General features: G+C 39.3%; 1 protein-coding gene and 1 long non-coding RNA gene across 3 annotated transcripts; both read right to left on the minus strand.

Annotated features, from left to right (window-relative positions):
• Window positions 1–2,879: 2,879 nt before the first annotated feature.
• MGST1 (microsomal glutathione S-transferase 1) lies at window positions 2,880–19,890 on the minus strand. 2 transcript variants are annotated; one of them, XM_033222753.1, is made up of 5 exons: window positions 19,751–19,879; window positions 14,488–14,643; window positions 12,912–13,069; window positions 9,566–9,660; window positions 2,880–3,496 (listed from the first exon to the last, which is right to left on the minus strand). In XM_033222753.1, the coding sequence occupies exons 3-5, from the start codon at window positions 13,035–13,037 to the stop codon at window positions 3,250–3,252; spliced, it is 468 nt and encodes a 155-aa protein (XP_033078644.1). In that variant the 5' UTR covers window positions 13,038–13,069; window positions 14,488–14,643; window positions 19,751–19,879; the 3' UTR covers window positions 2,880–3,249. The 2 variants fall into 2 exon arrangements, with proteins under 2 accessions (XP_033078644.1, XP_033078643.1); XM_033222752.1 differs by lacking the exon at window positions 14,488–14,643 and having other exon boundaries at window positions 12,912–13,070; window positions 19,751–19,890.
• Window positions 19,891–26,090: 6,200 nt separating this feature from the next.
• LOC117090443 lies at window positions 26,091–40,056 on the minus strand. The gene is made up of 3 exons (XR_004440010.1): window positions 39,799–40,056; window positions 33,466–33,718; window positions 26,091–26,211 (listed from the first exon to the last, which is right to left on the minus strand). It is a non-coding gene; the product is annotated as an uncharacterized LOC117090443 (long non-coding RNA).
• Between the last annotated feature and the right edge of the window lie 32,033 nt (window positions 40,057–72,089).

A 72,089-nucleotide genomic window follows, 5' to 3' on the forward strand; every position in this document is an offset into this window, starting at 1 on the left:
TGTATATTTAGAAAACCCCATCGTCTCAGCCCAAAATCTCCTAAGCTGATAAGCAACTTCAGCAAAGTCTCAGGATACAAAATTAATGTGCAAAAATCACAAGCATTCTTATACACCAGTAACAGACAAGCAGAGAGCCAAATCAGGAATCAACTTCCATTCACAATTGCTTCAAAGAGAATAAAATACCTAGGAATCCAACTTACAAGGGATGTCAAGGACCTCTTCAAGGAGAACTACAAACCACTGCTCAGTGAAATCAAAGAGGACACAAACAAATGAAAGAACATACCATGCTCATGGATAGGAAGAATCAATATCGTGAAAATGGCCATACTGCCCAAGGTGATTTATAGATTCAATGCCATCCCCATCAAGCTACCAATGAGTTTCTTCACAGAATTGAAAAAACTGCTTTAAAGTTCATATGGAACCAAAAAAGAGCCCGCATTGCCAAGACAATCCTAAGTCAAAAGGACAAAGCTGGAGGCGTCACGCTACCTGACTTCAAACTATATTACAAGGCTACAGTAACCAAAACAGCATGGTACTGGTACCAAAACAGAGATATAGACCAATGGAACAGAACAGAGTCCTCAGAAATAATACATCTACAGCCATCTGATCTTTGACAAACCTGAGAGAAACAAGAAATGGGGAATGGATTCCCTACACAATAAATGGTGCTGGGAAAATTGGCTAGCCGTAAGTAGAAAGCTGAAACTGGATCCTTTCCTTACCCCTTATACGAAGATTAATTCAAGATGGATTAGAGACTTAAATGTTAGACCTAATACCATAAAAACCCTAGAAGAAAACCTACGCAATTCCATTCAGGACATAGGCATGGGCAAGGACTTCATGTCTAAAACACCAAAAGCAACGGCAGCAAAAGCCAAAATTGACAAATGGGATCTAATTAAACTAAAGAGCTTCTGCACAGCAAAAGAAACTACCATCAGAGTGAACAGGCAACCTACAGAATGGGAGAAAATTTTTGCAATCTATTCATCTGACAAAGGGCTAATATCCAGAATCTACAAAGAACTCAAACAAATATACAAGAAAAAAACAACCCCATCCAAAAGTGGGCAAAGGATATGAACAGACATTTCTCAAAAGAAGACATTCATACAGCCAACAGACACATGAAAAAATGCTCATCATCACTCGCCATCAGAGAAATGCAAATCAAAACCACGATGAGATACCATCTCACACCAGTTAGATTGGCAATCATTAAGAAGTCAGGAAACAACAGGTGTTGGAGAGGATGTGGAGAAATAGGAACACTTTTACACTGTTGGTGGGATTGTAAACTAGTTCAACCATTATGGAAAACAGTATGGCGATTCCTCAAGGATCTAGAACTAGATGTACCATATGACCCAGCCATCCCACTACTGGGTATATACCCAAGGATTATAAATTATTCTACTACAAAGACACATGCACACGTATGTTTATTGCGGCACTATTCACAATAGCAAAGACTTGGAATCAACCCAAATGTCCATCTGTGACAGACTGGATTAAGAAAATGTGGCACATATACACCATGGAATACTATGCAGCCATAAAATAGGATGAGTTTGCGTCCTTTGTAGGGACATGGATGCAGCTGGAAACCATCATTCTTAGCAAACTATCACAAGAACAGAAAACCAAACACCGCATGTTCTCACTCATAGGTGGGAACTGAACAATGAGATCACTTGGACTCGGGAAGGGGAACATCACACACTGGGGCATATCATGGGGAGGGGGGAGAAGGGAGGGATTGCATTGGGGAGTTATACATGATATAAATAATGAATTGATGGGTGCTGACGAGTTGATGGGTGCAGCACACCAATATGGTATAAGTATACATATGTAACAAACCTGCACATTATACACATGTACCCTAGAACTTAAAGTATAATAAAAAAAAAAAGCTCACCCTTTATTATAGAGACTTAAGTACACATTCCATGCAAGACCAAAAAAAATCTAAATTTGTGTGATTTATGTGCTACATATTTATATGTAGAAACCAAACAATGTATCTGGGTGCTAAATCTATTAAGTGAAAATTTGCAGGGGGACAGGATATGCATACAGTCTCAAGTTATGACCCCACATATGATTATAAAAATAAAAGGATCCCTTTTAAATGGACAGATTTGGTTGACACTACCTTACTAAATTGATCAAATTTAATATCACCAATAACAGGGCAAACTGATATCCTATGCCTGTTGATGTTTTATAATGTGAAGGACACACCACCAAAAATGGTTAATCTGAATCTAAGAACGAGAAAATCCTAGATAAAGCAAATCCAGATTAAGGGTCATTCTGTAAAACAACTTGTCTATACTCTTCAAAAAATGTCAAGGTTAGACAAAAGCAAAAGTAAGTGAAAGAACTCTCTGATTTAAGTGAAAGCCAAACAGAAATGAAAACAGAAGGCAATGTTTGGTCTTGGATTCCTGGATCAAAAATAAAGCAGTTATACAGAATATTACTGAGGAAAGCAGAATATTACTGAGGAAATTGGAAAAATTGGAATAAAGACTATGTATATGAAATACTCTTATATTAATACTAAATGTCTTGGGTGTAATAATGGTACTGTGGTTATTTGGAGAATGCCTTGTTCATAAGAAAAACATGCTGAAGTATTAAAGAGTGACGTGTCATGATATCTGCCACTTACTCTCAGATGTTTCAGAGAAAAAGAAAATAGAGAGAGAAGGAAAGCAAATATGCAAAATGTTAACAACGGGTGTGTCTAAGCAAAGGGTATAGAGAGGTTCTTTGTACTATTTTTCAACTTTACCCTCGGTTTGAAACTTTTGAAAACAAAATACTGGGAAAAATAAAACCAAACAAAATCATTCTTTAAATTCTTTATTTCATGTCCGTTTCAGCAGTATTGAAATATAGGTCTCTCATACACACAATTATTTTATAGATTCAGAAGTGAAGTGCTGCATGAATGTTACAAATCATAACATGATCCAAATTGATAAGAAAGTACTTTAAAAATCAGACAAAAGACTTAAGAATTATTATGCTAAATTTCTAATCCAAATGTAAAAACAAGAATAGAGGATATTGGCAATGCTAGTACTCAAAACGGGTTTACCCCAGTTCGTAATTCCTCTGTTCCTCTCCTACCTAAAACCTAAGAAAGTATTCATTATAAATTGGAAGTAGAGAATTCTTAAAAAACCAACTGGATAATGAGTTGGATGATTCTCTTTACAGGTACAATTTATTTTTCAGCAACCTGTAAGCCATGGAAAGAGTAACTCCATATCCAATAAAAAAACTCAAACCTCTATTTGGCTGGGGAAGGGGTGTCAAATATGAAATGGTGTGGTAGATCCGTGCTCCGACAAAGAGTCTGAAGTGCAGGATGGCTGTAGAGAGGTCGGGACCACTCAAGGAATACAGGAGGCCAATTCCAAGAAATGGAACAATATTTTCAAGGTCATTCAGGTGGGCTCTGTGGAAAAAGATAACTGTTAAAGACACTAATTACAAAATAGTAGATATGTATCCTTTCTTCTCTCTCTTCTAAAAACTAAATCTGAGTACTAATGGATCCTTAAATTTCAAAGTAAGATTTATTTTTCTCTCTCAAATTATCTTGTTTCCTTACCCACTTGACTTTTATTCAGAATCTCTCATTATTTTTGTTTCTTTTTACTTTTAGTGTATCTTTAAATATCACAGAAGGCATTTTGTAGTTCCTAGAATATCAAAACAACATCATTCTAATAGAACTCATTTCATTTTTGTAAATACAAGATACTTTTTTCCTATGAGGTTTATAATAATTAGCAATTCAAGATTCTTTTTATAAAAATTCTTTTTCCCAAAGGAAGAAAACCTTTTTGGTGTTGATTTTTCTTAAGGTTTCTCCTTAGATTCTGCTACTCTACCAATGATTATTGAGAGAATCCTTGCCAATCCAAACCACTAGGTTGCTAATAATTAATTTACCAATTTAATATCAAGAATCTCACGCTCTTATGTCTAAATAACAGAACACATAACTAGCCTTTCAAATATAGTAAAATTTTGGCTAACTTATCTTCCAAATGCCAAATAAATTTGTTAAGAATGATGGTGCAAAACTACAACGGACACACAAAAAGTGGGACAGGTGAAAGAGAGAAAGAGAGAGAGAATTTCCTAAATGTTTTCTTTAAAACAGAACTGGAAGAAAACAAAAAGCATGTTTTAGCCACAGTTTTGCTCCAAGCCATGGCATCTTGGGTTTCTCTGGCTAAGACCGAATACAAAACACTTCTACTATTGACTTGACATTTTTATTATTATTGGTGTTGTTGCTGTTGTTTTTAGAAATGAGGTCTTGCTCTGTTGCTCAAGCTGAAGTGTGGTGGTACAGTCACAGCTCACTGCAGCCTCAAACTCCTGAGTCTCAGCCTCATGCGTAGCTGGGACTGCAGGCCTCACCACCATGCCTGGCTTAATTTTTAAATTTTCTTTTTAGAGATGGGATCTTGCTATGTTGCCCAGTCTGGTCTTGAACACCTGGCCTCAAGCAGTCCTCTAGCCTCAGTCTCCCAAAACACTGGGTTTCCAGGTGCAAGCCACCATGCCCTGCAACATTTTTGAAAATACTTAATTTTAAAATGTCATGTCCCTTAAGTCTACAGAATTAGAAATTGCTTTAGAATCTAGGATAGAAATGGAGAGTTTGATAGAGTTTGTCAGCTACTGATACGTATTTCAGAATGAAAACTATTTCTGCTTTATGTTACTCTCTTCTATAGCATAAACATATAATTATTACATATTGCCTGCTCAATGATCATCACTCTCCTCCTCTCCTTTCCTTTCTCCTGTTTTCCCTAGATTATCTCTAAGCTTGCCTCACAAAGACGATGACTACATAGAGACATGAAGAAGACAGCAGCAGCCCAGATAAGTAATGATTTGAAAAGGCTTCAATACAGAATAAAAGCAAAGAGAGGAAGGTGTGAGTGTTCCTGCACCCTGTCTTTCATGGAGCAATGCAAGTACTACTGAGAATGAGATGGGCAAGAAAAGACAGGAATACCATTTTCTATTAAAGAAGGGCCCACTTTGTCAATGACACCAAGAGTATTTGTTTTTGTCCTCTGATTTCTCCTGCAGCATCACAGAGACATCTTCACCTCCAATCTTAGGCACGTTAGTGTTCTCCTTCACAACATGCCAAAAGGACAGAAATTTTAAGGTTGAGGAAGAAACTATAAAAAGGAGACTCTCTGGAAAACAATGTCTACTTCTACGCCTGTGTTAAGCAATTGACAAATGGAATGGAATGTTAAGGCAGAGAAGAAAGTCAAGGACAGTAAGAGGACCATGAGGGTAGAGGGAAGGAAGGTCAGGGGCAAGGGTTCCTTTACCTTTCTAGCTCCTGTGTGTTTTTCTAACATCTTTATCTTTATCTTATTCTCCCCTTTGAGCTCTCTTTCTCTTTCGTCAAAATGTTCTCAAAGATAACACTCCTCATTATGCTAGTAAGACCTGTTTTCCACAGTCCCTCATACTTATGCCAATTTATGCTGTATTTTGTACTTCTTTTGAGACTCTGTTCCAGGCATACGGTTCCTAGCTTTCCCTGTGAGCACGTGCTGCAGTGCACTATCACCCTTCGGTCCCAACCCTCCCCTCTGCTCCAATGACAGACTTCTTCCTGGAGCGGCAGCTTCCTTCATGTTAGCTTCATGCCCATTTATGGACAGCTGCCAAAATCTATCACCAGGTGAACATCGGTCTTCCTATGAGACCACTTTCTACCTGGGTCTATTACCCTTCTCCCCCATGATTACATTTTCCCATTTTTCTTTTTCCTTTGGACAGACATTCCCTGGCACACATTTGCTCTGTGACGGACCTTCCCACCATCTCCATGCTCTTGGGCCACAGCCACGCCTCCTAGTCTCAGATCAGAATTACTTGGATCCCAGCATCTGCCTGACCTGGACAGACGTTGTTACATGCATCTGGGGATTGTCAGGCTGTGAACAACTACAAAGAGTTGCACAGCAGGCTTTTCCTGACACCCTCATCTCAGCCAAAGCTCTTCACCCTCAGCACACAGCCATGTGTTCACATTCTCACAAAGGAATTTTCCCAAATTGACGAGACTTCTTCTCTCCTCTTCCTCCTTTCAAATCCTAATACTCTTCAAGATCTTCCTTTATGAAATATTCCTTGGAACTAATGGAACATGGCTTCATATGATTCTCCCATTTCTACATGCATGTGGGTCTTACTGGGGGCGGGGGAAGGGGAGGACATTATAAACCCCTGAGGGTCAGGAACTCAGTCTTAAAGCTGTTTGATAGCATCCCAGTAGAAGAAATGACAGTGAAACATACACAATCATCTCTCCTTATATGTGTGTTCATACACTGGGGCCACAAGGGACATCATCCAGTTCAACCCCTAGCCTACGTTCCAGTCTCCTGACAGAGTCCCCAGCAAGTGCCACTTAGACTCCATGGAACACTCTCAGTGAAGGGGTATTCTCTACCTTTAAAGGGAATATATTCTAAATGTCTCTCCTGTCCCTAAATACCAACCTCAAGCATTTATTTTGTCTTTCAGATGACTCCCTGTATTTCACCAGCTGGTCTGTCTGCCTTTCAACTTTCTTTTTATCTTTTTGTGTTGAATGTATATGGTCTTGAATGCTTCCTAGACAACGTAAGAGAGTATTAAATAAATAAATATGTCAAGTGTTTTCTAACCATCACGGTTTCTGCCTGTCCAGAACTTTAAGTCACATATCTTGGTATTTCAACACATATTACTTTAAGTTTTTAATTAATTGTTCCATATGTGTATGTATTAAATTTCTCTATTGTTGCACACGGTAAAGCATACTTTTCACTGCATTTATAGCCCCATTCTGTCCCTGCCCAATATGCTAATCGTAACAGCTTTACAATTACTGAAGTAATAAAGAGGTGGAAAAAAAAAAAAGGTCTAGCTTAAAAATCGAAAAGGAAGATTCTGGAAACACTCTCTCTGAAAAATATCTCCAAAAGTGTGTTATTAGGCACTTTTTCGATGAAACAGGTAGTATCTCAAAAAGCATTTTGCAACTGGAAACTCCACTCTGTTGGAGACACTCTTCTCTTACTATGCTGAAAAGCCAGTGTCTCATCATGAGGGGGCGCTGTGCACACAGTCGCTGCACCTCCTCCAGGACGCGGAACCTTTTCAGAACTAGGGTCAATTGTTCTTCCTAACATTTATTTGCAACCTGACTAGCAGATCAATTTAGATAACGTCGTTCTCCTCTAAAAGTACAATCCCATGGGCAGGGAGTAAGGGTGGAAGGTCGGAAAGAATAGTAGGGAGGAGTCTAAAATCCCCAAATAAAATAACTTTTGTTATGCTTTCACACAGGAGACTTACCTGGATTTTCATTTCAATCTTACTAGTGCTACTGAGAGTCTAATTGCTTCTGATCACTTTCTAGTTCTGGGCAATTTTATAAATACAGGGCCATGACTAGCATCATGCAGGTGGCTGCCTGCTCTAAAAGGGGAAGTGCATAAAGGACCAGACAATACTAAACGGTTTCATGTCTCCTCACTGGTTTTGAAAACTTCAAGCTTCACTCACTTTTTTTAATTTTATTTTTTTCATCTAACACATAATTTTTCCTTTGATATTGTTCTGCTATTGTTTGAAATGGCCACAGTGATTCCTTGTCCTGAAACTATTTTATATCCGTATTCTTGACACAACCCATTTTCAAGACTCACTGATTTACTCAGCAGGGCTGCCGAATTAACAAGTATATAACTGAGACAGAAGGTGAAATTTCGTGCTAAGTATCTGCACAGACTTTTTCTTAGAAGAGAAACATTCTTGCTTGATGAATAGCTTGGGGGTAGAATTGTTTTGCATGAGCAAGAAGGTACTTTTAATTTTAGTGCTGAAAGGCTGAAGAGTCTGTGGGGCTAGAGGAGAGCCTCAAACATGGTGTAACACTGGGCGTTGCTTGAGTGAAGGAGGTACAGCTACGGGGCATATTCCCGAAGAGAGGATGCTGAAGGTCATTGTCAGACAGAGAAATAACATACAACTTGAAATGTTTGTGTTGCCACAGCGTAAATGCCTCTGCACTTCCACTTACTCAAGTCTATTTTTAGCCACATCTTTTTTTCAGTTAATTGGTGTACGGAACTGACTACAGGGCTGGATTAACATCCAGCATAACCAACTGCAGAATATGGAAACATGCACAGAAGTGGGAATCCAGATCCAGAGGTAACCTGGACATGATATGCCATAGGGGAATCTGCAGAAAACTTGGGAGGGGCTTCCGATTTTCACAGAGAATCACAAAAGGGATAATGCAACCTAGGTGTCCATCAGTATGAATTGGACAAAGACAATGTGGTAGCATACACCATGGAATACTACAAAGCTGTAAAAAAAAAAAAAAAAAATGAATGAAATTGGGTCAGGCACGATGGCTCACACCTGTAATCCCAGCACTTTGGGAGGCCAAGGTGGGTGGATCACCTGAGGTCAGGAGTTCAAGATCAGCCTGGCCAGCATGGTGAAACCCAGCCTCTACTAAAACTACAAAAAATTAGCTGCGCATGGTGGCACAAGCCTGTAGTCCCAGCTACTCAGGGAGGCTGAGGCAGGAGAATGGTTTAAACCCAGGAGAAGAAGGTTGCAGTGAACCGAGATCATGCCATTGTACTCCAGCCTAGGTGACAGAATGAGACTCCATCTCAAAAAAAAAAAAGATAATGAAATCATGTCCTTTGCAGCAACATGGATGCAGCTGTAGGCAATTACCCTAAATAAATTAACACAGGAAAAGAAAAACAAATACCACAAGTTCTCACTTATAAGTGGGAGCTAAACATCAGGTACATAAACACAAAGATAGCAACAATAGATATTGGGGACTATTAGAGGGGGCAGAGAAGGGGAGACAAAGGTTGAAAAACTAACAGGTACTATGTTCACTACCTGGGTGATAGGAACAATCATACCCCAATAGTATCTTGGCTTATTGCTTTTCATTGTTCATTGAATTCCCAGTACATTAAAACATAATATCTAAAAAGAGATGGCAGTGGGGAGAGGGACACAGAGAAAGAGGTTCCTACTCCTCCAGAGTGTCAACATTCTTATTTTGAATCTTACACAAAAATACCTAATTCTTCAACCTTTTACATGAGTTGACAGTCTCACCTATGGAGAAGATGATAAAACTGTAAGAATCTACTGTTCCCATTTTACCTCCTCCCTGCCATTACTTTTGATACATCCCTATATAAAGCAATGTCATCAACCCCAGGAAAGTGCAGATAAAAGTACAGTATTACAAAATTGGCAATACATACAATTGCAATGATACTTGGAGACTTTCAGATGTCCAGTTTTCTGTAATTGTCATGTGGAGTAGGTAAGAGGCCTCACTTTTTTTGTTCAGTCTCCAAGACCCTGAGGCATCTTCACTGAGCTCCTTGCCAAAATTGTTTCATAAAGTAAGTAATTTCAAGAGACACTGGTTTACCTGCGTACACGTTCTACTCTGTCATCTGTTCGAAGATACTTCTTGGCATTTTCTCCTTTGCCAAATGTTACACAGTCTTCTGGATTGGCAAAAACCTATTCCAAATACCAAGGAAAAAAAAAAAAAACTTATTTCAAATATTGGCCGGGAGTAATAGCTCACACCTGTAATTCCAGCACTTTGTGAGGCTGAGGCAGGATTGCTTGAGCCCAAGAATTCAAGACCAGCCTGGGCAACATAGGGAGCCCCTGTGTCTACAAAAATTTGTTTTAAATAGCTGGCCATGGTGGTGGGCCACATGCCTGCGGTCCTAGCTACTCACAAGGTTGTGGTGGGAGGATCACTTGAACCTGAGAGGTTGAGGCCGCAGTGAGCTGTGATTGCACCACTACAAGCTAGTCTGGGTGACAGAGCAAGACTCTGTCTCAAAAAAAAGAAAACAAACAAACCAGCAAATAACATGGGGATATTCTACCTAGTAAGTTATTTGCATTTTAGTGGAAGAAATACAGACATCCAGGTTGGCCCATTTGGAGCAATAAATCAAACACAAGAGGAGAAGAAGGCATCTATAGTTAAAACTGAATTTTTATTAACAATGCAAAGTTGTAAAAAGAGAAGCATAAAAAAGAACTCGAACAAAAACCAGTGAATAAAACAGTGAAAAGGAAGCAAATATGGGGAAAGGCATAATTCTAAGTCATCATTGACCATTACTATGGTTCACTGGTATCTTTTTCACAGTGATGTTGACATACCTTCCCTCAAGTGTACTAACATTTCCAAGTGATTGGCTCATCTGAAAGTAATATGTTTACCTGCCAAAGGTTTTAGAGAACCGGCAAGAAGCATGAAAGAGTAAGGGATGGGAAAGGTGTCTTGTACTTTGTCAGAACATGTGTACCTCTTTTCTTTTTCTAAAGCAGATAAAACTTTGGGTTGAAGAATACGGTATAATAAAATTTGAGAAGCTGAATTGAATTCCTGGGAATAAGAAGTACACATTCATGTATTTCTTCCTGCAATTATTATGCTCTTTGAAATAGCTTCCCCATCCCTTGAAACTTGAAATCTGCATTTAAAAAATATTTACGCATGAGCCACTATTTAATAATTTATGGCAGATAAAAACACAAACTGCAAAATTAATCTCATATGCTTTCTATTTTTTCTTAATAGGATGTGAACATTATATTAGAGATAAAGATGTTGAGAACTGATGTATAGGGCTGGGATACTGCTCATCAGTTTTCCTCAACATCTTTATCTGGAATAAGTATTCCAGATAAGTTTCTTCAGGTCAGGCCTGTCTGTCTTGTTCATCATGGTGCTCCCCTAAATAACTGCCTGGAACACACTAGATGTACAACAAATATATGTTGAATAAAGAAATAAATGTATTACAATGGAAAGAGCATGAGATTGGATTTAATGCAATTTCAGTTTGAATCTCAGTTTCACTCTTTATTTGTATGTAACCTTGGGTAAGCTACTGCTCAGGATTGAATGTTTGTGGCCCCCTAGATTTGTATGTTAAAGCCTAATGTTCAACGCGATAGCATCTGGGATACGAGGCCTTTGGGAGGTAATTGGGTCAAGACAGTGGAGTCCGCATGAATGGAATTAAAGTCTTTACAAGAAGAGGAAGGAGAGAGTTTGCTTCCTTCTCTCTCTCTCTCTCTCTCTGTCTCTCTGTCTCTCTCTCTCTCTCTCTGTCTCTGCTTTGCTGGTGTGAGGATACAATGAGAAGATGGCCATCTGCAAGTCAGGAACTGGGCCCTCACTGAACACCAGATCTGCTGGCATCTTGATTTTGGACTCACCAGACTCCAGAACTGTGAGACAAATGTTTGTTGCTAAAGCCACCCAGTCTATGACATTTCATAAGAGCAGCCCAAACGGACTCAGACAGCTACTTAACCTCTAAGTTCCCCTTCTATATAATGGAAAGACGAATCCTCGTTTCACCTGACAATGCTAACAATTGTATAAAATGACTCCATGACCAAGTACACATAAAAAGCATTGCGGCTCCTAGCACTCTACAAATGTGAATTTCCTTCGTCTTTTCTTATGAGACAGGGTACATTTCCTTGATGACATTCTGTTCCTAGGAGTCAGTGGGGACCTGGAAGCAGACAGCCTCTTTGTTGCCTGATGCTGCAACACATCAGCGAGTGACAGACTTAACCATGTGGGTATGTGCCCTCCAATAAAATGCAAACATCCTTCCATTATACCGCAAAGTAGCAGGCCAGGCCCATGCCTGTAATCCTAGCACTTTGGGAGGCCGAGGTGGGCGGATCACCTGAGATCAGGAGTTTCAGACCCACCTGGTCAACATGGCGAAACCTCATCTCTACTAAAAATACAAAAATTAACTGGCCTGGTGGTGCGTGCCTATAATCTCAGCTACTCGGGAGGCTGAGGCATGAGAATTACTTGAACCTGAGAGGCAGAGGTTGCAGTAAGCAGAGATCCTGCCACTGCACTCCAGCCTGGGCAACAGAGTGAGATTCTGTCTCAAAAAAAAAAAGATAGTAACAAGGAAACACCTTAGGGAAGACTGTGACCTCTGAATAAAATCAAGGCTCTAGAGGACAAAACTCAGGACAGGTCCTAAGAGAGAAACAGATGGTCTCCAGGAAGAAGTTGCTGAATGGGCACAGGGACTACACCAGTGAAAATATTTTAACTTTGCAAAGGGAGCCTTGCTCTACGCGCTTCAAGCAGGCATAAACCCTGCTTGAATACAGAATATACGCTTCAGAATCTGTCTACCACCTTCCCCACATCTGCACTTAAAAAAAAAAAAAGTCATTCTTATAATGCTGGGTAGAAATAGTATCCACTTAAAAAGTCAGAAGTACACAAAATTCAAAAGGTTCATATCATATGAGGCTCACTTTGAAAGTAAGAACTTTAATTCTCAGTCTTTTTCTTCCTTCTTTTTCATTTTTCTTTTTTTAACCAAAATCATACCCTTGACCTGTGCTAGCGCTGAACATACCAGTTAACTGTCTGGAAAATGATTGCTTTCTAAACCCGCATTGGCAAAATTAATTCCAAAACGTGAAAACTTTGATATTCCAGAATATCTCATCTGCTTAGCATAATGACAAAAGGTAAAAGTCATTATGAAAAAACCATTTACTAGTTTCTAGGAGAAAGCAACTGTTCCATAAATACATCAGATCCATCTGTGCCAAACGATTGCATACTTCACTTACAGCATAAAACAGTGTGACATTGGGCTTTACCAAAAATAAAAAAAGGAAATTAAGAAAACTGCTCTCCAGAATTCCAACTCCTAAAAGTAAGAAAATATTACCTCCAAATTTCTTACCTTTCTTGTCATTCTATAGAATGCAGTTGCAGCACTCATAAGCATCATTTTTGAAAGAATAATTGTTGCATAGGAGGCAAAAGCCATGAATACTTCATCGTCCATTATCTGGGTGAGGTCAACCATTTTTTCAATTTTGGTCTGGACTCTTAAAAAGACTTAAATAAAATGGGAAAAAGCAGACATAAATACCCAAAGTAACTGGAAGATCATTTGATGTTCTTATATTGCAGCATTAACTATACTGTTCTTAAAAATATCTTGGACTATTTGCAGAAGAAATGATCGTTTAGTTTCTAAAATATCAAAGTAAATAGGGGCTGAATGCAGTGGCTTATACCTGTAATCCCAGCACTTTGGGAGGCCGAGGCAGGTGGATCACTTGAGGTCGGGAGTTTGAGACCAGCCTGGCCAACATGGTGAAACTCTATCTCTACTAAAAATACAAAAATTAGCCAGACGCAGTGGCGTGTGCCTGTAATCCCAGCTACTTGGGAGACTGAGGCAGGAGAATTGCTTAAATTCAGGAGGCGGAGGTTGCACTGAACCAAAATAGGGCCACTGCACTCCAGCCTGGGTGACAGAGAGAGACTCTGTCTCAAAAAAAAAAAAAAAAAGTAAACAATGTTATATTTTATCCAGTTCTATATTATTAAGTTCGAAGACATCAAACAAGTACTACTTGAAAAAAAGGGTGCAGTATAAGCAAAAATAAATAGCAAAAATGCCCTAAACATAGACTAACATCACATACTTGCATTGAGATTAACTGTAAGTAGGTTGAAAGCAAAAGACCAGAGGTCATAGACTGATCTCTTTGGAAATGTCAAACTATGTATCTAGTAGCAGCACTGAACTTAGGAAAGCCTCAGTTCTTATTTATCCTGCTTTGGAGATCCAACTTACAACTTGTTGTCATTTTAGTAGTATTCAAAACTGTAGACTTCAGGACTTGAATTCCAGTCCCACCATTTAGCTATTAACCTTGCTTGAGGGATTCAGTCTCTGAGACGAAATTTCTTCATTCTCAAAAATCAAAATAGTAGGCCTGGGGCTGTGGCTCATGCCTGTAATCCCAACACTTTGGGAGGCTGAGGTGGGTGGATCATGAGGTCAGGAGATCAAGACCATCCTAACATGGTGAAACCCCATCTCCACTAATAATACAAAAAATTAGCCAGGCGTGGTGGCGGGTGCCTGTAGACCCAGCTACTCGGGAGGCTGAGGCAGGAGAATGGCATGAACCCAGGAGGTGGAGCTTGCAGTGAGCCGAGATCACGCCACTGCACTCCAGCCTGGGAGACAGAGCAAGACTCCGTCTCAAAAATAAATAAATAAATAAATAAATAATCAATCGAAATGGTAATAGTTTCTAACTTAATGGGTTGTTGTTTAATGTAATTGAGATAAAATATGGACTGGCCCAAGAAAAACCCTCAATAAAGTTTATGATATCCTCATCATGATCATCATCATGATCACCGTCATCATCAATTCCAAGACAAGTGAAGAAGGAGACGAAGGATAATGGAAACATCAAAAAAAACAGGCTTGCAAATGCAAGGTAAGGAATTACCATTTATGGTACTTTCATCAGTGTAAAAGGGAAGGAGAATTAGCTTTTCGTGATCCTCGAGTCATTTTGCATTCCAAAGTTACATTCAATTAAAAGCTGTTGAGTAGAGGAATGTAGCTATCTGTGTCTGGAGTTGGAAATATAATTGGGAATGTGCTGAAGAGGAAAGCCAAGACACATTGGTGATACTGAAGTCCAAACAGGTAGCAATTTAGGGTAAACTTTAAAATCTAAATTTCCAGTCCTCTGACCTTATTCTTTGTAACCTCCCCTTGTTTGTTCTTTCATCAGCCCTGCTATCTACTTCTCTCTTTTCCATAGAAACACACATCTTTTCTCAGACCCAAGCTTAGATGCTATTTATCCTGCTTAGCATATAGTACTATCTCTTCTAGATGATGTCCATTCCTGCCTTTAAAGTTCAACCCTTGCATGTGTCCTTATTAGCCTGACATCTATCAGATGCAATTTTTCTATCCATCTTAGCAGTAACCTATATACATTTATACGTATCATTATTGGTCATATAGCCATCTTTGTATTGCTGGTGAATGTGATTAAAAACCATATACATATATTTAGCTTTATTAGAGTTTGCTATGTGTTCAACTATACTATGCACGTTATGTACACTTTCATCACCCTTGTTAATCTATTACAATTGTCATAACTGTACCCATTTCAAAAGAAGAAAAAGGAAATTCGAGTTGTTAAGCTGCCAAGCTGGGACACAAACACCCCATACACTTACTACACTATACTCTCTCTTTCAAGAGACTTGATTAATTCTGCTCTCGACTCTTTAATTCTGCTTAATTCTAATTCAATTGACATTAAGTGAATGCCTACTCTGTGCCTGGCACAAGTAGGCACCCCTTATATCTGTCATCTTCTTTCTTTTTCCAGTTATGTGGTCAGGTAGGTATTATCATTCCCATTTTGCAAATAAAGAAATCAAAGCTACCTAAGTAACCCCATTTTTGTTTTCTTTTCTTTTCTTGAGATGGAGTCTCACTCTGTCGCCCAGGCTGGAGTGCAGTGGTGCAATCTTGGCTGACTGCAACCTCTGCCTTCTGGGTTCAAGCCATTCTCCTGCCTCAGCCTCCCAAGTAGCTGGGATTACAGGAGCCCACCACCACACCTGGCTAACTTTTGTATTTTCAGTAGAGACGGGTTTCACTATATTTGTCAGGCTGGTCTTGAACTCCTGACCTCAGGTGATCTGCCCGCCTCAGCCTCCCAAAGTGCTGGGATTACAGGCATGAGCCACCATGCCCGGCCCCCCTATTTTTGTTTTCTTAGACTAAAAATGTACAGCTTGGATTTAGGCAAACAGAAACTACATGTGCAAGGTTTTTGAAAAATCCCCTAGATAGCAAATTAATCAACCTCCACAAGTCTCTAGTCTTGAAAGCACAGTATGTTAGACGAGCTCTCAGTGCAAGATAATATTTTCAGTAACATTTAATGTGTCTGCTTTTGTTCTAGTACTGAAGGGGTGAAAGTCATGAATAAACTGCACTGTCTTTCAGAGTGTAGGTAAAGTCATTAGCTTAATAAAGGATCCCTAAGTCCCAGGCCTCTGTACAGAGATCTGAAGAAATACACCAAGCATGTGAAGTTTTTTAAAATTAAGGTAAGTTTATCAAATAGAAACTTGCTACTTAACAACAATTTTAAAACTAAAACATTCTCTGTAGGCCTCTACAAATGTTCCCAGAATGAAATTTATTTATTGATGCAACAAAAGTCCAGAGAACTTTTTTTCCCCCCTCAGTGAAATTGGTATTGAAAGAGTAGAGAAAAAAATGGCAGCCTCCCAGGACTGTTGGTAGGAAAGTACATAAAGAAGTCAGTGGCTGGGAAAAACTGCAATGGGAGGCCTTTTCTTTAAAAATGGACAACACACAGCGCACTTTACACAGAGTTTCTCAATCATGAAGAATGTGGCTTAACTCCTAAAGTCTGTGGTTTTGGGAGACAGGCCAGCACCAAGCTTCTGACACACCCCTGTTGAGTCAATGAACCATCTCTCCAGGGTAACATCTTCTACTTCACAGGTACCCGAGAGCCAGGTAATGAGCAGTAAAGGTAAGAATGTTAAGCAATAGTAGTTGTTTATGGCATGAATTAAGGTAATGCTGGTGTAGACTTTTTTTTCCCCCAAAGCTGATTTATCAATAAATTGCCATGAGTTTGCTGCACAAAACTGGAGCCGTTATCATGGTTGGTTCTGCGGTCAAAACAAAATTACTGAAAGCCTTTTACCAGGACAGGTTGTCAGAAGAGAGAAGAGTGGTGCAGTATAATAATAACAGGATGAAATGTCAAGTGGTTTGAGGATTCAAGGAATGAAGGAGAAATAATCTAAGAAAAGTAAGCAGGGAAAAACACTAATTTGGTTATGAATTATAGAAAATATTTACAATGATGAATCATGTTTGCACAGTGGTTTGTTTGCTCATTGTATTCTCCATTCATTGGCCAGCATGGTAATAAATATCTCGACCTCTCTTACCAGAGATCAGAGCTCTGTCCCCTAATGTGGAGGTGACTTCCTCATAAGAGGACATGGGGTAGAGTGTCAAGTATTCAAAACTCTGGAACTAGATTGGCATTCGGGTGGATCTCGACCCTGCCACTTAATAACTGTGACTTAACTTCTCTGGGACCTCTTCACCTTACCTGTAAAAGGAGGTGAATAAGAACTCCTATTTCACCGGATTCTTGTGAGTCTTAACTGAGTAAAGTTAAAAAAGTGGGGGCTGGGCATGGTGGCTCATGCCTGTAATCCCAGCACTTTGGGAGGCCAAGGCGGGCAGATCACGAGGTCAGGAGATCGAGATCATCCTGGCTAACACGGTGAGACCCCATCTCTACTAAAAATACAAAAAATTAGCCGGGCTTGGTGGCAGGCGCTTGTAGTCCCAGCTACTTGGGAGGCTGAGGCAGGAGAATGGCGTGAACCTGGGAGGCGGAGCTTACAGTGAGCCAAGATCGTGCCACTGCACTCCAGCCTGGGCAACAGAGCAAGACTCTGTCTCAAAAAACAAATAAAAATAGTAATAATAATAATAATAATAGTAAATTAAATAGAGATACAGATGCATGGGGAATATATATATATATAATGTATAGTTTATGGGACATATCTGGCATTTGGAATGTTTAAACCTTTTTTGGTTTTTTTTTTTTTGAGACTGCCTCACGAAAAAAAAAAAGCGTTGGGACTCGTTAAATGCTGCGTGTTTGGTAAATAAAAATGCTCGAATTTGGCGCTGTTCTAGGCACTGAGGATTTTAGATTTTCAGAAAGCTTTTGCATATTTTATCTCGCTTGACCTGAAAAACCCCAAGGTAGAGCAAATAACATCTTTTTCTACTTTTAGTATATAAGGAAATCGAGGCCCAGAAAGGTAGTGAGTAATATGACCCAAATTCACAGTGGAGAGACCAAGACTGCTACTTAAATTTTCTCAAGTGTTTAACTCTGGGCTACCCACCATCAAGGCTAAGAATTCTCAACAGCTCTGGTCTTCTGGAGGCCTTTCCTTGTCAAATCTCATTCCTGTTTTGTACCCCTCCCCCAAAACCGCGGTACTCTCTGAGAAGAATCTTCACTTCTCAGCTGAGGACCTCCCTTTCCCTTTATAGGCTTTTGGCCAAAAGGAGCAAAGTTCTCTTTTTAGGATGAGGTGGTCAGCCTTTCTACATCAATATTGTGAAACACATGAATAATCTGGGCACACATCCCCAGGGCCATGACTCTGCAATTTTGTACCTTCTGAAACTAACAAACACTACACATGAGACAAAGAAAACAGATAATTCGGTGGCCATGTTGCTGGTTACTTGAATCTGCAACTCTAAATTAATTCTAGAATTTCCTGAAGGCATTGTGGTGGCTGCAGACTCAGCCCACTATGCAGTCTCATGCAAAGTGGGGTTGAGAGCCCAGGGGCTGGGGGTGAAATGCTGGTGCCTCTCGGGGGAGTGGTGAGGTATAAGGCCTTTCTCAGGAAACTGTGCTGACCTCCTTTTCCAATCTCAGGGATTAATACACACCACTCTAAAACAAACCCACAGAAAATGTTTACTTGTCTGCCACAGGGAGTAATATCCAAATTTGGCCTGATTTGCCTTTTTTTTTTTTTTTTAAATTACCAAAGAGAATCAGCACACACAGCCCTCTTATTTTGGAAACAGAAGAAGACAAGAAAGTCCAGTACTATCCTAAGGCCAAGGAGAGCATATGCAAAAGGTAGGTGTAGGATGGGATTCACAGCAGGCTGAGACCCCAAGAAAACTGGGCTTTAATGATTGCTCGCTGAGAGACCAGGGTGTCCTACAGCAAGGCTTGCTGGGCACCCACTCAGCACTCACTGGGAAAGAAATCAGGGAGAGGAAATAGGGGAATATAAACGTGGAGCGCAGACTGCCACATTTCAAGAGAAGCAGAGAGACTAGAAGACTTACATGCACTCCTCTCTCCTCTGTCCCAGGCCAGCTAGAGCAATATATGAGACCTTAATTCCCGAAAAAAGAGCTTCCTTCTCCTTTTCTCCTTCCACATGGCTTCCTCCTCCAGACTGGGGAAGTGGGGCACAGGTGAGAACCCTCCCAACGGGTTCACCCTTAGCTCTCCTGTCACTGGCTATAATATCACACAAAAATATTATCATCTAACCCACATCCTCCTGTTTCCATAGCTAACATTATTATTAGTAGTAGTATTTAGTATTACTTTAAAACTTGCTGATGTTTCTCCTATCAAAGTGAGCACAGGAGAGTAAATCCTGCCTTACAATAGGCATAGAGGTCATTATGCCCATGAAAACTGGGACACCGCAGGCTTTTGCACTCTTGGGGAGAACAGCAGTCGCTTAAACTACAGGCATTTCCTCCATTACTAAAACTTGCACGTGCCTTTTCCTCCTTCCCCAGAGTTCAAGGGACCCTTTCAAAGAGGATGCTACTTTGGCTTGAAAAGGAAAAGTTTGGAAATCATCACTCAAGCATGAAAAGACTTATTCTCTCGTTTCAGTCTTGGAGTTTGAGAAATGAGAAAACTTACACGGGGACACAAACACAATTCCCTTTCAAAAGCGATCGATCGATTGAAAAGCTAACGTTTAGCGGCTAAGTGGAGCCAAGGACTTTCGGGCTGGCAGAGATCCCCCCAAGTCTTCCATCTGCCACCCACCCTGGCCCTCCCTGCCCGCCACCCTCTGCATGCCGTCCCCTTCTCCCCTCCCAGTACGCACGGTGAGGCCGAGGAGGAGGAAGCAGGAAGCCTGTCCCGCCGCCGGGTCGCGCGCACTGCAGGGACTGTCGCCGCGCGGGCCGGACGCAGGCGCCGCCCCTCTCCAGTTAATCTCCTATTAATTAGTCCTCCCGCGTTTAAAGCCCGACCCCAACCTCGCCAAACCACTCCTCTAAATCACCTGATTTCCCCGCCCAGAGTAACCAGAGTCTGCTGATTCCCTTTGAGCCCTTCTATTTGGCGCCCTTAGAAGCTCTGGTTCCTGAAATGCAAATTCCCCTAATCAGTGGGAAGGGGGACATTAGCCATTGTCCAGGAACTCTGAATCCTTGAACATTTCAGGATTGGGAGAGGGGAAGGAAGGGGAAGGCGGTAAACTTTTAGTTATCTGAAAACGATGAAAAAGATCACGCGGAGTTTTGAAAGTTTTTTTCAAAAAAGTTAAAAGCTCCACGGTAAAACTAATTGGCAGGCATTGAGAAAATTAACTTCCCTTAGACTTCACTTCCCCTGCATTGGTGGCAAGGCCTCCTTAAAAGGCTGACAATGACAGAATGTAACCTTCAGTAAAGATCACTTGCTGTGTTCCAAATTCATGACACCAGACAACTTGCTTTGTCACGATGTCCCCTCCCGTTCGGGGTCCAGAATGAAATTGGAGGCAGTTGTACTGGATCAGTTCATTACACAATCAGCTTAGTGTGTTTTTTTACAGGGAGGTTTAGAGGAATGTTTTGGGAAGCCATAGATATTTAGTCTACTATCAATATCTAGATTAGGGATACTTCCAAGCTTCCTAGTCCCCATAGTCCGCACAATATTTATGGATCTATCTTCCATGAGTTTATACGAGAAATGTTTCAGGATTTCTGTTTTCAATCTATTTTATTTCTCTTCTAGTGCTATTTCTCAGACACTCACCACCTGTTGCAATGTCTACTTCCTTTTCTTGCTCTTAATTTACTCCTTTAGGCTTTAAGGGATATCTCTAGGACTAACTTTCTAGGATTTGATGGACAAGTTCATGTTCTACTAAAGAAAGAAATAACTACCAGTTTGCTCTAGGAACAGAAATTAATCCAAGGCAGGTCTGAGAATGATTTCTATATAAGCATAACAGTGGGAGTTTTGGAAAATCTAGCATCAGAAGGCATCTGTTCTTCATTTTTATGTCTGTATCTTTTCAAAACTCTACTTACTCACCTATCTTTGTAAAGTATACTAGAATCTGTCTGTAACACTAACTGGAATAGGTTAGAATTTGAGATGAAATAAATCTATTCTGAATTCTCTCCAAAGGAGTTTGGTAATATAAGTATTTAAGACGCTCTTCATTTATTATAAGGTGATACAGGCCAAATCTTATTAATAACATTGCAGAAAAAGGAAGAGGAGAGCTATTATTTAGATAATTTGGTCTACAGAATGCTAGTTGAATGGTTCTAACATTTTTTTAAAAAAGAAAGTAGCACTTGACTCATCTAATGCTCTAAATATATAATGTGTCCAAACTATTAATTAATCAATGAATACTGTGTTCCTACGATCACTAAATCACATATGTGTGTGTGTATCAAGCAATATTATATATATATTATAGATATATATATATATATATGACACTGTACTGGGTAGAATATCAGCACTTGATTTAATTGAATAAACATTTATTAAATGAATGCAATGTACTTTGTTTGAGGCTAAAATCTAAAACTAAGATAAATAACATCAAAGAGTTGTCCACCAGGATTTTACAATCTAGTAAACACAAAGGCCAGAAAGGTAAAAAGTTGCCATTAAGCTTGTGGAAGAAAAGTTTCCATTTAGAAATAAGAATGGCAATTGGGGTGTGAACTAGGGCGATAACAGGTAGAAGTTGTAAAAGAATTGACAGTTTTTATTCATCTTTGTTATAGGCTCTTAGATGACTGAGGAAGAGAAGGAGTTGTTACTCAGCTTAGTTTAGTCTGGGTAAAAGAATGGATTCAGCTTTTCAACCCTTCTTCTCACCATCATTTAAATTCTAGAACACCATCTTTTAGAGAAACTCAGTCCAAGCCTCAGAACAAGTAATTCCCTAGGAAATATTAAAACAGTTTAAAAGGTCATTGATTTGGGGTGAGGAGAGCAAAGGTCATTCATCTGAAAAAGGAGTCTTTGTCTGTTTTTAAAACAGACAAAGGAAAAATGTCAGAAAGAATTGCCATCACCCTCTGTTAAGGCTTACTGTAAATAGGAAGAAAACAGGTGCCTATCACTCCTCTCAACTATATTGGGCCTTTGTTTTTCCCTAAAGCCACAGAACAGATGCCCTGCCACAATCTGAAACTTACAGTGCAGACCCTACTGGGGGATTTCAGTAAACGTACATAAGAATATGTTTTAAGGTCAAGAGAGCAAAAAGTGAAATAAAAATAAGCAACATTCTAAACCTTAAGGGTTATTTTAGAATGATAATACACTTTAAACATGTATACCAGATTGTTTATTTCTCCCAATAACCCTATAAGGGAGTTCTTATTTTTCCTAATTTTTAGATAGACACTCTGAGATACACAGCAGCTTGAAAGCTGTGCTAACTTCTGAAATAAACTCTTAACCTAATATCGGCAAGTGGCAAAGGTAGCCACGATGAAAGGAACAGAACTAAAAAATGATAAAAATTATTGAAGCTAATCAAGAGAGTATAGTAAGGGTATAACGATAGACAAGTGGGTCAAAAGAATAGAATAGAATCCAGAAATAGAACTATATTTAATTGGCCAATTGATTTTCAACAAGGTGCCAAGACAATTCAATGAAGAAAGGAAAGCTTTCAACAAAAAGGACTGGAACCACTGAATAACCACATGGGGAAAAAATGAACTTTGACCCTTAACTGACACCATACACAAAAATTAAATCATAGACCTCAAGGCTAATACTATAAAGCCTCTGGAAGAAAACCTCGATTATCTTCACAACCTTGGAGTAGGTAAAGATGTTTTAGACAGGACACAAAAAATTATCTATAAAACAAAAAAATCGATAAGTTGAACTTCATCAAAAGACATCATTAAGAAAATAAATAGGCAAGCCAGAGACTGAGAGAAAATAGTCCCAATACCACGTATCTGACAAAAAAACTGGTATGCAAAAGAACACCTATGACAATAATTGAGACAAAAGTAGAAAATTAAAAACAGAAAATATTCAAAATATTTGAACACTCACAAAAGAAGATATACGAATGACTAAGAAGCACATGAAAAGGTATTTAATGTCATTAGTCTTCACAAATAGGCAAATCAAAACCACAATGATTTGCTTCTTCCCCAAAATTCGAAAGGCAAGAATTAAAGACAGACAAAATCAAATATTGGCAAAGCTGTGGAGCAAATGAAACTCTCATACATGGCCAGTGAGAGTATAAAACGGAATCAAATAGTAAAACTATCTCATAGTTTCTTATGAAATAAACATAGAACTGTTTTGTAAACCAACAATTCTGCTCCTAAATACAATATTCACCCAAGAGAAATGAAAGCATATGGCCACCAAAAAGATTGTTCAAGAATGATTTTAATAGTTTTATTCATACTTACCAAAACTGGAAAAACCGTAATGTTCATCAGCAGAAGAGTGTAAAGACAAGTTGCGGTATATTCATACAAGGAAACGTTAACTACATCACATAAAAAAGTAATAAACTACTGCTATACACAAAAATATCTAACTAAATTTCAACATTACACCAAGCAAAAGAAAGTAGACACAAAAGAGTATGATTTCATTTACATTAAATTAAAAAAAAACAAAACTAATGTATAATAATCAAAATGATAATAGTGGTTGTTTCTAATGGAATGGGGGCAGTGATTAGCTGGAAAGGAGCATAGCTTAGTTTGCTTAGGCTGCTATAACAAAATACCTTAGACTGGGTAATTTATAAACAACAGAAAATTTATTTCTCCCAGTTCAACAGGCTGGGAAGTCCAAGATCAAGGCACCAGCAGATTTGGTGTGTGCCAGGGCTGCTCTTTGCTTGTGAGATTGCTCCTTCCTGCTGCTTCCTCACATGATGGAAGGGGCAAGGCAGCTCCCTTCAATCTCTTTTATAAAGGTAGTAATCCCATTCATGACAGCTCCACCTTCATGACTTAATCAGTCCCCAAAAAGCCTCACTTCCTAAGACCATCACAATGGGGATTAAGTTTCAACCTCAATTTTGGAGGGACACAAACATTCAGACCATAGCGGAGCATAAAAGAAATTTCTGGAGTGATGGAAATGTTCAGGGTATTGGTTACATGGGAGTATACACTGGTCAAAACTCATTGACCTATACATTTACAATTTGTGCAATTCACTATATACAAATTATATCTCAATAACAAATTCGTTTTTTAAGATGCAAGAGTTTCCCACTTCACCTAGAAAGATACACACAGGTTGAAAGTGAAAGAGTAGAAAAAGATATTCCATGAAACTGGAAACCAAAAAAGAGCGAGAGTAACTATACTTAGATAAAATAGACTACAAATTAAAAACAAACAGAAACAAAGAGGTCACTGTATAATGATAAAGGGGACAATTCAGCAAGAGAAAACAATTATAAATATCTATGCACCCAATACTGGCATTCCTATGTATATAAAACAAACATTAATAGATGTAAATGGAGAGATAGACTGCAATACAATAATAGTAGGGATTTCAACACCTGACTGTCATTAATGGACAGATTATCTAGACAGAAAATCGACAAAGAAACCTCAAAGTTAAACTATACTCTAGACTAAATAGTTCTGACATTTACAGAACATTTCACCCAACTGCTGCAGAATACACAGTCTTTTCATCAGCAGATGTGTTCTCTAGAATAGACCATTTCTTAGACCACAAAACAAGTCTCAACAGATTCAAATAAGTAGAAATCATTCCAAGTATCTTTTCTGATCACAATGGGATAAAACTAGAAATCAATAACAAGAGGAACCTCAGAAAACACACAAACACATGAAACTTAAGCAACATGTTCCTGGATGACCAAAGGGTCAATGAAGTCATGTAGAAGGAAACAACAATTTCTTAAAACAAAGAAAACAGAAATACAACATAACAAAATCTATAGGATACAGCAAAAGCAGGATAAAGAAAAAAGGTTTATAGCAATAAACACGTATATCATAAAAGTAGAAAGACTTTAAATAACTTAATGATTTACCTCAAGGAACTAGAAAAGAAAGAACAAACCAAACCTCAATGTAAGGACTGAGTATCATTTAAAAAGTAACAATTTTTTTTTTTTTTTGAGATGGAGTCTTGCTCTGTCGCCCAGGCTGGAGTGCAGTGGCCGGATCTCAGCTCACTGCAAGCTCCATCTCCCGAGTTTATGCCATTCTCCTGCCTCAGCCTCCCATGTAGCTGGGACTACAGGCACCTGCCACTTTGCCTGGCTAGTTTTTTGTATTTTTTAGTAGAGACGGGGTTTCACGTGTTAGCTAGGATGGTCTCGATCTCCTGACCTCCTGATGCGCCCGTCTTGGCCTCCCAAAGTGCTGGGATTACAGGCTTGAGCCACCGCGCCCGGCCTAAAAAGTAACATTTTTTAAAAATTGAAAAAGTTTATAAAATTCATTGAAGTTGACAATAAAAGAATAATAAGATAATTACATAATGATCACAAGTACTTCCACCTTAATATTAGATTGAAAATGTTGAAGGTAAATGTAGGCAAATATGTCATAAAGGAGTCTGTGAAATTCTAATTTACTTCTGTGTTTTTGTCTTTTCCAGGGAAACAATCAATTTTATTATTTCCTTGTTTTTCCCAGAAGGGGGATAGTCTTTTTTTTTTTTTTTTTTTTTTTTTTTGAGACGGAGTCTCGCTCTGTCGCCCAGGCTGGAGTGCAGTGGCCGGATCTCAGCTCACTGCAAGCTCTGCCTCCCGGGTTTACGCCATTCTCCCGCCTCAGCCTCCCGAGTAGCTGGGACTACAGGCGCCCGCCACCTCGCCCGGCTAGTTTTTTGTATTTTTTTAGTAGAGACGGGGTTTCACCGTGTTAGCCAGGATGGTCTCGATCTCCTGACCTCGTGATCCGCCCGTCTCGGCCTCCCAAAGTGCTGGGATTACAGGCTTGAGCCACCGCACCCGGCCCGGGGGGATAGTCTTAAATGCAATTGTGTACCAAGGATTAAGAACGAGGTTATCCTTTTCGCTCAAGCAGTCAAGCAGCAATCTTCCCAGAATTCCCTGGCAAATATTTCAGGCAACATGGAGGCTAAATTATTTATTTGTTGGGTTAATATTGACTTTTCTAGGATATACCATTACACTGATTCATGGAGCTTACCAAAGGTCCTGGGAGGGCATCCTGCCACTCTAGTTCCAAAACTGTAGCTCTTTAAGTTGATGTAATCAATCCCTTTAGTATAGGTGATGTATTGCTGGCTTTAAACACCAAATTTGCAGAAGCAAACCTGAAGATATGATTTCAAGTTAAGAAAATAAACACTATACACTATTTGCTAACATCTCCATAATTGCTCTCCTTCTTTTGAACTCACGTAAGCTTCCTGACCACAATTACCAGAATGGATTAATAAAAGTTAACATTTCTATTATGTAGTTTCTTTTAGAAAGATTAGAGCCTTCCATGTGCTGTAAGACATCACTTGGTAAATCTTGTAGAATCTATTTTTTTCTTCCAAATCTGTTTAAAATTCTTCTTTTTCTCCGTTTCGATTTAGTAACTTTAGATCTCTGCATTATGTTGTGTTTTGCACGGAGCTATTGACTTCAGCTAAGGAACCGTGAACAATAATTATTTTGCATGACTAAGGTCTGGTACACCACTGTCAGACAGGCACTTTACAGTACCACTAGTTTCAAAATTTAGAACAGAACTGTCAAACAAGCAAATGCCTACACCAAAGACTTCTATTTTCAAGCTACAGGCATGAGGTCTATGATGTGCAATAATAGTGTGAATCTTTATGTTCTTGGGAAAACTTCTGATTTGACAGTCCTGGAAATGAAAGCCTGTTACTTTCTAGAACAGATACATCAGTGGTAGCAACAGCACACATTTTCAAGCAAGGCTGAAGTATAGCATAAGTGCTGGAAAGGCGCACTGAGATTATTAAGTGGTAAAGAGAACTGTTTTTATGATGAGCAGAGGACAACCTACCCCAAACTGAGAAATTCTGATTTGACTCACCTCAATTGGACATTTTTCCAACCACTTGAGAAAACTTCTATGGAGTTACCAATTTATATTCAATTACAATTTTTATCCTAGAAACATTATATATCTAATACCAGTGTTTCCCAACATTTTACAGAACCCAAGGGTGGAACACTCTCACACATTATTAATAGGCAGGAACATACATTTTATATAAGTTAAATGTCTTTTGTCTTTTCAGCACAGCCATGTATGTATGACCCACTCAGAAACACAAGGACAAACAATTTCTGTTTACAAAGTTGACCTTTTATCCCTTTACATTTTTATAACACTTCAATTTTTTTTCTAGTGTCCTCTCTTCTGCTGATAATTCAATTCTCAAAATAACACTTTAGGATAAGTATTATCTTCCTTTCATAGACAGGAAACTGAAGAACAGACTACATGACCTTAAAATGTTATATGGCAATTAAGAAATAAAGGGAGGGCGGGAAGTATGACTGACTAGAAGGTGAGTGGGCTGAAATGCTGAGCCTTCACAGATGTCTCTGTCTTTAAGTGTGAAAAAATTTTAAATATTTCCTTTTTATAGGCCTATGCAAGTCTTCAGAATGAATTCACACTCATATATTTATTATTGTTGAATTATAAATCAGAATTCCAATTTAATCAGTAAAAAAGAGAAGTTTTGTCCTTCTGCTCATTAGCTATTCAATCTGCTTTATAAGGTACTTCCTTCTTAGGTGGAAACCCAAATAAGAAATAGCAAATTGTCCAGACTGAAAGTAATGTTTTTTCCAGGCTATGGTAGAACTAGGATAATTATCTCAGGTTTTTATCAGAGGACACCTTCTGGGTGACCATAGAAATATTGCTACACTTTAGTAACTGGATTCTCTAGTTTTAGCTTCTCCTTCATCACCTTCTACTTCCATAGAGCCTCCCCAGGACTGTCTGTTTGGATTTTCTGAAGCACAACTGGAAACCCTTAGTGGCTCCCCTTGTCTGGAATTTAAGAATTTAATGATTTCTACCTAGTCTACCATTCCAATCTTATCTCTAGAATGTGTCATGTTGCAATAAAATTGAAGTGTTTGGGAAATGGAATGGGTCTTCTACCTGGTTTGGTCAATGTCTGAGGTGTCAAGATCTTGACTGTAAGATCTACGTAAGATTCACCTGCACTCAGTGTTAACAGTACCGGAAGGGGTTATGTCACTCAAGCTTCCCTCTTTCAAGACAGTGTGGAATATTTGTTGAGAATCACTAAGCAGATATCTTGAAAATAAACATTATTCCTTAGAATACATATGGACAATTTAAAATTTCTACCTACGAAAATTAGTAATTTGCAATCCCTGGCACCCTCAAAAGAAAGTGGCTACTGAAAATGAGAGAGTTTAGCCAGGTGTAGGTAAGATAGAAGGGAGATAAAAAGAAGAGATGGTTGCTGGAATAGAAACCTGGTGACGCAGAGCCAGTGAGACTTCAGGAGCAGTTAGGGAAAGGGCTGAGACAGAGATGAAGTAGCTGGGGAGTAAGATGAACCTCAGAGGGAGAACAGATGTGACTTCAAAATAGATATGACTAAAGGAAGGAAGATGTTTTTGAACAGATGTATGGGGAACATGTACAATTTTGTTAAATGTATATAATGCATAGTGATCAAAGCAGGGTATTTAAGGTGTTCATATCCCAAGCACAATATATTTTTTTAACTATGGTCACCCTATTCTGCTATCAAACACTGAATTTATCTGTATGTTTGTAGCTTTAACTCACTTCTCTTTGTCCTCCCCACTCACCCCTCCCAGTCTCTCTTTTCTAATGGAGATTTTCATTAAGATGTTAGACATAATGTCTAATATAATCCTCCTCTTCTTTCCCCATACTGTCTTTAGTAAAGTATTCCATTCTCTGAAAAGTCTTAGGGAATCGATTTTCTTTTTGTTGACCTAGGCAAGTCTAGTCTATTGGCCTAGGCGAATCATGAGAGTGCGGAGTTGGGCTTCAACAGATGGATTGAGAACAGAAGGTTCTCTCAAGCACAGCCACATCTTGGTTAAACAATTAATGTACAATAAACATATAGCAGGTTTCGATCACAGCTCCAGTTCTCCTTGGGAAGAAACTGGCAATCATTTGATTCAATAACTCAATAACTGAAAATAACTCGAGTCAAGTGGATTTTTCTTCTGTGTGTTCTACTGTTTTCATGCCAGCAAAACCAATGCTACATCTTACTACAGAACCAGTATTGGGAAGTCTCAATCTTTAATTGGGGATTTGCTCATAGGGCAGTCTGTTTATGGAAGTCTATTTGTGACTTATATAGAAAGGTTTTTCTTTTCAATATCATCTTTAAATGCTGACTGGCTGTGAAAAATTATGCCCTCCTTGTCTGTCATCTTTTTGTAAGAGCAAAATCCTTTTCTTCTGTTCTCTTATTCAAAGAGGATTGGAAATATAGGGATAGAGTTTAAAGCTCCTATCCTGATTAAAAAAAAAAAAAGAATTGCTTCTTGCTTCAAATGAGATCTGTAAATAGGGTGCGTCATGTTAACAGTGATGGAACCTTTTCCTGTGAACACTATGAAGACTCACTCTTTCACAATCCCTGTGAACAAGGGCTTACGAAGGACAAAATAGGTATTATGGGGTCAGTAGAAAAATTATTGCTATCTTGACTGTATATGAAATTCATGATGAGGCAGACAAAGTAGAATAGGTTGAGAGGATAAATGTGTGGAGGTGGTTAATTTACACATGTTCCACCTACTCCCATTGCCATACCTGTCCTCTGTCCTGACAGAGAGTGTCTTCTTTCTTACATCAGTCTCTCTAAAATCCAGACAGCCTAACGCAGCTCCTACTGCTTCTTAATTCTGAAGCTCTCACCCAGTGAAAGGTGATGTCATTATCTGCTGAACTTTTGTAGTAAATTATATTTACCTATTTTACAGCATGCTTACATTATCTTGTAATTTGATTACTTTCGTAATCTTAACACTCCTACCAGACCATCCTAACTCACTCTTGAATATAAACCACGGCCCTAAGTTTGTTAAAGAACTAAACACACACACACACATATATACATACATACATGAATATGTGTATATTTATGTATCCATATTCTTCCTCATCTCTATTTTTGAAAATGTTCATTATGATATGTATTATTTATATATGCAATGGAATAATAAATATATGTGATCAGAAATACAAATATTGTATTATGTCCTTTATTTAGGCCCTTTACTCCCAAAATCCTCTCAAGTGGTATCAACAAAACTTACAGATCTCTTACCACCTAGGATTATTTGCTAGGATAGATCATCTCAATTTTCTTTTTTTTTTTTTTTTTTTTTTTTGAGACGGAGTCTCGCTCTGTCACCCAGGCTGGAGTGCAGTGGCCGGATCTCAGCTCACTGCAAGCTCCGCCCGTCTCGGCCTCCCACAGTGCTGGGATGATCATCTCAATTTTCATATTCATATCACAGAAATATATTCTGCTAGATTAGATGGGTTTTCAAACTATATTTTCCCATAGGATTCTGTGTTCAAATAAAATCTTAAAGATAACCTTAATATTTAAAACAATTTACAGCAATATGCAAGTCTTTCAGATGGTCTAAAATATTTAATGATTGGAGAAAATAAGTAATTTATTGGTTAGGAAATCCCTGAAGCATCTCCATGAAATCTTGGGGTTCATCTAGTCCAGCTCCTTCTTTTAACTGCAGAGGAAATTGAAGCTTAGAGAGGCTATTGTAACCTGTCCTACATTACTCAGCTAGTAACTAGAACTTACATGTTCTCAATCTAAGGACCTGCCTATTGTATCACTCTCCTAATTCTTCTTTGTGATTATTTTAGAGCATTACATTTCTTGGACCTAATTTCAGAGTGTGACATATGTCCCGTTTGAATCCTAGAGCTCCTACACTCTGCTTACATCCACTCTTCAAAGTCTAGGGTCCTGCTTCATTCCAGATCCCAGGAAAGGCTTTCCTACCAAGAACCCCTGTCACTCAATGGCTATGCTCCGGACCTCCTCAGGGCTTGTCCTCAATGTCTGGTCTGTTGTTCAGCCATCTGCTCATCACCTATATTGCTTCTCCTTTGACAGATAGTGAAGATTTATTTGAACCTGAAGATCCTTATATCTTTCCTGACTATTCCACATTTGGCCTGATTTTGCAATGAAAAGCACTCCAGACTCCACATGCCTGTCTCTGAATTTACCACCCTCAGGTTGAGCAACAAATCTAGACTTTCCCCCTATTCTTCTGTTTTCTCTGTCTTGCTCCAATGTACAGGGAATAGAGCTTGAATTCATTCCATCTTGGTCCTCTAAGAATCAGGTGGGGTGAAACCTCTCTTGCTTTCTCCTCCACACACACACACAAGTGTACAATGTACTAAGACGACAAATAACTACATGCTCATAAGCAGAACAGGTAATATCAACTTCAGTGGCTTAGAAAAAGGAAAGATCAACATTGGTGAAAATAAACAACAAAAAAAATGCTTTTGAAGAACATCTCTTCCCAGTACCACTGGATAGAAAGTCAGGGGAAGGAGCCATATCAGGGACAATATGAGCAAAAGAATCATCAGAAATATGGAGATAGACTTGGACTGAGAAAAAAGGTGAAACATTTATATAGGGAATTATTTCAAGACTATTTTTTATTGGAGTTTGCAATTAATGATTTTGTAGAGTCTATTACTATAACTTTGATCATAAATCCTTCAAGATTTCTGGTTTTGATTTAGTTGATTATGACCACATCCTTCTGTTTACTTGTTAGTCATTAGGTGGGTCTTAGGCAAAACTATGAAGTAGGTAATAATTCATCTGTCAGCAAAGGTCAACCAGACTTTTCTCTGCACATAGAAAAACAAGAAAATGTCTGCAATGCTATCATGGATCCAGCTAATAGTCAGCTGCCATGGTCTGAATATGAAAGACCATGGTAACTACCTGAATCCTGAAGCTGATCTCAAAGACGCTGGGATCTTTCCCTGCCTGACTTCTCTCTGTATATTTGTTAAAACTTTTTATCTTGCAGGTATGACAATACCCCATACAAATTCAACTAAAATGGATTTATTGACTCGTATAATTAGGTAGCCTACAGGTATGTCTAATTTTTGTAAGGGCTTGAATCAAGTGTCATAAAATGAAATTAGGATCTTTCCCCAGTTCTCTGCCCTGCTTCATTGGTGTTGACTGCATTCCAGGCAAACTCTCTGCTCATGCTTGGAAGATAGATCTGACTCTAACAGCATACTAAGTCACAGAATTAAACCTTCTTGACCGTAATTTGTTTTAATTGGATCTGTTATCTATCTCTAAAATTAGATAAAATGCACTGAATATCTTACACTAGATGAGCCTACCTGGAAGGGCAGGGATGGAAGTGAATCTCAGTCACCTATCAGTTGGGAAACTTGGGAAGAGTTTTAAGAACGGGGTAAGGATGTTTGTATTCTAAGGGTATAAACATATGTCCACTAAGAAATAGCAATTTTCTATGACTCTTTGTTCCTCTCCTTCCTTTTATTGTTTATTTCTAGAACCAGGTGGTTAACTGGGGTTGAATTTCAGTTCTGCCATATATGTGTGTGTGTGTATATATATGTATATTTATCCGTAGAATCTCAATTGTTAGTGGAAGAAGCTGGCTGTCAACAGAAGTCAGTGTGAGGTGACCTCAGGCAGGTTATTTAACTCCACTAGGTTCCAGTTTCCTCATCTCTAAGGAAGAAATAATAATCCCTACCAAATAAAATTATTATGAGTATTAAATTAAATGAGAGAGAGATATATATATCTGCCATACACCCCCCACACACACATATGACCTTCAATAAGTTATTTGACCTCTCTATACCACATTTTTCCCTTCTGTAAACTAGAGATAATCATTGTACCTACCTCATGGGGTTTTTGTGATGATTAAATAAATACATAAATAAATAAATAGTGCTTAAAACAGGGCCTGGTGACAGGTGAAGCCCGGTGGACTTCCTGGGCCAAGTGGGGAGTTGGAGAACTTCAGACATTCCTTCAGATGTTCAGATGTGTCCAGCTAGATGTTTCCATCTAGCTAAAGGATTGTAAACACACCAATCAGCACTCTGTGTCTAGCTAAAGGTTTGTAAATGCACCAGTCAGCACTCTGTAAAATGGACCAATCCGCACTTTGTAAAATGGACCAATCAGCAGGACATGGTTGGGGCCAAATAAGAGACTAAAAGCTGGTCACCGGCACCAGTAGAGGCAACCGGCTAGGGTCCCCTTCCACGTTGTGGAAGCTTTGTTCTTTTGCTCTTCACAATAAATCTTGCTGCCGCTCACTCTTTGGGTCCGCACTACCATTATGAGCTGTAACACTCACTGCAAAGGTCTGTGGCTTCACTCCTGAAGTCAAGCGAGACCACGAACCCACCTGAAGGAAGAAACGCTGGACACATCTGAATGTCTGAAGCAACAAGCTCCAGACACACCATCTATAAGAACTGTAACACTCACCATGAGAGTCGGCGCTTCATTCTTGAAGTCAGCGAGACCAAGAACCCACTGGAAGGAGCCAATGCCGGACACACTGGCACATGGAAAGTATTCTCTTGCATTTATCATTATTATTATTTGATTATATCACTTTCTGCGATTCTCACTTCTTCTTTCTCATTTGTTGAGTTTCCAGTTCCTTCAAATTGCCTTACTCAGGGTTCCCAACGGAACTAATTTCTAGTTTTTCCAGTCTTCTCTGGCCTGTCAATACCTATGTCAATAACATTTTTATCAGTGCATTCTTTCTGTGATTTACAAAGCTGACCAGAAACCCTACAATCATACATACAGAACTTGTAGAAACCATGGAAGCCATCTATTCTAGTAGTCTCCAAAGTCGGGTGGACAGGAATCTTGATCCATTGACGTCAAGGGGAAAATCTATTAAAATTTATATGTCTATGAAAATCTATTAAAATTAAAATCTATGTAAAATTTATAAATCTATTAAAATTTTTAGTGTAAAACTTGAAAGAAATGGGATAATTCTTAAATGAATGCATTCAAAATACTACATACTTATTATTTAAAATAGTCAATATATTAAAGGGCGCATGCTCAGTTTTTTCTTTTTACTAATAAAATGGTACAATCACAAAAGTTGGAAGATGAGTGATTTCATCTACTCCTCTTACATCACAGAAAAGGCAAGGGACACAGAGAAGGGAAGCAACTTATCCAAGATCTCAATTGTTAGTGGAAGAAGCTGGTTGTCAACCGAAGTCAGTGTGAGATGGACCTCAGGTAGGTTATTTAACTCCACTAGGTCCCAGTTTCCTCATCTCTAAGGAAGAAATAATCCCTACCGAATAAAATTATTATGAGTATTACATTAAATGAGAGAATATTTAAAGAGGGTAGTGCAGTGCTTGGCACAATCAAAAGTTCAATTAATGTTAGTTCTCTTCCTTTCCTCAGGGTAAATGTCTTCTTCATCAAATGACACTGCTTTTCAAAAACTAGATAGTAGTTTAGTTTTAGACATTCAAAAACTAAATAGTACTGCACTATTTCGTGGTGATAAGGTTATATGTTACTAAGATCTTTGCAATTTAAAATAGATTTTTAAAGGCTGCAGGCATAAGAATAAAACCAACAAACTCAAGCGTCACAGTAGGCTGGTGGCTGAGAGATGTAGGAGTAAGGGGCTTCTTTGCCACCTTTGGACCAATACTGGTGTTGGTCCCAGAATTCTCTGTCGGAGAAGTTTAGGGGCAGTGCTCTGTTTGGGAAGGGGAATCAGGAACTTATTCTAAAGCTGGTTGCAAATATACCATTTACTTAGATGTATTTTTGTTTGGAGTAGTACTTTTAAGGGATGTTTCTATTGTTTCCCCTTAACCCCCGACCCCGCAAGTCCCCCAGTCATCACTGGTTGCAGACACTGGCTATCACATATCTCTGAATTACTAGCTTGGTCTTTCTGTTCCTACTCAAAATCCTATGCAAACAACAATACATCTCCTTCGTATTCATATGTGCTCTAAATAGCCACTATACTATGCAAACTGTTCACTTTCAATTTAATAAGTCTTCTCATCCCTAAATCAAAACTAATTAGCTTTGTTTTTCAAATTGCTGACACTGGGGGTCTTCGCTATAACAAACCTGTGTGTGATTAGTGATATAACGGCTGGTGCTGAGCTTGGGCAAATATTTATAGAGTAATCATATTGGATAGGGTTGAATAACCTCTTGGATTAAATGTGAGCTTCTGCCAGGCGATGCTGCAAAATTGTGCTAATTTAATGGTACAGTCCATTGTTCCGTCTGCCGACATAACCTCTGTAGACACTGATACAAATATAATCAAGGATATTAGGGCACAGTATGGCTCCTTTATTGGCACTCCTGGCAGTAATGTGCCAGAAGAATCCAAATATAAATTACATGATAGGTAAATAGAAGTACATACAGGGAGCAGATCAAATATACACACACCCAGCACAGGGAGGAGCCTAAGGTAAGTAGTCACTGATTACATTGTTGTTGTGCCATTAGTATATTAGACACAAAAGGAACAATTTTGCTTTTATTTACTTTCAAGAGCATTAAACAGATCTTAATTGGGTAAATCAGCTGTAGAGTTAAAGGCGGATTGTTTCTAGATCAAGCTATATTGATATTAACTCCAACTTCTCACAGAGACAAGGAAATGAGCCTGAAGATACAGTGTTAATTCTTAATATGTAGCTCTTAATGTGTAGCCTGAAAGGAAACTCAGACCTTGGAAGAAAGAGATGAAGGCAATAGTTTTCCCAGATTTATACATGTAAGCAATGACCAAGTGGATACTAGAAATCCCATCTTCACATACCCTGCCCAGTGCTTTCTCAACCAGATTATAGGGATCCATAAAAGTAAAATACTGTAATAGTGACCTACAAATGACTTGAAGAACCTGGGTCATTTCCTTATGCATATTCATTACTCATCATGTTATACAATTTTTAATTTAATAAAAGTTATATATTTGATATGTATTGGTAAAAAGACCTTGATAGCTTTTTATTCACATTGATTAATTGCAATTGCACCATTTTAAAAATACAGCTTCACTGTCTGTCTTAGACACTCCAACCGGTTAGCTATATTTAGATGTGAGGGGGAGGCAGAGTAATTCTTAAAGGGTTCTATGTTTCTTACAACTGACTTGACTGACAGTCCTTAAGTGCTATTTCTTTCAAAGCAAATATGACTCACAGCCCTTAGGTAGAGTGTGTGCACAGGCTAGAAATATTGATCTGTCCACATCCTAGAAACATTCAAACACAATAAAAAAGAATTTTTAACTTAATTCTGAATAATGCAATAGCAAAAACATATGAACAGGACAAAATCGACAATGGTAATGTATCTGTAATGCTTTATAATGTCAAGGATTTAATTTAAACTCAAGAAACAGCAACTATCTTTCCAGCTCGAACTCGCCCTCTTCAGCTTAACTGTGACAGTTCTTAGAACAGGAGGTGCCTAAAGAAACTAATTTAAAGATATAAATAAATATGCATTTATTTAAGTCATTGAGTACAAAGTACCCACTTTATGAGTAACTCTAGTCACCAGCTTAATATTTAGAAATGAGAGCAACCAGCAGGCAGTTTGGTTTGGTAAGACTTCCCTTTAGAGTTTACTGATAATGGAATGAAGAACTGTTCCCCATTACTCCACATCACCACTGGCCAGAGCTCTGTGGAGGAAGAGGCAGGTTTCAAATGATAACCCAGGACCCTGAGGTTCCAGTCAATAGATGCTCCCCTCCCTTGTGTTTCCTGAGCTACTTGGAAACCCCTTTTTCTTCTTGCCCATGGCCAGCCTTCTTGCTACAATTATTTCTGGTTCCCACAGAAGGCAACAGAAAATAATCAATACTGCTGTGGGTTACAAAACATGAAGTTTTCTCAGATTTGGCACCACAGAGGTGCCAGCAGCTGGATTCTTCTTCCTTCCAGCAGTGGTTCAGTGACAGATTTGCAGGCTACACTTCTGTCACTCATTACCTTGAGTAGTATTTTGTGTTTTTTTTTTTAAGTTAAGTTTTCTACAATTAGCTCTGTTTCCATTTAATAAATGTATATAATCCTTTCCTGGGGTGATGCAGATATGCTTCCATCCAGTTACATGACTTGGGGAGCAGCTGTCATTGAATGAGAGAAAAATGGACTAGAGGCAGGAATTACTGGTGAGTGTGAGTTGACAAAGAATATCCCCAACAGGCAATTTCCATGCCTGCTGACTTCTGTCTCCCAGCCCAGTCTCTCTGCAGGTCATTGCCTTCCTTTTTTACCCAATCCTTTCCCAGTATCCCCTAGCATTCTTTGGTTCTTCCCATAGAGATCAGAGTAGCAGCTGGAAAAATATCTGCTTAGCCTTCATCACTACACTGTAATCAGCCCAATCCTTAGACACAGATAATTTCAGGGCTTGTATTTAAGAAGTTTAATCTCCATACTAAATCAATTTATTTTCTATCATAACACTGTGACTAGTGCAACCAAGTTTCCACAAGACTATGTTCCTGTCCCTGACCACCTTTATTAGCTGGGCCCTCACCTAACGGCAGAGACTGTACGTTTGCATGCCACCAAAATTCATTTGTTGAAGGCTCATCTTTAATGCAATCATATGTGGAATGGAGGTAATTAGGTCATAAGGGTGGAACCCTCATGATGGGATTAGTGGCTTTATAAGAAAAACACCAGAAAGATGATTTCTCAGTCCACTAAGAGGATATAGCAAGAAGGCACCGATTTGAAAACCAGAAGGCCTTAACCACAAACTGAATCAGCTGGCATAAACTTGGACTTCCCAGCCTCCAGAACTACAAGGAATACATGTTTATGGTTTAAGTCATCTGGTCTATGATATTTGTTATAGCAGCTTAGACTGACTAAGACATCTAGTTTGATCCCAATCCCTACATCTGGGTTCTTGACATCTACTACTGAAGAGTAGAATACCTGCCTCTTTGATCTCTGCCAGTTGTCCACTGTGTATGGCCTGTAATAACTACCTGTTCCACCTCTGCTTAAGGTAACATGTGAGTTTCACTCGAACCTTGGTTTATATCATGTCTGTTCTTTCCCCTTTGACTTATCTCCCAATTTCAGATTCCCTTTCTATATTCACATTCTTGTCCTCCTATGGCTAGATTAATACTCTGGTTTTAATCCTATTTTAGAAGCCCTGGCGGTATCTATGAATTTATGGTCCTGGTCTTTGTCTCTTCAGCACTATACTCCAGGTATAACAAGTGCCATATAAGCAATAAAACCATAAAAGATAATAGTAACTTATACCTGTTAAATACCCGGTAGGTATTAGGAACTGTTTTTGTTTGTTTGTTTTTTGAGACGCAGTCTCGCTCTGTTATCCAGGCTGGAGTGCAGTGGCGCAATCTCAGCTCACTGCAAGCTCCGTCTCCCAGGTTCTCGCCATTCTCCTGCCTCAGCCTCCCAAGGAGTTGGGACTACAGGCGCCCGCCACCATGCCGAGCTAATTTTTTGTATTTTTAGTAGAGGCAGGGTTTCACCGTGTTAGCCAGGATGGTCTCAATCTCCTGACCTCGTGATCCACCCACCTCGGCCTCCCAAAATGCTGGGATTACAGCCATGAGCCACTGCGCCCAGCCAACTAGGAAATGTGTTTTTAAGCTTTATGTTAACGTGTACAACCACCTTGTCATTTATGCAGGGCTGATAGCCAGCTGATGGGCATATGAATATAGCATTCCCAGCTGTGAAAATACTGCAATGCTTTCTCACGGGTTAGTAAATACCCACTGCCCCAGTCTCCCAAAGACCTCCCACCTGACGTCCAAGTCTTCCAGGCTTTCTTACCATCAGCTGCTCCCAAGCCCCATAATCCAACAATCAAAAGGTTGATTCCTGGCACAGTTCTCTGGCCAGTGTTGATTCTGATTGGTTGCTGCCATGCCACGCTGGCTGTCAATTATTTTCAATATCAGCTCCTCACAATCCATATTATGCCTAATCTACATATCAGTAAATTGAAGCTCAGAGAAGTATACTCACTCAAGGTCATAAATTAGTAAATGGTAAAGCACAGCCTCAAACCTATATCTTCCTATCTTTGGAGACGATTCTGTTTCCCCTATACCAGATAGTTCATAGATGCAAAGAGGAGTTCTCCAAACTTGCCTGATAGCACGAGTAAGTGTTTTGTCGAAATTACAGCTTCCCGGGCCACTCCCCCTGGAGATTCTGATCCCAGCCAGTCTAGTTCAAGGCTAGAATTGGTGTTTTCAAAAAGGTGAATTTTATGGTTATACAACCTTTGAAACACTGCACAGGGGCATTTTCTTTCAGAGTATAATTTGAGAATGACTGGAAACATTGTAATATCTTCATGTTTTAAGTGAGCAAGTAAAGACTGTATCACAATTCCCAACGTGGAGGAAATGTTTTTTGAATAAAATGGGATGTGTGTTTCAGGCGGTAGGCTACTTGGTGGTTATTTTAGACGGGGTGGTGTAATTTAAAAGTACAGGCAATCTTTGACAGGTCTGGAAACATCATTAGTGACAACCAGTGATGAGAATGAAGCAAGATTTTGGTTTACCAATAGGTCAAATGAAAAGGACATAGAATGAAAGCTAAAGCTAAAATAAAAGCAATTTCATGAAATGTAGAAAGGGGGCACTGAGTTTACTGAGGAAAATTTTCTAACTGTAAAAACCATTAATTTACCCAAATAACAATACAGAATGTACTTTGCAGAAAAATAACCTGTAAAAAAAGAACTTAAAGGAGATTACATGTATAATGTTACCTGTGATGGCCATTGGTGCTTTGTCTCTGCGTGTTGCCATCATTCTGCAGTGGTGTATTTTCTGTTAATATCTGACAATATGATTTGTCACATAAAGCCTTTTTAGTAGCATCCCTCCCTGGACACTTCTCTCCCATTTCTGCTGTTAGCCAAAGTTAATCATGAAACATAAAAAGGTATCCAGAAAAAGGCAAGTGCAGTATCACATATTAATTGCACACAGCAGGTTTATGATGCAATTCTCTTTCACATGATGAAAAGGCTAAGAGAAAAAAAAAACAGAGAAAAAAGAGCAAAATAGATGACCAATTGTCTCTAGTCTGGTCTTCTAATAGGCACTGATTCATTAAATATTTCTGAGGGCAACAGGGTCATCTAACCCAATAGAACTTCCTAAGATGTTCTTCCTGACATGTAAATCAGCAATAAGCAGGAGAAACCTACAATGGAGCTGAAATTTACTACCACAGGACGTGGCCCAAGTTGGGCCGGTTCTCTTCCAAGTGACAACCCCTGCCAAACGATTTAACACCTGCTGCAGTTATCAGCACACATATTTCCTTAGACAACTGAGAAACAACTCACTGGATAAACCAATAAGTAAAATACAGTGCCAAACATATCCTCAGCAAGGCTGATAAAACATTTAAATAAATGTAACTGAATACTTCCAAATGGCACACCTGACAATGACAGGGAAGCATAGGAGTGGCAGCCTTAGGGAGGAAAACAATATATTAGGCTTTTTAAATTTTTCTATAATTCTACAAAGCCAAACCCATATCTAACCACACCCTCATTATCTGCAAACAATGTGACTTCCTACCCTGGGGTGAAGAAATATGAAATGCAATAAAACAACAGCAATAGCAATAGCAAACCTTAGAATTGCATGGCACAGAGGACCTGGAATAAAGAATGTTGCCCTCCCTGATTTATCTGAGTAAAAATCAAAGCTTTTCTTCATTTATTTGTTAGTTGGCTTTTTTCCCCCTCTAGTACTTAACACCTGTACGAAAGTCCCTGACTCTAGAGGCAGGGCTTATCTAATGAGGTGTGTCTACACAATTGGAAGCCCAATTCTAAATGAAAATTGCACTGTGCTGTGAGCACAATCCCTCCAGGTTGGAGAGAGCATTTATAAAGCAGCAGGGTTGGTAGCCAGTGTTTTCTCTTTAAGAAGGGGCCTGTAGGGTTACCACAGTTGGGAGAGAGAGAGGTTGACCTAGAGCTATGGGCTAACGTGATAATTCTCCTCCAAATTAGTCATATTTCTCCAGGTTACCTTCATAGATAGTGAGCAAAGGCAGATATAATCCCTTTTCTAATTGTAAACCAGCGCAAGCCTAATTATATTCCCATTTACCCCAGATACTCTAAAATCATAGGCTTTCTGTTTGCTAATTCCTCTTATTCATGGTTTTATGACTCTGGAGGAGGCTTTGGGGAGTACAAATGGAAAAACAGTGCAGTGAGTTAGTTCCACATAGACATTAACTATGAAAAAGTAATGGCATGGAGGAGAAAAGCGGGTGGAAAGAAAAAATCTCATATTTAGTGTACTCTGATTTCAATCCAAACTGGATGAGTGTTTTGAAGCCTTGTCTAGTAAGCACAGTAGCTGAGGCCATAGTTGCAAGAGTACACAGCAGTGTTTTAGTCATCGAGGCTGTATTTGTTAACAATTAAACAGCCTTTCTGTGAGAAACTTTACTCCCTTTGTCTTAGAATGCCTATTATCTTTACCTTAGTTGACATTTTACGTAATTTTTGAGTATTTTTATGTCAACCTATTAACACTAGCCTGAGGAGGGCTCCATGCACCAAAGCTTATGGGGTCATGCTAAAGACCATAAGGTGTCAGGAACAGACAAGTAGGACAAAGGGTGATGGTTGCAGCGGCAACCAAATTCATTCAAGTCTTTCCAGATAATGTTACCTCCATGTTCCTTTCTCCCATCCTCATGCACTTACAATGCACATGCGTGCATATGTGTGTGTGTGTGTGTGTAAGAGAGGAAGAGAGAGTTATCAAACTACATAATTCTTGATGGAAAAATGAACACTCTAAAATTGATTTAAATGATTTATTCTGGGTTTTTGGTGTAAGCAAATAATAAAAATCTTCCAAGTTATTGCCAAGATCACGCAATCTTTGTCTCTTAAGTTTTCCCAAGACCACACCTAAAAAGGGGGTTATGGCACCAGTGTTTGGTGTCAGTATCATGGAAGGCCAGGCATTATTTTAGTTTGTAGTTGCGAACATGTTCATTCCTGGTTGAACAGGTCAGTACCAGTTCACGAGATAGAGGAGGAACATGAATTAAGTTTGAACAGGTGCCAAGTAAGAATTCTGAAAGAAAAAGCGTTTGCCACTTCTGGAAATGTAGGCATTTCTGGTGGAGACACATTACTTCAAAGCTATATGGGCCCAGGATTTGTTCCTCCACTGCTACAGGTCAAGGAATTTAATGGTCAGCTCCTCCAGATGATAATAAGGCCCACACTTATGCTGAAACAAACACAGCCTCACCTTACAACGCTGTAAACAAACTGAGAACAGGGATGATGTTTCACTCATTTTTGTACCGCTCCCACAGCCTAGAAGGATTGCTTGCATAGGTTAAATACTCAAGCAGCATTACTCAAATTGGTAATAGAGGGCAAATTTAATAATTTTCCATGAAAATTTTTGCTTCAAAACAGACAGGTGGTTTGCGTTTTATTTTTTGTTCCTTGGTGCTTTCTTATCCAGGTCGGGAAACACTGGGAAATTGAATTTAAATGTGAAGGTTGTCTGGTAAATATGGAATCAGAGAAATCGAAATCACATGGTCTCAAAAGATGATATTTTTGTCAAGCTATGAAGGCTGGTGAGTCATTCCTCTTCACTAAGGGGTTATGGTTGCCAATGTAATCACATATTTATATACCCTTGTCAAGTTACATTCTTTCTTTTGAATGCCATACTCCTGAAACACATTCATTCTTACCCTGCTTTTTGTTTTTCTGGATTCCACAAAACTCTATTATTTGTATTTATCGCCAGGTTCTACATTTTGATCTAATCTTTATCATTGTTTTCCTACCAATCTGCAGAATATTCTCCAAATAAGTTGTTAATTTTAATGTTTAACTTAGGACCTTTCTCTTCTCACCTGTCCTGCTGACATTCTCAGACCCTTCAACATCTCATTCAATTTGATACACAACAGTCACAGGTAAGGCAATGGATTAAGGGCTAAGTGGATACAAACACTTATAAGATAGGGCCCTTGCTTTCATCATGTGGTATCAAAGATGACTTGATGAACCTGTAAGAAACTCTAGAGTAGGGTGGTCACATGCATGGGTTCTGAAAACAAACTGCTTGGATTTACTTGCCTTGGCATTTGCTAGCCGTGTGATCTTGAGCAAAACTAACTCAACTCCTTTGTGACTATTTCCTCGTCTATAAAAGAAGAATGTTAATAACAGTTTCTACTTTTTAGGATTGTAGTGATAATTTGATTAGTTAATATAGCTAAATTTCTTAGAACTATCCCTGGTAAACAAACAAAGCTCAATGTATTTGCTATTATTATACACTTCTTTCTCAACTTTTAAAACCTTCGTATTTACTTCTTTTCAAGTACCCATAGGCACACAGACACCTTGTAAATTATCATCATATGAGGGGTCTTCTTTTCACCTTATTCTCTGACTCTGCTAACCATGGAGATGTGGATGGGCAATAGTTCTTCATGTTCATTCTTTCATTCACTCAACAATTATTTATTGTCTGCTCTGTGCTAGGCTCTTTTAACACTGAAGATATAAAGATAAACAAGATAGATATAAAGCGTCTGGCCTCGTGAAGTTCTGCTAGAAGAGAGAAGCATATACAAATACAATAATAAAAAGGTAGTTAAAAATGTGATGCCAGATCTGTGAAGAAAATGAAAGGGGTATTATGTTAATAAATGGCAGTAGGAAGATCATTCGTGAATGATCCAGACACATCATGAACTTTTCATCCTGATGAGATTAGTGAAAAAGCCCAAGAAAGAAAATCAAGAAGGAAACAAAAAGAGTTTGATGTTTTAAGGAACAGAATGAAGCCCTGTGAATGGTACAAAATGAGATGGGAGACCAGGCAAGGAATCTACTTATGTGAGTAAATGGAGACCATGGTTTGGGGTTTGGATTTTACTCTAACCCAAACAGGAATTCATTAAAATTGGATATCCATATGCAGGAGAAGGAAACAGGGCTCCTACCTCTCACCACGTACAAAAAATCAAATAAAAAGGAATTGAGGACTTAAATCTAAGACCCCAAACTATGAAACTACTAGAATAAAACATAAAGGAAACACTTCAGGCCATTGGTCAGGGGAAAGCTTTTATGAAGAAGACCTCAAAAACACAGAAAACAAAAATAGACAAATAAGATTATATCAAACTAACAAGTTTCTGCACAACAAAGGAAATAATTAACAAAGTGAAGAGACAACACACAGAATGGGAGCAAACATCTGCCAACTATTCATCCAACAGGAGTTAATATCCAGACTATACAAGAAACAAACAACTCCACAGCAAAAAATAATAAATAATAATAATAATCTTATTTTAAAGTGAGCAAATAAGCTGAACAGACATTTCTCATAAAAAGGGATACAAATGGCCAAGAAGCCTATGAAAAAATGTGCCACATTATGAATCATCAGGAAAATGCAAATCAAAACCACAATGAGATGTTATTTCATCCCCATTAGAATGACTATATTCAAAAAGACAAAAAAATAACAAATGCTGGTGAGGATGTGGAGAAAAGGGAACTCTTACACATTGTTAGTGGGGATGTAAATTAGTTCATCTATTATGGGAAATAGTATGAATGTTTTTCAAAAAACTAAAAACAGAACTAACGTATAATCCAGCAATCCCGCTACTCGGTATGTATTAAAAAAAAAGGGACATTAGTAAGTCAAAGACATATCTCTACTCCTATGTTGATTGCAGCACTATTTGCAATAGCCAAGATATGGGAACAATCTAAGTGTCCATCAATGGATGAATAAAGAATATGTGGAATATATAGACACAATGGAATACTATTCAGCCGTAAAGAACAAAATCCTGTCACTTGAAGCAACAAGAATGAGCTTGGAAGACATTAAGTTAAGTGAAATAAACCGACTGAAAATAATAATAAAAGCAAAAAAGAAAGACACATACCACACATTTTCATTCATGTGGATTATAACAGTTGATCTCATAAAAGTAAAGAGTAGAATAGTAAAGAGTAGAATAGATTACTAGAGACTGGCAAGGATAGTGGGGAGAGTGGATAAGCAGAAATTTATTAACAGATGCAAAATTGCAGTTAAATAGGATTAAGTTCTGTTAGAGTCACCCTACAGTGTTTTATAGCACTGTAGGATGACTATAATGAACAATTTACTTTATAATTTCAAATAGCTAGAAAATTGGATTTTGAATGTTCTCAACACAAAGAAATAATAAATGTTTGGATGGATATGCTATTTACCCTAATTTGATCATTACACATTGTATACACATATCAAAATACTACACTGTATCCCATAAGTATGTACAATTGTTCTGTGTCAACTAAAAATAATAATAAAAGCAAAAAGGAATTCCTAAAAAAAAAAAAAAAACCGGAATCCATTGAAGGGGTCTAAATATGGTCTCTGGGCCAAGCAGTGAACAGACTGCAGGGGAGAAAAGTGAAAATAGGAGTCCCAACTGGAGGTCACTGCCATTGTGAAGGCCATGTAGAGGAGACAGGCAGACAATTTAAGATGCATTCTTGAGGTAAAGCGGACAGTGCACCTTTCGAGTAAATGGGTGAGCTGAGAAGCCATTTTCCCAGTGAACCAGGAAGTGAGGTAGGTGGATGAGTCGTCCAAGGCGGTGGGGAAGGAGGTGCTTGAAATCGATTTGTATATTTATATTATAAAGTAAATGAATTAAGAGAAAAAAATTGGATCCTGAATCTGAACTTATTTGCAAATTATTATTATTATTATTATTTTAATTTCTCCCTAATGCTGTAACATAATATTAATGTTTGGGTAATGTATATATTTTTTATATCATAAACAATTGCTAAAGAGACTAAGAGATCATCTAGGCTCTTTCCTTATTTCTGGTTAGATTATATGTAAATTATTATTATTTTTTTTTTAATTATACTTTAAGTTCTAGGGTACATGTGCATGACGTTTATATCATAAAAAGGTCTTTTATGGACGATACTATAAAGACAGTAATGTTTATTTTTAGTATTACAATCTATACCTTTAAAATTATTAATAATTTGTCAGAGCTTGCTGTAAACTAAGTACCCTTCATCCATTTTCTCATTTAATTCACAAAACAGCCCTATAGACATTTATTATAATTATACTCAATTTTATGGATGCAATGAAATTGAATCTCAGTGCAGTCACATTTCCAAGGCACACAGCTGGGTTTGAACCCAGGTCACTAACCCAACAGCCTGAGCTCTTAACTAAACAGAACACTATTACTCCCTTTTACATCACCGATCACACCCTGCTTCCCCCAAACACACACACACAGATACAAGCACATATACATCCACGTTTCCTTGTAATCAAAATCTTCACTCAGAGAGAAGCTTACTCTCAATCTCTCCAAAACCAGTAATAATCTACCCAGTTTTGACACATTACATCTTTCAACAGTAGAATCACTAATTGTGAAAATCAAGCTTAAGCAAGGCAGTAGAAGAGATACTTCTTGAAACACAGCAGCCTTATTTGTGCCTCTGATAGCACATCATAGCCAGCCCTGTGGATGAATGTGGCCTTAGCCAGGAAAGGATAAATGATCGATGATTTGGAAGAAATAAATGACAGGAGCGTTAAAATGTTTTAGGGCAAGGGACATTCAAATAAATGCTATTGGATGATTTATTTTCCAAAAGGTGTTACATTCACTGCTGAAACACACCTACATGTCTGCTAGAAATGTGGTCGTAAAATATCTATGTGTATAAAAAATTTACACTGTAGCAAGCTGACCTCAACCCTTCATTTACTAATGCTGCCACCTTAGCTGCAAGCACACATTCTCAACTTGCACCTAGATTTCAACACCTGGATGTCCCACAGCTACCTCAAAAAGAATATATTCAAAATTCAGCTCATTACCTTCTCTCCAAACATCTAATATTTGAAATCCCAGTTAACATATCATTTCAGCAGTTTTCAACACTATAAGCTTCATAGTTTTCATAATCACCTCTCTTACCCTCATTCAGTTCTCCAAGTCCAATCCCACGCAATAGCAAGTATGGACAATTCATCTCCCTTAATTGTCTCACAAATGTACCTACCCCTCTTTACCATCTTCATTGACTCCTATAGTTCAAGTCTTCAGCATGACTCAAGCAAAATATCTTAGCCTTGGTTTTCTAAAAATCAGAGTTTAAGGCAAAGCATCAGTGCTAAAATGTTATTGAGAGGAAGAGTGAAGGAAAAAGAAAAGTGAGGCAACAAAGGAGGAAAAGCAAAAATAAGATGATCTGTTACTGAACTGGCCACAGCTTCTTGAGGAAGTCTAGACAATGCCTCAGTTCCACAAGGTGGAAGGAAAGCACTGCTAGAAAAAAATCTAGGAGAGAGGAACAGTAAGCAGATGATCTGATCCTGTCTTCTATCTCTCACTGGTCAAAGTCCACCTCTTGGGGCTTTATTTTTCCCACACTTCTATTATAGTTTCTTTCTCCCACCCTAGACAGCCACCAAAGAAATTAGAGTCTCCAGGCATGCATGCAAGTAGGACCTAAGCACTGAGCTACTATAGCTTTTCCATAGAATTGTAGTGAATGAGATGAAGGTTGCCCTAAAGCTCAGCCCTAAATTCCCGGGGAGGATACAAACAACTGGAGGTATTAGGAGATGGGATGACTGAGGCTGCAGCCCAGCATGGTGTGAGCAGCTGCTCTTTAGGACCAATCCAGATAGAAAGCAAGGCAAACGACTGAAGTTGGAGTGGGTATGCAAGGGAGTCAGGCTGATACGAAATGACAGTAAATTGAGTCTGATAAAATTCACTGAGTGCCACTCCATTCTGCTTACACTCTCTAATAACATATGAATCTTATATGTGAGCAAGGTGCCCTTACTTATTCCGTGGAGAGGAGGTAAAAAATTATAATCTTCCAAGATTGAGCCAGTTGCCATCTTCTAAAACAACGCATAGAGGGTTCGCAACCCAAGCTACACTTGTAGCTGCTTTAGCTGATCCGAAAACCCTATTGACAGTCATCACCTCTCCCTTCCCTTACCCATTCTATATTTTCTTTGTCCTTAGCCAGAATTCCAGCTGATCTGGATTTCTTGTTTCATAAGGTGACCCAGACCTTCATTCTGGAAGGATCTGAAGTCTTAGTCACCTTGTCATTGTCAGGCTGTTATTGCTACCACTGCCTGTTAACAAATATCAGAGTCCACAGAAGCACCAAGGGAAGAGCCAGTGAGTCCCCACATCCTTCCCCCATTGTGTAGTAGAAACCCTACTTCCTGATAGTAGTCGGGATCAATTAGCCTAATCTATAGGGTAACTCCTTTTTGCCTGATGATCTACTGGCAGGGAAATCCTAAAGTAGCCAAGCAGTATGTAGAGATTTCAGTTCCAACCTAACAAAGCCTAACTTTTCTAGGATAAGAGACATGTGGGAGAATGGAAGTGCAGTGAGAATGAACAAATCCTACGTCTCTCTCTTTTTTCTTCATCTTAAATATTCTTGCTATCAGGGACACAGTTCCATGTTCAGGTTGTAGGTGTAGCACATATATTGCACTAACCTCTTAAAAGTTGCCCCTGAGCTGGTGCCTTAACTGAGCCTATTCCTCATCTTATCAAGCTGTCTATATACAAATTATGAGGAACACACATCAATTTCTTGTGAATGAGCCCAGTGGTGCACCTCCTTTGCCAAAAAATGGATCTCTGGGCCCAAAGCAATGTTGTGTGAGAAACCATGTCAATGGATAAGGCTTTCTGTAAAGGCTTGGAATATAAGGCTGGGATTGCACTGAAGGCAGGAAAAACAAACTCACTATATTTGTTTTCTATTAAAGCTGTGACAAATTATCACAATTTACTGGCTTAAAACAACACAAATTAATTATCTCACAGTTCTATAGATCAGAAGTCAAATATGGATCTCACTGGTCTAGGATCAAGTCAATAGGATACATTCCTTTCTGCATTTCTCTACAAGAAGAATCTGTTTCCTTGCTGTTTCTGGCTTCTAGAAGCTTCCCACATTCTTTGACTCATGATCCCCTTCTTTATCTATCAAGGTTGAGCTGAGTCCTCACATTGGTATCTCCCTTCTGATTCTGTCTTCCAAGTTTAAGGACCCTAATAATTAGCTATTAAGCAACCTGAAAAATCCAGGATACTCCTCTCTCTCTCTCTCTCTTTTTTTTTTTGAGATGGAGTCTCGCTCTGTCACCCAGGCTGGAGTGCAGTGGTGCTATCTTGGCTCACTGCAAGCTCCGCCTCCCAGGTTCCAGTCATTTTCCTGCCTCAGGAGTGAATCCAGTGACTCCCAGCCGAGTAGCTGGGATTACAGGCACACACCACCATGCCCGGCTAGTTTTTGTATTTTTAGTAGAGATGGGGTTTCACCATGTTGGCCAGATTGGTCTTGAACTGCTGACCTCAGGTGATCCACCCATCTCAACCTCCCAAAGTGCTGGGACTACGGGTTGAACTACCACGCCTGGTCAACTCTTCTCATCTTAAGGTCAGCTGATTAGTAAGCTTAATACCATCTGCAACCTTAATTCTCCTTTGCTACAGGACCTAACTTGTTCACAGGTTTTGGGGATTGGATGTAGATATGTTTGGGGAAGAGAGGAGCATTGTTCTGTCTGCCATATTCTTGTCTGGAATAATGTTTTTGGTCTTAGTCACTAATACAGGCCAAAAATTGTCCAGTATTTACAAATTCACATTATTTGACCTATTATTGCTTCTGGTAAGGATGAACTGCCCCCTCCAAGAGAGAAGAGGATCAATGTAATTGACCTGGCACTATGTGGGCTGGCCATTCCCTCCAAAAAATGGTGCCAATTCAGGGCTAAGTATTACTCACTCCTGATAGCAAATTGTGCATTCCACACTGCCAGTAGCTAGATTAGCCTTCATTAAGAGGAAGGCCGTGTTGTTGAATTCATTTTTAGACTCCATCTCTGCCTCATAGCCACTCAGGTTACAGGCCCACTAGAGAAGTACTGGGTACTAAGAGCAGTGCTGTAGGATAACTACAGGACAGGGCCACTTGTTCACCTTGGTTATTTACAGTCCGTGCTGAGGTGATGCTTTCTAGTGAGCACAAGAAACAAAGGTTTACTCACCTTATGCCCCTCCTCAAAGACCTACCTCCCAATGTGTTGTCCTTATTCTTTTAGGATTATTCCTCCGCAACCTCTGATCTGCTGGACAAGTCCAGGAACCAGCCACTAGCCAGGAGTGTCTGAATGCCTGTAACTCAATTCATCTTGTCTCTAGACAAGGTGGACAACCAGGTGAACTGCTGATGTTTCTGCCCAATATGAGAAGTTTCTGTCAACACATTCTTCGAGGACCACTTCTAAGTGCTGCTGTAATGGAAAAGCAATTCATTTCCAGATAGCACCTATATAACTTGCCAACCCATTTGTGAAACAGGACAAAGTTATTCTTTCCTCCTTATTAATTGATCATAAGGAAGCCCCATAAAGTCATAGATATAGATTACAGGAGAGGCATTGGTACATCGGGTGTAAGTGCCTTGGAAGTCTGAGCCCAATGTATTTCATGTGCTCAGGTCCAGTTCTGAAGGTACATCTTCCGTGCTACAATGGTTTGCTGCTGTGTCCACTTGGCATTATGATGTCTGAGGTACACAGACACTCAATTCATGATGGGTAACGCTGGTCCCATCCTCATTTTTTGTACTGTGATCAGCCACTCAGTCTCTATCAAGGTTCTACAACACACTGGGAGCTCCAGAGCCCTAGAGGCCTGCACCAAGACTCTCCTCCTGGACCATCCTTCTTTACAATGATTGTTACTTCTAGCACTGTTGGAACTGCTGGGTCATTTGGTCCAAATGGTAGGGTGGCTTGTGCTGCAGCCTGCACCTATGACAGAGGCCATTTTTGTACTGTATTCAATTATAAACTGGCAGTTTTCCAAATCACCCTGCTAAATAAGTAACATATACTGCCTTCCAAATGCAAATGGGTCTACTAGTACTGGGTCTTTTAATGATAAGGGATGCAAGATGCAGCCTTCTTAGTGATAAGAGGTACAAGTCCTTTATCAAGAGATTTCCCAACATGCTCCAGACCACTGGGCTCCTGAGCATTTCACTGAGGTATCAGGCCCTGAATCTTTCTGGGGTTTTTCTTTTCTCCCCTTTGTCATACATGTTTTATGAAAGCATCTAGGTTATTTGCCTCCCCTTACTCGCGAGTTCCAGTTAGCATGATGTCATCAACATAGATGAGCAATGTGACAGTCTAAAGAATGTCAAAATTATATGGGTCCCTGTATTAGTACAGAAAGCAGTTGAGTTGTATAACCCTGTGCAAGAGAGTGAGGGCTACATACCGAAGGGGATCTAACAGGAAACATTCACCAAATCAATAATTGCATAGCAAGCACCACAGGCTATGTTGATCTACTGCAGTAAAAAGTCATAACCCAGATACTGTGATTGGGGTTTCCAAGTTTATAGTGATTCTTTTTTTAAATAATTTGTCATGGTTTATCAGATTATTGCAAAGGCCAGACAGATAAATTGAGCAGAGATAGGAAATAAACTGCTATTCCTCAGTGCTTCAAGTACTTAACAAAAATGTGAATCTCTACAATCCCCTCTGGAATGCAATATTGCTTCTGGATGCACTGTGTGGTCCAAGGGGTGGGGGCAGGAACAGGAACTCCCATATGACTCTTCCTGTCATGATAGTCCTTACTCCACAAATCAGAGAACCACTGATAGAATTCTGTTGGCAGCTAAGTCCATCTATCCCAATTTTACCTTATGGGAATGGGAAATGGCCACAGGTTGGATCCGTGGACCCACAGGACCAGTTATGAGACAGTCTTGGACTGCAAATCCATTTATCACCTGCCTTCCATAAGCCCCCATTCTCCCTGAGTGTCCATGATGGCATATCACATAAGATCACAAATCTAATATTTTTGAAAAATTTTTGTACCCCTCTTTCACTGTCCAGTTCAAAGAAGAATTTACTAGATGTACATGTGATGGTGCTATGGTGTGTTTCTTAAAGGGATTTGACCGCCCCTTCAATCAATGAGATCTAGATCTACAAATTGACTTGGATTTGTAAACTGAATGAGGGATGTCAATTTTCCATTATAGCAACTAAGTTCTCCTTGCCACTGTCTTTATTTTTATTTTTTATACACAAAATGAGCAATACATTACCTGTTCCTCTATCTCACTCTTAGGCATACCATGACCTATTGACCACTGCCACAGAATCCTGCAGGTAAAGGAACCTCGATTGTCACAATGTGCTACCTTTACTTCCAATTCTGTAATAAAATTCATCTTGTCTCTGATGTTTAAGTACTATCATCTGACCCCTGGCATAATGAAATCCCAGCCTCCCTACAGATAATAGCGATCTTGGTTCTGTGGCATATCTGACTGTCAACCACAGCCTGCAGACAGCACACGACAACCAATAAGCATCTCAAAGATTTTGGTGTCTTGTTCTCAGGACATTCCTTATTGCCTTCATGAAGGGACAGTCCTCCCTGTTACTTCTCTGAAACCCTCCCAGGGACCATAGTCAAGTAGTGAGTCTTACCTAACAACACTAGTCTAACATTCCCACCTCCCTGAGTCTTCTCGGGAAGTTCTAGCCTCTCTACTTTATTCATCATAGGTCATCATCATGACCAAGCTGCAATAAATCATTCCAACAAAATACCGAAACCAGTCCGCAAGTGAACCCACCACAACACTGAATCCTGAGTCACTGTTGAATGCCCACCACGTCAATGGGTTTTTTCAAATTCAGTTTTCATTGTACATTCCCATGCCAACACATAAAATCCACTCTCATATATATATTCTCCCAATTCCCGTTGGCATATAACAAATTCTATAATTTCTTTCTATTGTAGGTTTTGTCTGTCTCAAATGGGGATTTTGATTCCCACTGAGTCTGTGTTGAGACTCTATCCTGATATTGAGCTACAGGCGTTGAGTGGTGTTGGTGGCACATCTTGAGAAGAGCAGGCATCATCTCGCATGGCATCTTCTGAGCTGAGGCTATTGAGTGGTATTCAGGTGCTATGGTCTGAATATTTGTCTCCCTTCCATATTCATAGGTTGAAATCTAATCACCAATGTGATTTTGGAAGCAGGGTTTCTGGGAGGTTACTAGGTCATGAGGTTAGAACCTTGATAAGTGGGATTAGTGGCCTTATAATAAAGACCCCACAGACTGTCTTCTCTCTTCCATCATGTGAGGACACAGCTAGATGCCACCATTTTTGAACCAGAAAGAGGGCCCTCACCAGACCCCCAACTACGCTGTCACCTTGATCTTGGATTTCCCAGCCTCCCCAGAACTGTGAAAAATAAATTTCTAGTGTCTATAAGCCATCCAGTCTATAGTATTTTGTTATCACAGCCTGAACAGACTGAGACATCAGGTAAATGGAGGCTGTTCTCCTCTAACAAAGGGAGAAAGGGCTTCTTCTGCTACCCAGGAGCATTTGGAGGAAGTTCAGGGCTTTCTATTCTTAAGACTTGTCTACTCAAATGTCAAGGGTCCTACTTTCTCCCTATCAGGCATTCAGTGTTGACACAGGACACCTGGAATGGCTCTGCATTTAGTCTTCGTTGCAGCTCTACTTTGTAATGGGATCCTAGGCCTGATTTCTAGCACCGTCCGCCATATGGCTATATGAGATAAAAATCTCCTTTAAACCTGCCTGTGGCTTTAACAATATGCTTTAACTTGGCAAGTAGGGGCCCTAAGCCTTTTCCCAATTAACTATAAAAGTAAGCTTTTTAAAGCCATTTTATTGAAGTATTGACATGCATATTTATTGTGTACTAATTCAATGAGTTTGGAGACAAGCATACATCCATGAAACCATCACCACCATCAAGGCCATAGACATATCCATCAACATGCAAAAGTAAACTTTAACAACTGTAATATTATTGCATGCTAGGGATCCTAATGCCTTGAAACCAGTGGCCAATTCAACTTCGAACTACTATTTGAGAGTCTGATTGCTAGAATCACTCCTCATAAAGTTGTCTTAGCCTATCCCAGAGACTGAGGCAAAACATACATGTTGGTGTTTCATTTTGTTTTATGGGAGTAAGGCAGGATAGTCCTAGGAAAGTAGGACTGAAGGAAAATAAAAGTGAAGTAGGATATGAAACAAAGCAAAGATAGGGTGAACTGGCCACAATATCTAACAAAACAAACAAACAAACAAAAACCTATAGCTGATTGTCAGGACTAAATAGTCTCTGCTCAGAACTTGTCAAAAAGAGAAGGCTCTTCATCTTTTGTACTCCTCTCTGTCTCCCATCTTCAACTAGCTACAATCCCATTGGTGTTAACTCCTCTCTACTTCTAGTTATGTTACCTGGCCCCTCTGAGAATCTGCTGGGAAAGCCCGTCTCCATGCACACTTGGTTCTTACTATTATATGTGCTGTATTAGTCAATTTTACTGCTGCTTATTGATAAAGACAGACCCAAGACTGGGCAATTTACAAAAGAAAGAGGTTTATTGTGCTTACAGTTCCACATGGCTGGGGAGGCCTCACAATCATGGCAGAAGGCAAGGAAGAGCAAGTCACATCTTATGTGGATGGCAGCAGGCAAAGAGAGAGCGTGTGCAGAGAAACTCCTGTTTTTAAAACCATCAGATCTCATGAGACACATTCACTATCACGAGAACAGTACAGGAAAGACCCACCCACATGATTCAATTATTTCCCACCTGGGCCCTCCCACAACACGTGGGAAGTATGAGAGCTACAAGATGAGATTTGGGTGGAGACACAGAGCCGAACCATATCATTCCACCTCTTCCCCTCTCAAATCTCATGTCCTCACATTTCAAAACAAATCATGCCATCCCAATAGTCCCCCAAAGTTTCAACTCATTTCAGCATTAACTCAAAACTCCACAGTGGAAAGTCTCATCTGAGACAAAACAAGTCACTTCCACCTATGAGCCTGTAAAATCAAAAGCAAGCTAGTTACTTCCTAGATACAATGGGGTATAGGTATTGGGTAAATACAGCTGTTCCAAATGGGAAAAATTCGCCAAAACAAAGGGGTTACAGGCCCCATGTAAGTCTGAAATCCAGCAGAGCAGTCAAATATTAAAACTCCCAAATGGTCTCCTTTGACTCCATGTCTCACATCCAGGTCACACTGATGCAAGAGGTGGGCTCCTATGGCCCTGGGCAGCTCCACCCCTGTGGTTCTGCAGGATATAGCATCACTCCTGGTTGCCCACTGGTGTTGAATGTGTGTGGCTTTTCCAGGCACTTGGTGTAAGCTGTCAGTGGATCTACCATTCTAGGGTATGGAGTTCAGTGACCCTCTTCTCACAGCTCCACCAGGCAGTGCCCCCAGTAGGGACTCTGTGTGGGGGTTCCGACCCCACTGTGGATTTCCCTTCTGCACTGCCCTAGCAGAGGTTCTCCATGAGAGCCCCACCCCTTGAGCAAACTTCTTCCTGGGCATTCAGGCATTTCCATACATCCTCTGAAATCTAGGTGGAGGTTTCCAAACCTCAATTCTTGACTTCTGTGCACCCACAGGCTTAAGCTGCCAAGGTTCGGGGCTTCTACCCACTGAAGCAACAGCCCAAGCTATAACATGGCCTCATTTAGTTACGGCTGGAGTGGCTGGGATGCAGGACACCAAGACCCTAGGCTGCACACAGCAGAAGGACCCTGGACCCGGGTCACTAAACCATTTTTTCCTCCAAAACCTTTGGGCCTGTGATGGGAGAGGCTGCTGCAAAGGTCTCTGACATGACCATTGTCTTGGTGATTAACATTTGGCTCCTCATTAGTTATACAAATTTCTACAGCTGGCTTGAATTTCTCTCAGAAAATGGGATTTTCCTTTCTATTGCATTGTCAGGCTGCAAATTTTCTAAACTTTTATGTTCTGTTTCCCTTTTAAAACGGAATGCCTTTAGCAGCACCCAAGTCACCTCTTGAATGTTTTGCTGCTTAGAAATTTCTTCTGCCAGATACCCCAAATCATCTTTCTTAAGTTCAACGTTCCATAAATCTCTAGAGTGGGTGAAAAATGCCACCAGTCTCTTTGTTAAAATATAAAAGAGTCACCTTTGCTCCAGTTCCCAAAAAGTTCATCATTTCCATCTGAAACCACCTCAGCCTGGACTTTATTGTCCATATTGCTATTAGCATTTTGGTCAAAGCCATTCAACAAGTCTCTAGGAAGTTCCAAACTTTCCCACACTTTCCTCTCTTCTTCCAAGCCCTCCAAACTGTTTCAACCTCTGCTTGTTACCCAGTTCCAAAGTTGCTTCCACATTTTTGGATATCTTTTCAGCAGCACCCTACTCTACTGGTATCGATTTACTGTTTTAGTCCATTTTCATGCTGCTAATAAGGACACACCCAAGACTGAGAAATTTACAGAAGAAAGGGGTCTATCTGGACTTACAGTTCCACATGGCTGGGGAAGTCTCACAATCATAGTGGAAGGCAAGGAGGAGCAAGTTACATCTTACATGGATGACAGCAGGTAAAGAGAGCTTCCTCAGAGGAACTCCCATTTTTAAAACCATCAGATCTCATGAGACCCATCCACTATCACAAGAACAGCACATGAAAGACCCACCTCCGTGATTCAATTATCTCCCACCTGGGACCTCCCACAACACGTTGGAATTATGGGAGCTACAAGATGATATTTGGGTGGCAACACAGAGTCAAACCCTATCATGTGCTATGAAGTTTGGTACTATTGAAAGATGAGATGACTCTGGCTGTGATAGAGGATTCATGGTTCTGGTAAAGGATGTTATTAGGGCCTCTCTGCCCAGTAAGACAGGCAAATAAGTGAGGTCTAGGTTAGGGTATCAGTGGAACTAAGTTGACCTAGGCTGATGCATAAGTTGAGTCTAGAATCGTATCAATTACAACAGCTTCCTATGGCTTCTCTTCAAGTCTATCCTTGTGGTAAGAACTGTTTTTTCTAAAAATATCAATCCTCTACAGATTTTTCTAAAATATCAAAACCTCTACATTCTTTACTGCCTACTCAGGACTTTTTCATAATCTATCTACTGCTCCCAAATCATTATTTAATCGACTATGTCCCTCCTTTGTTATCTTTGGATGCAAGATATGGTATTTCTTCTACCTAGAATCCCTCACCTTAACCAATCTGCCTATATCTAGTAGACTCCAACTTATTGATCAAGACCCCTAGCAAATGAAGTCTTTTCAATAAAACTTTCTAGGACACCATGGTAGAAAAAAATCATTTTCACTTCTGTGGTTCCCACTAACTTTGCATTAAGGACTTAGGCCTTAAGACCGAAGTCCAAGAAATATCCATTCAGAAGATGAAGCTGTGATGTAGTGGAAAGAGCACAGGACTTGAGTGTTCTGGATTGGAATCTGTATGAGTTTGCCAAGGGTGCCATAACAGAGTGCCATAAATGGGGTGGGTTAAACAGCAGAAATTAATTGTCTCACAGTTCTGGAGGCTAGAAGTCCAAGATCAAGGCATTATCAGGGTTGGTTCCTTCTGAGGCTGTAAGGAAGGATCTGTCCCATGCCTCTTCCCTAGCTTCTGGTGGTTTTCTGAAGCTTTGGTGTCCCTTGGTATGTAGAAGCATCACCCTGATCGCTGCCTTCATCTTCACATGGCGTTTTTCCTGTGGTGTGTTTGTCTCCAAATTTCCCCTTTTTATAAGGATACCAGTCATATTGCATTAGGGGAGTATTTTCCTCTAGTATGACCTCATCTTAACTAATTACTTCCACAATGTATTTCCCCATAAGATCCCATTCTGGGGTATTGCGGGTTAGGACATTAATATATCAATTTAAAAAGGAGGGGGTAGGGAGTGGGGAAGTGGGGGGGGGGAACACAATTCAACCCATAACAGAATGTAACTTGGGGAAAATCTCATAAATTTTCTGAGCCTCTTTCCTCTAATCAGATAAACAGGAAGAATAATACTGAAAAAAAAAACCTAGATTAAATGAAGATCAATAGCAATGTTGTGTGAAGCTTGTCCAGCCCACCTTATTTGGTTGTTGTTATTGTTCTGTTTTGTTTTGTTTTAGGCTTTTAGCAGCCGGAAGCCATGGTTTTTAGTTTCTGTCTCTAGCGATAAGTAAAAAAGAAGGATGAGGAAGGGGCTTTACTGGCCCAACCAGAAACAGAAACTAAGAACCCATGACTGTATTCTCTCCCTTGGACACCTCTGTCAGAACAGCAGAGGGAGAAGGGATCAGAACAAATGAAAGTTGTGTAAATATTAGATAAGAATATCTTCATTTGGACAAGTTGCTGTTTTAGAGCAGGATCTAGGGATGAAAGGTTAGCCAAAAGTACAGAATAGAGCAAGAGAGCAGAAGTATAGACTATAGGAAGAATATAGAGTGATGAGTGCTTCAGGGGAGAGAGCAAAAGCTATAGCAAGAAAGACAATGTGAGTAGATTACATGATCTTTCTGAACCTCATTTTCCACATACAAAAAAATACCTACCTTCTACAGGCATAAGGAAAACACCTTGAGTAGTAAACTAGCTACAGCTGGAAATACATTAGCAAATGCAGATTCTCACCATTGATTTGAATGCGTGTGTTGTTTTATTGTATGCCCATCTTCCTTTCTACTTTTTCCTTTTTCTTATCTTTCATTATTCAAGTACTGAATTCAAGTTTTCTACCTGTATTCACAGATGCTCTACTCTACTCCAAAATAATTCTTTTTTTAAAAAAATAGTAGTTTTTTGTTTAAAAAAAAAAATTCTCATGCAAGTAGGAGACAAAAGTCTTTAGGATCAAATTCATTCTCAAAAAGCACTGGCATTGAAAATACTTTATATCCATTAATTGAAACTGTTGAAAAATTGTATATTGAAATCCCCCCAAAAAGATTTTTTATTATTCAGTGTTTAAATGAAACTGTCCATCTACACAATAAATAAGGAGGTTATAGTGGTTTTGCCTACTCGTAACTACTAGTATTTTTAGATTTCCTAGTCTCCATTTACATATTAAGAAGAACCTCCACCACACACACACACACACACACTCTCTCTCTCTCTCTCTCTCTTTCTCTCTCTCTCTCTTTCTCTGTCTCTCTCTCTCTGAACAGAAAGCATGGGGGAAAGAGGAAAGGAGAAAGAGAGATTCTTCAATCAGCCCTCCAGTGGATCACAACTCAATATCTCTCCTTAATTTCTGCTTTGGATCTTCAAGTCTCTCACTATCAAACACTCAATTTTGTTTATTTTAACTGTAATTTATAGCCTTACATTGTATTAGTTGCTATGAGTAAGACGAGAGGAAAGATCAAAAGTTGATTATAGTAAGAATCTCTTATAATCAGAGGTTAAAAAACATAGATGTACATAAATAATAATAATGTAAGACAGAATATACCATAGAGAGAAATCAATTACAATGTATATTCAGCTGAGAAAGAAATCGCATATTGTAGGTGGGAGTCAAGAGGGACCTGGAGGAACTTCATGAAGGAACAGTATTAGAAAAGGGTTTTTAGCAATTAGGAATTTTTTAAAAAGACACAGAGACAATAAAGAAGTCAAGCGTGACTAAAGTTGAGCATATGTGTGGAGGAGTAAAGAGAGACAAATTTATGTGGTTGAAATATATAAAAATGCTATTTTTGAAGGTCAAAATTGTATGTTGGGGCTAAATTGTAAATGATCTTGAATGTCAGAAAAAGTCTGGACTTATGCTCTTAAACAACTGTGAGACCTTTGAGAGAACAGCATATGTGTCATATTTTAAAGAAGATTCACTTGCTAATTTTGAGCTGGGCCTGCTAATAAGAAGTGCAGTTGGAAAACTCTTGAAATACTGGATACCAACTAAGTCCCCAAACGTCTACTAGACTTCATGCCATTGAATGAAGATCTCTTTCCTGCATTTACTTCCTGTCCCTTGTACATTTCTATTTATCTAACATCCTTCACCAATTCCTTTGACCTCACTTGCTATCCCTGCTTAATCATCAGGATTCCTACCTCTGCACCTGGATGGGCAAAGCCTAGCTCAACAGGGTCATGGGGTCAGTCAGGCTAAATTTGCAGTAACAGCTATCATGACCTTTATTTTATTTACCATAATATTTGTTTGTATATCTTGCTCTCTCTCTTTCCTCCTTTGACCATGCTTTTCTGAAGGGCATGCTTAATGCCTTATATATGTGCTGGGGCCTAGCAGGGCACCTGGCACCTACTAGGTGCTCAATAAATATTATTTAGTAAAATTCCCACCATAGCAACTCAGAAAAAAAAAAAAAAAGTGGTTGCTTTATTAAAATCTTCTCTGATCTCTTGCTTAACTTCCTGATAGCATGTAGTTAGTAAGCCTATGGCCTGGGTTTTCTGGGATAGCCCCAATCTAAGACAGTTTATAATTACCTAAAATAATCTTTATTATGTTGTTTCAAAGAGCCACATTTAGCATGTCTTTTTAATTTTCCTTAGGGTTTGTCATGCACAATTCATTCTGGATACACATAAGTCCTCAAAAGAAACATTTATTGATTGAGTAGATAAACATTTCAGAAATTTTAATTTAATTAAATTAAAATTAAAATTTAATTTAATTATAAAGAAATTTTTTTTTTTTTTTTTTTTTTGAGGCGGAGTCTCGCTCTGTCGCCCGGACTGGAGTGCAGTGGCCAGATTTCAGCTCACTGCAAGCTCCGCCTCCCGGGTTTCCGCCATTCTCCTGCCTCAGCCTCCCGAGTAGCTGGGACTACAGGCGCCCGCCACCTCGCCCGGCTAGTTTTTGTATTTTTAGTAGAGACGGGGTTTCACCGTGTTAGCCAGGATGGTCTCGATCTCCTGACCTCGTGATCCGCCCGTCTCGGCCTCCCAAAGTGCTGGGATTACAGGCTTGAGCCACCGCGCCCGGCCAAGAAATTTTAATCAACTAAATAAGTACAGGTAAATCACATTTTACAAATCATGTGTCCAGCTTTGGTGGCAAAAACAACTCCTGTATTTATAGTTCATGCTAGATAAATGAGTACTTGAGTATATCCTGTTATGTTTCTTTCAATAATTTGAATGTAACCAGTTCTTAAGACCAGTCTAAGTCCTATTTCCAAACCTCTCCACAAATCAGACTCCAAAAACTTCATAAAGAGGTATTTTTACTGAGGGTTTTCTGAAAAGACAAGGAAGTTGTTTACCTCACATATTACCAAGTAGGAATTTATTTAAAATTCACTAAATATTTCTCTTTGACTCTGTAGGAGTACTCTAAGATCTACTCCTTAGAGCAACTTCTCACTCTCTTTTCTGCTTCATGCTCTGCCTTCTCATGCAAAGTTCATCACCATTTTGACTTTTCTCACTCCATTCTCTGGCCACTTCTAGCCTCCTTGTGAGAAATGGGAAAGATCTTCTACAAAGATTATAAAAAGTCACAATTTCTTATTATAAGATTGCTAATATATACATATATATATACACACTAATATACATAGTGCATGCCATTCCTTATTTGGAGATGCTTCCTTAACTATCCCTGGGCAGCTTCCTTTTCTTTCTTTCTTCTGTTCCCCTTACCCAATTAAAACAGTTTTAAACTAATAGCCAATCGGGTAATGTGTAAAATGTGAGGTCCTATTCCACCCAATGGAAATTGGACACAGCAGTAGGGTAGACACGTCAGATTATAAATAACTCTGCCTCCTTTGTTTGGTGTGCTCTCATGGCTGGACAGCTATTGAGTAGCACCCTTTCTGCAGAAAGTAAAGCTCGCCTTGCTGAGAGATCATTTGTACCTGTGCTAATTTTTTCTTTTCTTTTTTTTTTTTTGTGACACCAAAAACTTCATTCCCAACATCCTACTCTTCCATTAGAAATTTAGGAACAACTTTCCCTGTTCTTAAGTAAGTTGGCCACTGTCAGTTTATCCAATATTCCTCTCCAAAACTATGAATAGCTGAGAAGCAAAGGATACTTCCTCCTGGGGTCAATGGGAATAAATATAGGAATTTCAAATAAATATTTAATATTTTCCCTGTATTGTCTCCTACCAACAGATTTAATGCTTCTTTTGCATTTTCCTTAGAGATGCTCATGCACAATCCTGGCCACATATGGGTGCTCAATAAATATGCATTTATTGACTTCTTAGGAAAATGTTTCAGAAATTTTCATCACTGGTCACCCAGAGTATTTAACAATATTAATCTAACACATAACTCTTGGACCCCTACTATGTGTGACAGTGTACTAAGGGAGCTACACAGCTTTGGATGGAATGAGGGTGTGACCAGAATCCAAAAGAAGTTCTATTGAATCAGCCTGTTCATGCCGCCAACCAATTAAAACTTGAAAATTGACCTGATGAGGTGTTCCAAATGTCTCTTCAGGCTCATAATTTTCCAAGGCTCATTATATAATTTCACATTAGCATTTTCAGCTCTTTCGATCACAAAGTAATAGACCAAAAACAAACTAAGAATATAAGCAATATCTAGATCAGGGTAGGAAGATTCATCCCCCTCTCAGCTAATTGACTAAATCAGAAAGCCTAATTAGTGTTACAATCACTTCCTACAGGAAAGCATTCACTGTACATTAGAACAACCTAATGTTAACTAACATTGTACATTAAACCTAGATCATGTTCACTTGCAAGGAAATCATTTTTTTAATAGAAAGGATTCAGTTTTAATGTTCTGTAATGGGCCATTTATTAGTATACAAGAAGGTCAGAAGAACTAATTAGAGACTATTTGAGCAAGTGTAAGTAATATGGTTTTCCCAGGTTGCCAATTGGGATTCTAAATCCCAGAGCAGTATACTGAGATACAGATATAGTATCAGATTTTACATGCCTGTGGGATTATTTGAGTGCCCCAAAGCTCAATTTAAACACCAGGTTGTGAAAATGTGCTTCAGTAAAGCAAGTTTAAGTCACATTCGTCCTTTTGATTTTTATGGGATCCGAGCAGCTAAAAGCCTGTGTGGGTTAAAAAAGAAATTAGCTCTGTGGCATTCCTTTTTCATTTTATGTACTTCGGTATAAACATTGAAAAGCAGTATCTTTTCTCTTTTTCACACCATCCAACATTCATGACAGTAATTATCTGGATTGCTTAATTCCTGCACTCTTCCTGTTTGCATGTAACATACTTTACCAAAATTTCCTCAATGTGAGACCATCCTAATGGTTTCTTTTTTCAGCAGTTGTGAAGCAAGCTGTCTAAGGAGAGGGAGTAATTTTGGAATTTGATAGCAAGGCCCCTGAGGATATGAAAACTACCTCAAAATGCATTGTACAGCCGCCTCAGGCAAGTAAGGTATACCCCAGCTATGAACATCTGGCTTGCAACTATTATTTACATAATGAATTCATTCTACCCCACCCTCACTATTTATCTCAAGATCCTCAGCTCTCTCCCTCAGGGATTGCTCCAGAATACAGCTGAGAAGTTCCTAAGCCAGTCTGAGCCAGCCGGGAGCCAGCCCGGTCTCCTCTTCCTCACCTCACTCTTCAAGGAGGTCAGGCATAAGCTTTGATCCTCACTCTGTCTTTTATGATTCACACTTTCCTTGTTTCCATCTCAAGTTATTTTTTTCTCAGTGTATAGATTTATCTTTTAAGCAACAATATATAGATATCATTTAAGCAACAGCAAAAACTCCTTTTCTTCTCTTTTAAACAATTCCTTCCAGGTTAGCTCTTTACTTTTCTTTGTTTACATTTGAACCCAAATTACAAATCATCTAAACACAGAAAAACATTAAAGTCAGACTTAAATCATATAAAAACAGAAAATAATTAAAGTCAGACTTAAAGTCAAATTATATAAAAGAATTGTGTTTAAGTAAATTTGAAAACAAAGAACTGGAGCTAAAATTCTCCCTCCAATTAATCTATAAAGGCAATGAAATCTACAAATCTACAAAGACAGTAGAACGGCACAATCGTCTCATTCTGAAGTTAAGATAGAGTTACAAAGAAAAAAGAATATCCAAGGTAATCATCAATCAGAAGAACAAGGAGTGGCAGATTTGTCCAACCTGACACTCAACATTTTTATTAAATTTATAATAGTTAGGACAGTGTGGCATTTGCTTGAGAGTAGATAAGCCGAATAATGGAAAAGAATGCAGAATCCTAAAATAATCCCACACAAATAATTTGAAACAGAAATTAAAAGTCACTGGGGAGAATAACATTTATTCAGTGAGTGGGCCTGGGACAAATGTTTATCTACAAGGGAATAAATAAATTTGATTCTTAACCTATATCATACCATTAAATCAGTTACCAGTTTTATAAACATATATTATTCTTTATATATATACACTATATATATTACTATTATATGTAATATATATATACATGTGTGTGTGTGTATGTGTGTATATATATATATTTTTTTAAGATAGTGTCTTCCTCTGTCACCCAGGCTGGAGTACAGTGATGTGATCGTAGCTCATTGCAGCCTTGACTTCCCAGGCTCAAGTGATCCTCCTACCTCAGCCTCTCAAGTAGCTGGGACTACAGGTACACCAGGTTAATTTTTAAATTTTTTGCAGAGATAGAACTCTTACTATGTTGCCCAGGCTGGTCTTGAACTCCTGGGCTCAAGTGATCCTCCCACCTCATCTTGCAAAGTGTTGGGATTATAGGCGTGAGTCACTGCACCTGGCCACTAGTTGTATATTTAAGGCAAATATAAAAGGTAAAACTCTAGAAATTATAGAATAAAATATAGGATATCTTTACAACTGCAGAATGCAGGAAAATTTCCTAAACAATAGTAAAACCTGTACATGGGGGGGGCGGAGCAAGACGGCCAAATAGGAACAGCTCCAGTCTCCAACTCCCAGCGCGAGCGACACAGAAGACCGGTGATTTCTGCATTTTCAACTGAGGTACTGGGGTCATCTCACTAGGGAGTGCCAGACATTCAGTGCTGGTCAGCTGCTGCAGCCCCACCAGTGAGAGCTGAAGCAGGGCGAGGCATCGCCTCACCTGGGAAGCGCGAGGGGGAAGGGAATCCCTTTTCCTAGCCAGGGGAACTGAGACACACAACACCTGGAAAATCGGGTGACTCCCACCCCAATACTGCGCTTTAAGCAAACGGGCACACCAGGAGAATATATCCCACACCTGCCCGGGAGTGTCCCACGCCCACGGAGCCTCCCTCACTGCTAACACAGCAGTCTGCGATCTAACCACAAGGCAGCAGCGAGGCGGGGGGAGGGGCGCTCGCCATTGCTGAGGCTTAAGTAGGTAAACAAAGCCGCTGGGAAGCTCGAACTGGGTGGCGCTCACAGCAGATCAAGGAAACCTGCCTGTCTCTGTAGACTCCACCTCTGGGGACAGGGCACAGTTAACAACAACAACAACAAAAGCAGAAGGAACCTCTGCAGACGCAAACGACTCTGTCTGACAGCTTTGAAGACAGCAGTGGATCTCCCAACACGGAGGTTGAGATCTGAGAAGGGACAGACTGCCTGCTCAAGTGGGTCCCTGACCCCTGAGTAGCCTAACTGGGAGACATCCCCCACTAGGGGCAGTCTGACACCCCACACCTCACAGGGTGGAGTACACCCCTGAGAGGAAGCTTCCAAAGGAAGAATCAGACAGGTACACTCGCTGTTCAGCAATATTCTATCTTCTGCAACCTCTGCTACTGATACCCAGGCAAACAGTGTCTGGAGTGGACCTCAAGCAATCTCCAACAGACCTACAGCTGAGGGTCCTGACGGTTAGAAGGAAAACTATCAAACAGGAAGGACACCTATACCAAAACCCCATCAGTACGTCACCATCATCAAAGACCAGAGACAGATATAAAACCAAGATGGGGAAAAAGCAGGGCAGAAAAGCTGGAAATTCAAAAAATAAGAGCGCATCTCCCCCTGCAAAGGAGCGCAGCCCATCGCCAGCAACGGATCAAAGCTGGTCAGAGAATGACTTTGACGAGATGAGAGAAGAAGGCTTCAGTCCATCAAACTTCTCAGAGCTAAAGGAGGAATTACGTACCCAGCGCAAAGAAACTAAAAATCTTGAAAAAAGAGTGGAAGAATTGACAGCTAGACTAATTAATGCAGAGAAGGTCATAAACGAAATGACAGAGATGAAAACCATGACAAGAGAAATACGTGAGAAATGCACAAGCTTCAGTAACCGACTGAATCAACTGGAAGAAAGAGTATCAGCGATTGAGGATCAAATGAATGAAATGAAGTGAGAAGAAAAACCAAAAGAAAAAAGAAGAAAAAGAAATGAACAAAGCCTGCAAGAAGTATGGATTATGTAAAAAGACCAAATCTACGTCTGATTGGGGTGCCTGAAAGTGAGGGGGAAAATGGAACCAAGTTGGAAAACACTCTTCAGGATATCATCCAGGAGAACTTCCCCAACCTAGTAGGGCAGGCCAACATTCAAATTCAGGAAATACAGAGAACACCACAAAGATACTCCTCCAGAAGAGCAACTCCAAGACACATAATTGCCAGATTCACCAAAGTTGAAATGAAAGAAAAAATCTTAAGGGCAGCCAGAGAGAAAGGTCGGGTTACCACAAAGGGAAGCCCATCAGACTAAAAGCAGATCTCTCGGCAGAAACTCTACAAGCCAGAAGAGAGTGGGGGCAATATTCAACATTCTTAAAGAAAAAGAATTTAAACCCGAATTTCATATCCAGCCAAACGAAGTTTCATAAGTGAAGGAGAAATAAAATCCTTTACAGATAAGCAAATGCTTAGAGATTTTGTCACTACCAGGCCTGCCTTACAAGAGACCCTGAAGGAAGCCCTAAACATGGAAAGGAACAACGGTACCAGCCATTGCAAAAACATCCCAAAATGTAAAGACCATCGAGGCTAGGAAGAAACTGCATCAACTAACGAGCAAAATAACCAGTTAATATCATAATGGCGGGATCAAGTTCACACATAACAATATTAACCTTAAATGTCAATGGACTAAATGCTTCAATTAAAAGACACAGACTGGCAAACTGGATAAAGAGTCAAGACCCATCAGTCTGCTGTATTCAGGAGACCCATCTCACATGCAGAGACATACATAGGCTCAAAATAAAGGGATGGAGGAAGATCTACCAAGCAAATGGAGAACACAAAAAAGCAGGGGTTGCAATACTAGTCTCTGATAAAACAGACTTTAAACCATCAAAGGTCAAAAGAGACAAAGAAGGCCATTACATAATGGTAAAGGGATCAATTCAACAGGAAGAGCTAACTATCCTAAATATATATGCACCCAATACAGGAGCACCCAGATTCATAAAGCAAGTCCTTAGAGACTCACAAAGAGACTTAGACTCCCATACAATAATAATGGGAGACTTCAACACTCCACTGTCAACATTAGACAGATCAACGAGACAGAAAGTTAACAAGGATATCCAGGAATTGAACTCATCTCTGCACCAAGCGGACCTAATAGACATCTATAGAACTCTCCACCCCTGGCCGGGCGCGGTGGCTCAAGCCTGTAATCCCAGCACTTTGGGAGGCCGAGGCGGGCGGATCACGAGGTCAGGAGATCGAGATCATCCTGGCTAACCCGGTGAAACCCCGTCTCTACTAAAAAATATTTAAAAAAAAACTAGCCGGGAGAGGTGGCGGGCGCTTGTAGTCCCAGCTACTCGGGAGGCTGAGGCAGGAGAATGGCGTGAACCCAGGAGGCGGAGCTTGCAGTGAGCTGAGATCCGGCCACTGCACTTCAGCCTGGGTGACAGAGCGAGACTCCGTCTCAAAAAAAAAAAAAAAAAAAGAACTCTCCACCCCAAATCAACAGAATATACATTCTTCTCAGCACCACATCACACTTACTCCAAAATTGACCAAACAATTGGAAGTAAAGCACTCCTCAGCAAATGTAAAAGAACAGAAATTATAACAAACTGTCTCTCAGACCACAGTGCAATCAAACTAGAACTCAGGACTAAGAAACTCAATCAAACTGCTCAACTACATGGAAACTGAACAACCTGCTCCTGAATGACTACTGGGTACATAACAAAATGAAGGCAGAAATAAAGATGTTCTTTGAAACCAATGAGAACAAAGATACAAATACCAGAATCTCTGGGACACATTTAAAGCAGTGTGTAGAGGGAAATTTATAGCACTAAATGCCCACAGGAGAAAGCAGGAAAGATCTAAAATTGACACTCTAACATCACAATTAAAAGAACTAGAGAAGCAAGAGCAAACACATTCAAAAGCTAGCAGAAGGCAAGAAATAACTAAGATCAGAGCAGAGCTGAAGGAGACAGAAACACAAAAAACTCTCCAAAAAATCAATGAATCCAAGAGTTGGTTTTTTGAAAAGATCAACGAAATTGACAAACCACTAGCAAGACTAATAAAGAAGAAAAGAGAGAGGAATCAAATAGACGCAATAAAAAATGATAAAGGGGATATCACCACCGACCCCACAGAAATACAAACTACCATCAGAGAATACTATAAACACCTCTACGCAAATCAACTAGAAAATCTAGAAGAAATGGATAATTTCCTGGACACTTACACTCTTCCAAGACTAAACCAGGAAGAAGTTGAATCCCTGAATAGACCAATAGCAGGCTCTGAAATTGAGGCAACAATTAATAGCCTACCCACCAAAAAAAGTCCAGGACCAGATGGATTCACAGCTGAATTCTACCAGAGGTACAAGGAGGAGCTGGTACCATTCCTTCTGAAACTATTCCAATCAATAGAAAAAGAGGGAATCCTCCCTAACTCATTTTATGAGGCCAACATCATCCTGATACCAAAGCCTGGCAGAGACACAACAAAAAAAGAAAATTTTAGACCAATATCCCTGATGAACATGGATGTAAAAATTCTCCATAAAATACTGGCAAACCGGATTCAGCAGCACATCAAAAAGCTTATCCACCATGATCAAGTGGGCTTCATCCCTGGGATGCAAGGCTGGTTCAACATTCGCAAATCAATAAACGTAATCCAGCATATAAACAGAACCAAAGACAAGAACCACATGATTATCTCAATAGATGCAGAAAAGGCTTTTGACAAAATTCAACAGCCCTTCATGCTAAAAATGATCAATAAATTCGGTATTGATGGAACATACCTCAAAATGACAAGAGCTATTTATGACAAACCCACAGCTAATATCATACTGAATGGGCAAAAACTGGACAAATGCCCTTTGAAAACTGGCACAAGACAGGGATGCCCTCTCTCACCACTCCTATTCAACATAGTGTTGGAAGTTCTGGCTAGGGCAATCAGGCAAGAGAAAGAAATCAAGGGTATTCAGTTAGGAAAAGAAGAAGTCAAATTGTCCCTGTTTGCAGATGACATGATTGTCTATTTAGAAAACCCCATTGTCTCAGCCCAAAATCTCCTTAAGCTGATAAGCAACTTCAGCAAAGTCTCAGGATACAAAATTAATGTGCAAAAATCCCAAGCATTCTTATACACCAGTAACAGACAAGCAGAGAGCCAAATCAGGAATGAACTTCCATTCACAATTGCTTCAAAGAGAATAAAATACATAGGAATCCAACTTACAAGGGATGTAAAGGACCTCTTCAAGGAGAACTACAAACCACTGCTCAGTGAAATCAAAGAGGACACAAACAAATGGAAGAACATTCCATGCTCATGGATAGGAAGAATCAATATCGTGAAAATGGCCATACTGCCCGAGGTTATTTATAGATTCAATGCCATCCCCATCAAGCTACCAATGAGTTTCTTCACAGAATTGGAAAAAACGGCTTTAAAGTTCATATGGAACCAAAAAAGAGCCCGCATTGCCAAGACAATCCTAAGTCAAAAGGACAAAGCTGGACGCGTCACGCTACCTGACTTCAAACTATACTACAAGGCTATAGGAACCAAAACAGCATGGTCCTGGTACCAAAACAGAGATATAGACCAATGGAACAGAACAGAGTCCTCAGAAATAATACCACACATCTACAGCCATCTGATCTTTGACAAACCTGACAAAAACAAGAAATGGGGAAAGGATTCCCTATTTAATAAATGGTGCTGGGAAAATTGGCTAGCCATAAGTAGAAAGCTGAACCTGGATCCTTTCCTTACTCCTTATATGAAGATTAATTCAAGATGGATTAGAGACTTAAATGTTAGACCTAATACCATAAAAACCCTAGAAGAAAACCTAGGTAATACCATTCAGGACATGGGCATGGGCAAGGACTTCATGTCTAAAACACCAAAAGCAATGGCAGCAAAAGCAAAAATTGACAAATGGGATCTAATTAAACTAAGGAGCTTCTGCACAGCAAACGAAACTACCATCAGATTGAACAGGCAACCTACAGAATGGGAGAAAATTTTTGCAGTCTACTCATCTGACAAAGGGCTAATATCCAGAATCTACAAAGAACTCAAACAAATATACAAGAAAAAAACAAACAACCCCATCAAAAAGTGGGCAAAGGATATGAACAGACATTTCTCAAAAGAAGACATACATACAGCCAACAGACACATGAAAAAAATGCTCATCATCACTGGCCATCAGAGAAATGCAAATCAAAATCACAATGAGATACTATCTCACACCAGTTAGAATGGCAATCATCAAAAAATCAGGAAACAACAGGTGTTGGAGAGGATGTGGAGAAATAGGAACACTTTTACACAGTTGGTGGGATTGTAAACTAGTTCAACCATTATGGAAAACAGTATGGCGATTCCTCAAGGATCTAGAACTAGATGAACCATATGACCCAGCCATCCCACTACTGGGTATATACCCAAAGGATTATAAATCATGCTGCTATAAAGACACATGCACACATGTTTATTGCGGCACTATTCACAATAGCAAAGACTTGGAATCAACCCAAATGTCCATCTGTGACAGACTGGATTAAGAAAATGTGGCACATATACACCATGGAATACTATGCAGCCATAAAAAAGGATGAGTTTGCGTCCTTTGTAGGGACATGGATGCAGCTGGAAACCATCATTCTTAGCAAACTATCACAAGAACAGAAAACCAAACACCGCATGTTCTCACTCATAGGTGGGAACTGAACAATGAGATCACTTGGACTCGGGAAGGGGAACATCACACACGGGGCCTATCATGGGGAGGGGGGAGGGGGGAGGGATTGCATTGGGAGTTATACCTGATATAAATGATGAATTGATGGGTGCTGACGAGTTGATGGGTGCAGCACACCAACATGGCACAAGTATACATACGTAACAAACCTGCACGTTATGCACATGTACCCTAGAACTTAAAGTAGAATAAAAAAAAAAAATTAAAAAAAAAAAACCTGTACATGGTAAAGTAAAAGGTATATCACTACATTAAAACTAAAAATTTGTGTTCATCACAAGACATGAGGAGTTAAAAAGACAAGCCTCAGAATGAAAAAAAATTTGCTATACATATTTTTTGACATAGGATTCATATGTAGAATCAATAAAATAAGACAACCAAATAGAAAAATAAGTAAAAGTGTGAATGGACATTTTATAGCAAAGGCAAAAAATGGCCCTGTATATATGAAAGGATACTTACTACAGAGCAGAAAAACACAAATTGAAGCTACAGAGAAAAACAATTAACTTTCATAAAAATTAAAATGATGATTGCTGGCAAAGCTGTGGAGAAACAGGAATGCTTTTACACTGTTGGTGGTAGTGTCAATTAGTTCAACCATTGTGGAAGACAGTGTGGTGATTCCTCAAAGACCTAGAACCAGAAATAGCATTTGACCCAGCAATCCCATTACTGAGTATATACCCAAAGGATTATAAATCATTTTACTATAAAGGTACACGCATACATATGTTCATTGCAGCACTATTCACAATAGCAAAGACATGGAATCAACCCAAATGCCCATCAACGGTAGACTGGATAAAGCAAATATGGTACATATACGCCATGGAATACTATGCAGCCATAAAAAGGAATGAGATCATGTCCTTTG

The sequence above is a fragment of the Trachypithecus francoisi genome, unplaced genomic scaffold (genome assembly GCF_009764315.1).
Source record: "Trachypithecus francoisi isolate TF-2019V2 unplaced genomic scaffold, Tfra_2.0 Lachesis_group11, whole genome shotgun sequence".
Lineage (NCBI taxonomy): Eukaryota > Metazoa > Chordata > Mammalia > Primates > Cercopithecidae > Trachypithecus > Trachypithecus francoisi.

Excerpts from the sequence above, each read along its gene's own strand:
- MGST1 (XM_033222752.1), bottom strand. The coding sequence starts at position 13,037 with ATGGTTGACCTCACCCAGATAATGGACGATGAAGTATTCATGGCTTTT. Across the intron at positions 9,661-12,911 it reads TCTATAGAATGACAAGAAAG|GTTTTTGCCAATCCAGAAGA; the intron begins GTAAGAAATTTG and ends TATTTGGAATAG. Across the intron at positions 3,497-9,565 it reads AGAGTAGAACGTGTACGCAG|AGCCCACCTGAATGACCTTG; the intron begins GTAAACCAGTGT and ends CTTTTTCCACAG.